Raw genomic sequence first — 60,948 nt, 5'->3', positions numbered from 1 at the left:
AAAGATTGGCACACCTCTGCGAGTTGTTGTTGATGTTGTTCACTTAGATGTGAATTACGACCAGGATTCTCAGCTGAAGGTCGGACTGGTTCCATTTCTAACTCATCTTCTTCTTCCACGATTGTCCGCACCATCAGTACCACATGATCTTTAGGTTCAGGCCCCCGCTCCTTAAACTCCCTCAACAGATTAACATGAAGGATCTGTTTAGGACGCTTCCTATCAGGACACAGAATCTCATATGTTACAGGGCCAAGTTTGCGTGTTACGACATATGGACCCTGCCACTTGGCCAACAGTTTGCATGTATCTGAAGGTAACAGTACAAGAACTTTCTGCCCAGGTTGTAGGTTCTTTTCTCTGGCATGAGTGTCGTACCATACCTTCTGTTTCTTCTGAGCATCTTGTAGATTTTCTTTGGCCAAAGTCCGAAATGTCTCCAACTGGTCCCTCATCTGTAATACATACGAGACGATACTGCACTGGGCTGGTTTCTCTGCCGTCCATTCCTCCTTGAGCATGTCCAGGGGACCTCGAACTTGCCTGCCATACAAAAGCTCAAAAGGAGAGAAACCAGTTGAACATTGGGGCACTTCTCTATATGCAAACAAAAGAAAAGGAATCCATTTATCCCAATCTCTACCTGTCTCAGTCACAAATTTTTTTAACATACTTTTTAGTGTGCCATTAAAACGCTCAACTAACCCATCAGTTTGGGGGTGAAACGGTGTAGTGCGGATACCTTTAATGCCCAATTGTTTGTACAATAACTTCAACACATTAGCCATGAAATTAGTCCCTTGGTCAGTAATAATCTCAGATGGTACTCCAACTCTGGAGATCATATCAATTAAACATTTCACAATATGTTTAACCTGGATCGATCGCAAAGGGTACACTTCAGGATATCTTGTTGCATAGTCGCAAATTACCAGGGCAAATTGATTACCTGAACTACTCTTCACTAGAGGACCAACTATGTCCATACCTATTCGATCAAAAGGAGTGCCAATGATTGGTAAGGGCTGCAAATAACTCCGATCTGCCTTACGAATAGGGGCTACAAGCTGGCACTCAGAACAGGTCTTACAGTAATCTTGAACTTCCTGATACATTTTGGGCCAGTAGAACCGTTGACTAATTCGCCCATAAGTTTTCTGCTGACCTAAATGTCCAGAGCATGGTATAGTATGACCCAGATGTAAGATTATCTTACGCAGTTCAGTAGGCACAACCAATCTTGGACTCTCTGTATCTGCCATATACAAAAGATTATCTTTCAAGATAAATTGATCCCCACCAAACTGTGGTACACCCACAGGCTTACCATCTACCTCACACAATTTTTGATACAGAGGTTGTAAGGTAACATCTGCCCTCTGTAATTCCCCAAAATTGTCAGGCATCCTCCACTGAGAATCAATGACATCTGACTCAGGTCCAGGAAAACATGGTACAAGCTCCTGGGCCTTAACTTTCCCCCTATGTTTGTCCTGCCTTCGTTGTTTTTTACTCTTTCTAACCTTCCCCTCAGACCCAAACAAATCCGCATGGGCATTAGGTAGGGGTTGTAGCCCTTTAGTTTGAGATCGAGTTACTACTGCACAAGTTTTGGTTGTTGCATTGACCAGATCAGTTAAAGAAGGAAAATCATCACCTAAAACCACATCATATGCCAGGTTGTCGATTACCCCCACCCTCAGCAAAAATGCCTGTCCATCAAGAACCATGGATACATCAGCAGTTGGATAGATCTTTTCTTCCCCATGTACACAACCTAAACACACTGTATCCCCATAGTTTAACATTTCACAGCTCAGTAAATGCGATTTTACCAAGGTTTGCGTGCTCCCCGTATCTACAAGTGCTTGAGCAGGATGACCATTGATAATTACTGATAAAACATGTCTGTGTTTGTCAGTGGATCTCACCAGTTCATTAGACCGCTCCTCTCGAGGAACATAACACATGTTCGTTACCTTGGGTGTTCTTAATGGGCAAAAAGATGCCTTATGCCCAGGCTGCTGGCAGTGGAAACAGATTAGAAGCCCCTTAGCAAAAGTAGAAGTTTTCCCCATTACTCCCACAGTCTGATCTCTGGGCTCCTCAGATTTCCCCTTACCCACAGTACCTTTGTAAGTCCGTTGCGGTTCCCGATGTGCGGCCATATACCTCTCTGCCAATCTCGCAGCGTCCTCTCCAGTCTGAGGCTGATTTTCTTTAACCCAGGTCCTCACATCTGGACGAAGAATCCTCAAGTACTGTTCAAGAATGATAGCCTCTCCTATCTGATCTTTAGTCTTGAGTTCAGGTCGCATCCATCTCTTGTACAGCCCTTTAATTCGATTATAGGTCTCTCCGACACTCTCACCAGATGGCACTGTGGGACTCCTGAAGCGCTGGCGATAAGTCTCCTCCGTTACATTGTACTTAGCTAGTACTGCAGCCTTGATATCCTCATAGAAACCGGAGCGTTGTTCATCCATCCCAGCATATGCTTCTAAGGCCTTGCCTGTCAACAGAGTAACAACTCGAGCCGCCCATTCATCCGTTAGCCATCCCCACGTTCTTGCAATACGTTCAAAACGAATAAAAAAACTCTCCACATCTTCCCCCTCAATGAATTCAGGGATTCGTGGTTCATGATAACGTCTATAAGGTACTGCTGGTGATTGACCAATATCTTGTCCGCTATCATCCACAGGATGTGCTTGAAGTGAATGCAACGTACCTCTTATTGTTGTTGGATGAAACGTTCTTGGTGTAGGTAAGGCGTGGTGAGTATTTTGGCTGATTTGCTCTTCCAACCCCCATTCATTCCTAGATTTCTGAAAAATGGTGGACTTCAAATCTTGCAGTTCATCAAAAAGAACTTTCTCATTTCTTTGTTGTTGTCTCATGAAACTTCTCATTTCTGTCAAAAATTCCTGTCCCATAACAACATTGTCCTTATCATCTCGAGGAGTACTAGATTTCCCAGTCTTGGGTCTTACCACCGGATCAGTCTTTTCTTGGATTTTTCCGGCTTGGTGTAACTTGCTTGCAATGGGTTCCTCCTGTGCATCAGCCCCCAGGTCTAAATCACCAAACTGAACTTCCTCTGTATCCTCATCTCCCTCTGAGAACAGAACAGGATGTGCTCTGGTAGTCCTTTGAGGACCCACATGCCCTTTAGCAGTCATCTCACAACTTCCAGTTATCCTCTTCTACTGCCAGTTCCCGCAGAGACGTCAAAATCCCACTTCTGACACCATTTGAGGTAAAGACAGTCTTAGCAATGGCCAGGCAGGCAGCAAGAAAAGGAAAAAACTCTGAAGTCTCACAAAGGTGATTTAATTTTCTTGTCAGGGCATGCTCCAAACAGTGTAATGTAGTTCCTTCCACCAAAATTCCAATACAGGAAAAACAAAAAAATACAAACAAAAAGGAAAAAAAAACATATCAAAATAAATTTACATAGGATAAATCAAACACGTTGGTTACTGGCCCAACAATCACTGTTTGTTCTCTTCTCCTCTCTCCCTTTTGTCCAAACAATCAGACTCTTTATAGTTGAGGCTCCTCCCCTCAAATTCAAACGTACCAATGGCAAGGCTGTCTCAAATACAATCTACATAACTTATTTATAAGATCATATTTAACATCAACATTCAAACATTGGTATTAGCATCTTCATTTTTAAGCTCTATTTTCATCATGAAAACCACCGAGAATCTTAAAAGACATGCATTCAATGTAAGAACATTCAACATTTTGAATACTTGAACTCCTCCTCCTTTGGGTGGTATAAATCAGGCTTCCTGTTCGCGAGCCCCTCCTTTCAGGAAGTTCCAGGGAGAAGGTAAGACAGAAAGATTCACCATTAACAAACAAATCATTATTTGTATACTTTACATTCACCTTTTCTCATTTACAGGCACAAACAGCTAAGACCATCATACAATGGATCGCAATGAAATGCACACCTTTCATTCGAGACATGTGTAAAACAAACAACAAATAAAATTATATTAAGCACAAAACCCACGGTTTGGTTCTTTGAATTGAAAGTTACATACCTCACTTCATCACAGTGTTGTTGTGTGGCAGTGCTCCACAATGCCACCTGGAGTGCATTCTACAGTGAATTTCACACACTCTTGCGTCACCATATGCACACGGATTTCCCACCCAAAACGCTTGTCTAAACGCAGAATAAAAAGTGAAAACACAACGCCACTTTTGCGTTTTCTCTTCAGAATCGTTTCCATGTAAACATAGCCTTAATTTCTTTTCGACTGAAGAAAGAAAGACATGGACATCTTGGATGGCATGGAGGTGAGTAAAATAATTATCAGAAAAAGTTTTTTTTTAAAGTGAACTACTCCCTTAATTTGCCCAGCTGTTTCTTGTTTCATTCACCTGTTCCTCTATATTTAAGCCCTGTGTTTTAGTTCTTAGAGTTCTTAATGTTGGAATGTTCATAGTACCAGAAAAAAAAACTTTTCTGGACTTAATAAGATAAATACATAAAATTAATAGAAATACATAAATAAACAAATTATCTCACCATAGGGTCATCATGTCCACCAAGCCATGTTTTATCAGCCTTCAAAAATCTGTATGGTTTTAAACCCAATATATTCATATTTCATATCATATTCATATTCCCATTCGTATCCCATTAACTGTTGGCAAACTAAGATTGTTTGTAGAATTTTTCATGCGCTGGGTGCGCTTTCCCATACTGTTTTCTTGTGTAAGCAGCTGGAACATTTATTAAACGTGTAGAATACTTTCCAGAGCATTACATATAGTATTATAAATTCGTTATAAACGTTTGTGATACATAAAAAATAAAACATAAGATTATCTTTTTTAAATTAGATTGAACACGGAGCAGTTTTTTTTCCTGTGAGTGAGACTGGAAAACCCATAGTGGATTAGAGCGGAACGCTTTAGAGTGCAGAGAGGAACGGGCTTTTGCTCCAGTCCTGGCTTTGCGTCCGCGCCGTTAGGAGCTAAGCTCTAGATTAGTGTATTTTTTCACTAATTTGGGGTAAAACTAGTCGATCACGAGTGGCTCATCAGGTAGATCTATACACAAGTTTACGCGGCAAATTGTGGGCGCCGCCATAACGCTACACATATGCAATTAATTTCCGCCGGAAGTGGTTTGCACAGCGTCTGCCGGTGTAAACACAGCTATTAAGATGCTAGCTTGGGAACACGGTTCCACTACTTTGACTGGAGATGGCGTTACTATCCCCCACCCGAATTCAGTACAGAACTGGGAGGATAACATGACGACGTGGCCCAGGATAACGTACAGTAATATTTGCTCCTACTTCATGCACTCCATGGCAATAGATGGAAAAGCAATGGACAATCTGAAAGCCTCCGAGGCATACCAATATCTGCACAGCAACAAAGTCGGTTGTGTTATGTCATACAAACATGATCACTTTATTTATCTAAAAGCAAATGTAGAGCCTAGCCAGTGTTTGAACAATGCGTGGCATAATGCTTGGGTGCTGGTAATTGAAGCTGGAGACGTTAAAACTGCGGGATGTACGTGTGTTGCTGGACCAGGGAGATCTTGTTCCCACTCAGCTGCGATCCTGTGGAAGGTAACTAGATTATTTGACCATTGTAGCCAAGGCCTATGTCTTTTTTATTGTTGTTATCCGAGCTACATCATAGGCGACTTGGCTAGAGTGCAATGTGTGTGTGCCATGATGATAATAATTAGGCGCGCGAGAGATGTGCGGGCGCGAACGAAACTGTATGTATGTGTGTGTGTGTGTGTGTGAGAGAGAGAGAGAGAGAGAGAGAGAGAGGCAACTTTACAGGCATGTTATTTTGTATTGTAACAAATAATTTTTATTCATGTGATGCATTAAATGTGTTTTTAATTGATTTTAAATATATTTTTATTGTAAATGTATTTGAATTAATTGTGTATAGTGTTTAGTCTATATCTGAAGTTAATTCAATAAATACGTGTTTCATACACCTCAATGTAGTCCATTGTTGATTATTATTATTATTATCCTATGCCCCGATTCTGTAAACCCTACAATATAGGCCTGTCTTTTTAGCGCAGGGGATTAGCTACTGTGAACGCGCAGCTAAAATAACAGGGACAAAATTGTGAGAGAGGGTCCATTGAGATAATGGGCCTTGCAAGTCAAAATCCATCCCTGACTATATCTCTCTAGGTAGAAAATGCTGTGAGACAGGGGAAAACCGGCCGTGCCTGCACAGACGGACAGAACCAGTGGAATGCTGGGTCTAAAAGGAATGCTGGTCAGAGGAAGATGAAGTATGTGCACTTCAAACGGCACAACAGGAAGGATCTCTACCAGCCGCCGCCAACTTCACAGCCATCCTCTACCACTCCAGAACCGGCACAGGAGGTGACACGCTTTAGGACTCATGAAGAGTGGAGGAGGAATGCACTTGCCTCACCAATGGCAGAACTTTTCAAATGCCCTGGGAATAGCCTTCTGCAGCTCTGCTTTAATGCAAATACCTCCTCCATCATCGAGCCATCACCATGTCCAGGCCTCCATCTCCTAACCCATGATGAGCACCACACACCACTGGCTTGTGTAAAATGCAGAACCTTCTACGATAAATACATTAACATGTCCACAGCCCAGCTTGAGGAAATTGAGAAGGTTACAAAATCACAGAGCAAAGAACAGGTCTGGCATGATGCACGGAGAGTGCGCATTACAGCAAGCACGGCTAAAAAGGTGCCCGCTCGCTCAAGCACGGCGCCTGACAAGTTTTTGTCTGATCACTTACACCCATCCTTCCGTGGTAATGCCGCAACCCGTCAAGGAGCGGAGGGGGAGGAACTTGCGAGGGACTATTTGGAAACTCTGGGCAACAGCATTGAAACCAAAGGCTTAGTGGTGTGCGAAAATGAACCGTGGCTTGCAGCATCTCCCGATGGAGTGATAAACAAAGACATTCTGTTGGAGATCAAATCACCTGTGATTGGAAACAAGTCACTTGCAGAATTTTCGGCAACAAAGAACTGTGAAATCACAACTGTGGCAAACATAGATAGAGTAGATTACCATATTGCCTGCAATGGTCCAAAAGGCTACTACATGCAGGTACAAATTGGGATGCACTGCACAGGGCTACAGCACTCCAAGTTGGTGATCTGGAACAAAACTGAGCACCTAGAAATTGAAGTACCCTACGACCAAGGCTTTGTCCAGGGGCATATCAAAAGGCTGCGCACATTCTACTTTGCCCACATGCTCCCGAAAATTGTTGATGATTTTGTTGAGGGAAGGTTACAGTTCTGCAGTAAATATCTCAGCATTTTAAAACCAAAATAAGCTGCCTTATTTAGGTAATGCCTACAGGAGCCAACAGATGTTTGCCTCTACTGTTTGAGTGAAAATTAAGTTTTATTTAATTTCACATTTAATTACTGCACTGAAGTACAATCATTAATTATAGGCTTTATGTTCCTTGGAGTGCTACAATTTCTTTTAACACAGATCATCATTCATAGTAAGCTCATACTGTACATAAATAACACTGGATGAATTAATTGTTTTGAGTAAACTGAAGAAATGGGTTCAACAAGAAAGATTGTGTGATTAATCCTAACAGGTATTAAAAAGTAAAATACAAAAGCAGCCCACACAAGTACATCACACTAAAAATTTTCATATATAAAAAAAAAATTAGGGATGGCCAACAATTAATCGCGATTAATCACATCCAAAATAAAAGTTTGTGTTTACATAATATATGTGTGTGTAGTGTGTATAATTCATTTGTATATATAAATACACACATGAATGTATATATTTAAGAAATATTTGCATGTATATACTTTATAATGTTTACATATATTTATACATAATTAATATTATATATAAATATTTGATATATAAATAACAAATTTTTCTTAAATATATACATGCATGTGTGGGTATTTATATGAAGAGTTCAGATGCAAAAGCCTCTAAATGCCATTTGAAATTTTCTTCTTTAATGAGGATTTTTATCAAACTAGTGTATTTAAGTTCAGTAATTTCACTTTAATAACAATTAATAGGTAATTATCATTGCCATTTAAGTGAAATCACTGAACTTAAATATACAAGTTTGATAAAAATCATCATTAAAGAAGAAAATTTCAAATGGCATTTAGAGGCTTTTGCATCTGAACTCTTCATATATACAAATTAATTATACACAGTACACACACATATATTATGTAAACACAAACTTTTATTTTGGATGCAATTAATCGCGATTAATCATTGCCCATCCCTAAAAAATCTACAATGCATGAAGTATTTGTTGTGTTTATCTGTATGTAATGAGCAACATGGCTGGGTGTTGGTAGACAAGGACACAAGGCAAGATTAAACCTCACAAGGCACTCTGATCAGTGGACTCTTCAGGTTAACTAGGCCAGCACAGATGGTTAAGATGTTGTCCAGTTTCGGTGCCATGCTGATGGGAACAGTCTGGGATAAAATCTTAAAGACCTTCAGTCTCTGTATTGCTCTTTCCACGTGTATGCGGACATTGGCTACTCGCCTGGTGCGTGTGGTCTCCTCATTGGTCAACTGATTGCGTCTGTAGGTGAATGCAGGGATGTTCAAACTCACTTTTCTCTCATCAAGCAAGTCTCGAATGGTGAACCCACGGTCCGCCATGACCTCATCACCAGCCCTCAGTAGTCTAGGAACCCACTGTCCATGGTGATAAACTTATCGCTGCTTCTGCCAGCTAGGCATCAGATATAAACATGATTAGCCCATTAGGGGCCACAGCGACGAGATATTTCACAGTGTTGCGTGATTTGTACTGGCTGAAAGTGTCACTCCTTGAGTCGTGGTTTGTGGCTCTCTGCATGGCACTTTCGGCACAGTCAATGATGCAGGTGGTTCGAGGGTAGTTCCTCTGAAACGACAAGGGCATGGTGGCATGAATGGTCTCTCTTGGAAGCCAGGGGATCAGGACTTTGAACTGTTCACCCATCACGTCAATCCAGTGACTAATCACAATGCTTGCCATGGATGTAGACACATTAAAGCGATGAGCAATATCTCCTAATATTAGGTTTAGTTTTAGCTTCATCAAGGTCATCAGGATTTGGTCAACAACAGGAAGGGTAATTGTTAGCTTACTGAAAGGCAACAACACTGTCACCAGGGTGAAAAATTGAACCATACGCACTCCTGTATACAGCCGGGACCTAGCATCATCAATGACCGTGGTGCTAGTCACAGTAGGACCCATTTCTGCCTCGCACTGTGTGGCCTTGTCAACTTTAACAGACTGTGTTGTTGAACAGTACATGTGGTCAATATGTGACGGATCCTCCCATTGGGTCTGGGCATCTCGAAATTTTGGTGTAGCAGGCTCGGCCTCACAGGCAGGCTGACAGGTTTCAGGAGCATCTAAAAAGGGAAGAGAAAACATGGATGGAGCAAAATTAATTAAGGCATAGACCATTTCTTTTACTGTGCGTCTTTGTTCCTGCCAGGTAAAAATACATTCCAGGAGAGAAACACATGATTGAATCGAAAGAAAAAATCACAAAGTCTAAGAAAGTAAACAATAAGAAAAGTAAAATATTAAGTTTTCCACAACACAACAAACATCACAATGGCAAAATGTGTATTACAACATTGCACTCACACACACGCGGGCGGGGGCGCGCGCACGCACGCACACACACACACACATCATCACAACAGCCTGCCACCTTGCATTACATTTATGATGTAGACTAAGGCACACACAGGCATGCACACACACACACACACAATTAATGATGTAGCTATCGTGGGCATTGTTTGTCCCATATCCAAAACAATCAACTGCCTCAGCAAAATACCGGTAGCAATGTTAGTGTATGACAACTTGTTCATAATTAACAGTATTGTCAACTTCATAGCTAAATTTGCTTTACTTACCCTCAGATGCAAGTCTGCGTTTCTTTATCTGGGTGGAGACAGTGGTCCGCTGAGTGAGTTGACGCCTCTTTGGCTGGGGAGGACGATTGTATCCCAACCACAACTCTGGGAAAGGATTATCCTTGGTTGGTTTTTGGTCAACAAAGTGATAGGAACAAACATAAACGGTGCGGGGTGGTTTCTTTAGATTTAATGCCTTCAGCCAGGTCCTTGATTCCGAGTCGGTATCAGGCTTGCGAAAAAATGTAAACAATGGAGCGCATGGACATTGCCTCTTCGTAGCTGGTTTGTGGTCGTAACACTCTCTATCTAACCACTCGTTCAGGTGCTTTCGCGAGTTTTTGCAACCAACTACCGCACACGTCGTTCCCGAACCACTTTTATTCATGTTGTAAGTTAATTGTTATCCTCTTTGTCACTGCGATATCAGTGCTTTGTCGGCACAACGGAGCTAGGTAGCATAACCAGCCCGCCAAAACGGAAGTGGATTGCATAAACGGGAGGAGCTTAGGATGTAGAGCGGAAACGGCTCAAAAACTTGTGTATAGATAAACTCATCTTTCAGGGATTTGACCGGCCGGGTTCACACTTCAGCGTGAGAAATCGGGGGTGTGGCGTGAGAGCTTGAGAATTGGCTCACGCTCAATGCGTGAGAGTTGGCAACCCTGCAATCATGTGTTTGACTAGAGATCTTACGGCATTAGACGCTATGCTGCTGCGTCTCAATAAAGATTCTAGAGCGTTTTTTTTTTTTTTTTGGGCTGATTCAGATCAACTCCAAAAAGGAGGACAAATGAGTGTCCGGCTTGAGGCTGCGTCGGACGCCAGACACGGAGCTTAAAATCCGGACTGTCCGGCCAAAATCCGGACGTATGGCCACCCTAAGTACGGATCTCGCCTGATCTACACAGCCTAAACCGGTAGTTCGCTGGACAGATTGCAGCCTTGGCCCTGGATAGCCTCGATCTGTTCCAGTACACCAGGGGGTTTGTTCCTCTCGCTGCCTCCTGCTCTCTGGGTGATGAGGTGATTAAAATGTGTTACCGGCTGGGGGCTAAGGAGGTCGACCCGAGGAAGCTCCCCGATCTCTCTGGTGTGGACTGGAGAGAGGCACTCTCGAGATGTCTGGAGAACTTCCTCCCGTGGTACGTGTCACGGGTGACAAAATCGCTCAGTAAACAGAACCTTCTTGAGAGTCCTGAGTTTCCTAGGGGAACGTATTGGGTGCAACACTCCACGACGGTTCCGGGTGTGGTGGAAACATGCCCGTACTGATTAGCGCTAATGCATGGCAGGTGTGAGAGAGAGAGGAGCGGCGCTCACACAGGCTTCCTGTTTCATAAGCCACAATATAAAAGGAGCATATAGAGAGTGTTTGCAGCGTGGTTGGTGGGTGTACAGTGTGTCAAGATTCCAAAGGGTTGACAAGAGCAGACATTAAAGTGGGTTGACTCTGGGCAGTGCTGGATACAGGCTTCCTTGGAAAAATTGTTGGAGTGTGGAGATCGCCCATTTGCTGGGTCAGATTGATCGTTTGTGGGAAGACTGCTGGACCGAGCTAGGGCTGGATCTGTGCTGTGGAAGGAGAGAGGAAAGATAAGTGAATTGTTTTCATCTTATGAACATTTTGAACCACTTGAAGAGGATACAGTGAATGTGGATCTGACTGTTGGAGGAGCTATGTGTTTCAGAGTGTGATGAGGAGGAATTAAAAGTGAAAACCCTGTAAACGAGCGCAACGGACGGAGTGGGGCCTCTGTCCAACCCTATCGTGTGAGTGAATTGCAGTGCTTTTGCCTTATTGATACACATTGATTTATTGCTGTGGAATTGAAGTGAACACAAGTGTGCTGTGTCTTTGTTGAGAAGTGGCCCCTATCCATGCTTACACGTTCGTGGAAGGATATTATATCTGCCCCCGTCAGAAGCCCAGAGTGAGATAGTGAACTGAAGAGAGAGTACTGTGAATGTCTTCACCTGTTCTACTTACTGTTTGAGCCCAGAAGCATACAGCATCGCTGGTAAAATAATCGTTTAACCCACTGTCGCCCTACTGTGAACTGAGGAGAGAGTACTTTGTACTGTGAAGATCCCCACCTGTTCTACTTGCTGTTTGAGCCCAGAAGCACACAGCATCGCTGGTAAAGTAACCTTATGACTCACTGTCTCCCTATTGTGAACTGAAGAGAGAGTACTGTGTACTGTGAATATCCTCACCTGTTCTACTTACTGTTTGAGCCCAGAAGCACACAACATCGCTGAGGTATACAGCAACGCTGATAAAGTAACCATTTAACCCACTGCCCTACTGTGAACTGAAGAGAGAGAGAGTACCCTGTACTGTGAAGAATCCTCACCTGCCATACTTGCTGTCTGAGTCTGGAAGTCTGCAGCACCGCTGGGGGAAAATCTGCAGCACCGCTGGGGGAAAAGTAAGCTTTTAATCCACTGCTTTATTATCGTGCACCAACGAGAGTACTCTGTACTGTGAATAATCCTTACCTGCCATACTTACTGTCTGAGTCTGGAAGTCTGCAGCACCGCTGGGGGAAAAGTAAGCTTTTAATCCACTGCTTTATTATCGTGCACCAACGAGAGTACTCTGTACTGTGAAGAATCCTTACCTGCCCTACTTACTGTCTGAGTCTGGAAGTCTGCAGCACCGCTGGGGGAAAAGTAAGCTTTTAATCCACTGCTTTATTATCGTGCACCAACGAGAGTACTCTGTACTGTGAAGAATCCTTACCCGCCATACTTACTGTCTGAGTCTGGAAGTCTGCAGCACCGCTGGGGGAAAAGTAAGCTTTTAATCCACTGCTTTATTATCGTGCACCAACGAGAGTACTCTGTACTGTGAAGAATCCTTACCTGCCATACTTACTGTCTGAGTCTGGAAGTCTGTAGCACCGCTGGGGGAAAAGTAAGCTTTTAATCCACTGCTTTATTATCGTGCACCAACGAGAGTACTCTGTACTGTGAAGAATCCTTACCCGCCATACTTACTGTCTGAGTCTGGAAGTCTGCAGCACCGCTGGGGAAGAGTAAGCTTCTAATCCACTGCTTCATTACTGTGCACCAACGAGAGTACTTTGTACCGTGAAGAATCCTTACCTGACATACCTACTCTTGGGTCTGGAAGTCTGTAGCACCGCTGGGGAGAAGTAAGCTTCAACCCCCCTGCTCCATCATCGTACATCGACGAGAGTCTCTTGAACTGTGAGAAACCTTTGGCTTAATAAAGATTGTTACTCCTTTGAAATTTATCTCTGTCTCCGGGTCCTCTGTTGTGTGCCTGTGGTGTCGGCTCCTCACGGTGGTGACTCAGTTAGAGGGGGGGTGGTTGGTCACCCGAGCGTTCCTCCCCTCGACCTGTGACAGTACGCCAGGTCATCATTTGATCTTCACGTCCTGTCCAGCCCAGAGCCTTCTCCGCTGGTCACTTCCAGCATGGAGCCTTTGTTGCTGGTCCTGTCCAGTTCAGAGCCTGCACTCCACATCAGCCCTGCCGAACCTGCGCTCCACGTCAGCCCTGCCGAGCCTGCACTCCACGTCAGCCCTGCCACATCAGCCCTGCCGAGCCTGCGCTCCACGTCAGATCTACTGAGCCTGCGCTCCACGTCAGCCCTGCCCAGTCAGAGACTGTTCACGTCACTTCTGCCGATCCAGAGACTGTTCACGTCACTTCTGCCACGTCAGAGACTGTTCACATCACTTCTGCCCCGTCAGAGACTGTTCACGTCACTTCTGCCCCGTCAGAGACTTTTCATGTCACTTCTGCCCCGTCAGAGAATGCTCATGTCACTTCTGCCGAGCCAGAAAAATTTCATGTCACTTCTACAGAGCCAGTGTCTACGGACAAGATGGTCGAGTCAGAGTCTGTTCACGTCACTTCTGCTGGTCCAGAGTCTGTTCACGTCACTTCTGCCGAGCCAGAGACGCTTTACGTCACTTCTGCCGAGCCAGAGACAATTCAAGTCACTTATGCCGAGCCAGAGACGCTTCACGTCACTTCTGCCGAGCCAGAGACGCTTCAAGTCACTTCTACAGTGCCAGTGTCTATGGACAAGATGGCCGATCCAGAGTCTATTAACGTCACTTCCTCCGAGCCAGTGTCTTCAGACAGGGGCGCAACAACCCAGTTTCAAAGGGGTATGCAGCAACAATTTTAGCACCCACCTCCATAAAAAAAGGAAAAATAAATGTAATGTAAGTGTGCTGCGTAATAAGTGAGTAGGAAGAAATGAGAGCTAACAGAAGAAAATAAGTGCAAAATTGTCGTTTATTAACACAATTAAACTATAGCTACTCCACCTTGATGATCCCCCCCTAAGAAAACTATGAGCTCCATTGGAACAGCAATACCAGTGTTTCTCACAGGATTTTAGGTAAAACTGTGGTAGGTGGACCTCTGTTTCTCTAGGGGGGTTCGGGGGCATGGTCCCCCGTAAGAAAATTTTGTGTTCTGTAATGTTAAATTCAGCAGTCTGGTGCACTTTGAGAGTTCAAAATTGAAAGCTCCAACCCATATTCAGGGTGCAAATTAAACAAAGAAAAATTTGAACCTCTTTTAGTTAGTGTCTGTCTACATTACACTACATAATAATAGTTATAATATTAATCCCATGATAGTAATAGCCATAAAGGCTATTGTTAAACAAATGCACAGAAAAATAAAGGAAACTTTCATAATTAGTTTTGCACTAATTTCTATACTTGAAAGATACTTGCGCATAATGACGTATTTCATGGGCCAGTGTGTCAGAAAAAAAAACTAAAGCTGACTTTTTTTGACCAATGCATTACACCAGCACAGCGCCGCCAATTAAGCAAAAAACAAAACAACAAACAAATGGGCCGCCGATGTATGAGTTTTGTGGGCCGTTAAGACAAATAAATTAAAAAAGGATGAAATGTATTGGCTGAAAAGCACGTCGGCCCAGCGGGAATCTCCCGGTAGTCCCGATGGCCACCGAGATATAGATAGCCTACATGCCTGATGTCACATTTTAAATCCTACCTGTTGGCTTTCAGCAAAGCATGCAGTTATTTAGCTGCTGTCGTATCAATTGACATCCCATCTCCTTTTCTCTCTTTCTTTTTCTATTTTTAGCCCCACAGCATTTTGTTTAATCCATCTTTTTCGACGACAACTCACTACTCGTACATGCTCGCTCAGCGCTCACGGCGCCCCCGCCCGCTCGGGATATTACCCGCCCCCCTTCTCCATGAGGGCACCTACTCTAGCCTAGCTGTTAGTCCTCTAAAATTTTATATAACAATGAAGGAATGCAGAAATGATTTGGAAACGCACAACGGCAGCTACATATAGAAATACAATATAGCCTATATATATATATATATATATATATATATATTTTTTTTTTTTTTTTATTATTTTTTTTTTTTACCATCGCTTTGGCGCCCCCCATTGTGCTACGGCCCTATGCGCCGCATATAGCGCATACCCACTTTTTGCGCCACTGTCTTCAGACAAGAGGGTCAAGCCAGAGACTTTTCACGTCATTTCCTCCGAGCCAGTGTCTACGGACAAGATGGCCGATTCAGAGACTGTTCATGTTACTTCTGCCGATCCAGAGACTGTTCACGTCACTTCCTCCGAGCCAGTGTCTATGGACAAGATGGCCGAGTGAGAGTCTGTTACTGTTCCCGAGCCAGTGTGTGTGCTGTCTGTTCCCGAGCCAGTGTGTGTGGTCTGTTCCCAAAACAGTTTGTGTGTGTGGTCTGTTCCCGAGCCAGTGTGTGTGTTGTCTGTGCCCAAGCCAGTGTGTGTGTTGTCAGTTCCCGAGCCAGTGTGTGTGTTGTCTGTTCCTGTTTGTGTCTGCTGCTCCTGAGGTGGTGTCTGCTATTCCTTTGTAGTTTTTCATGTTAATTAGTTCCTGATTGTTCCCAGGTGTGTTGTTAGATACTTATAATCATATCACGTAGTAAAATATAATTTATTGTTACTACTGTAAATCTGTATTAAATTATTATGGGAACTGTAACGTTATAGCAGAGAAGGAGGAAGCAGAATCCAAGTGCAAGCACATATTTTAATTATACAAAAAGGCTAATCCGGGGAACTCGACTCCAACTCAAACAGGAACACAGAGACAGCAAACATTACAACATTAAGAACTCACATGGCACAGAAACAGAAAATAAGACAAGTCCAAACCATGGGAACACATAGCATGGCATCTGGTGGTTCAGTGGTTCACTTATATCACCATACACTGTGAATGTGTAATAATTACTCTATGTATTCAACAACAAAAAAAGTACAATAATTTGTGGTAACACTTTATTTTACGACCCGCAAACAACTGAACATCCTGAACATGTTTTGCCAGAAATGTGATACATTTTATAAAAAACAGACGTACAAACTTTGCCTGGAATATATTAACAGAATAGGTACCAGTTATTTTTTAACTAATTAAATAATTTGCTTGTACATCTGCTTGTTACCCCCTTACCCCAAACTTAACATATTGTTCCCTTATACCAACACTGAAGTACACCATAATTACAGAAATATACACCGTAATTTCAGTGTAGCCTACTTACAAAGTTATTTGCAGGTTGTATATCCGCTTGTTACCCCTTTATTACCCCAAACTTAACATATTGTTCCCTTATACTTACACGGAAGTACACTATTACAGAAACGTACACCGTAATTTCGGTGTACTTACACAGTTGTTTGCGGGTCGTAAAATAAAGTGTTACCTAATTTGTGGGTTAGTTATGTTAGATTGCTTTTTTCTGTAATTGTTAGTAAAAAAAAAAACGGTTTCACAAACTTATCATTGCAACTATAAGCTTTGAAGACCAGTGTTAAAATGTTAAGACATGGCTGAATACAACAACAAATTTAATGCAGTTTTGAGACTGAGGCCTTTACCTTGTGGCCGTTGCAAGGATTATCTGTCTCATAAATGTATAGTATTTTTCTGGTGACACGTGTAGTACATTTGTATAGTGATAAGTTAACATTCACCAATCATCACTTGATCAACACAAATATTTCATTTCAGCTGCTCTTTAACCTCTTTCTTTTGTGCAGAAGGTCAAAGGTTGATGATGTTTATACTGTGTTTGTCGATGCCTAAGTTAATAATTTAATTACACAAAACCAATGTCTTGTCCATTATAAATGTATGAATGTCTCACGGAAAGAGAAAATGTAGACTGGATTTACATTGGATTGTTTATCCACTGGATTGTTACATTGTCAAATGCCTAAATTGTTTCTCTTTCTCTTTTCTTCTGTAGCATTAATCTCAAATGTGTATGAAAAAAAGACACCTGGTCTACTTAAAAGCAGTTTGGATAACAATGTAGCAATTTAATTTGTACATTTTTATTTATTTGTTCCTCACAGATCTTACAGAGAAAGTGTGCAATGTTGATGTTACAAAACATTTATCTTATCCCATCACTAAGGATGTCATTTCTAGGTTGATTTATATATATATATATATATATATATATATATATATAATTTTGTCCTGTTTGTTTGGGCATTCAGAACATCCTAATATATATCATATCATAAAGTCTTGTAATCATACAGCTTTTTTAATGGTTTATTTGTTAGAAATAACAACATGTTTCACGTTGTAAATTAATACTTTAATAATTCACTAAATTAAGGTAAGAATTTGATCAAATATTTGATGTAACTTAAAAAATCCAAGTAACTTAAAAAAAATACAAATTGGGGGTTAAATTAATGTATTAAATTGTAAGAATAGTTAAGCACTTGGATATTTGTTATGTTTTGGTTTGTCTAATTGATTTAAATTGCCACTGATTTAATGCCAATTGATATAACACTGTATTCACTTAGGCTACATACATTTACTTAATTTGAATTGACTGATTCCATGAACAGTCAACATGAATCAGACTGTTTTCGCAACTGTTATCTTTCATCCAGTGCTATTGTGCTTGAATGGAAACCACACTGGTGTAGCCAGCTAATTTTACTTATTTCCTTCAGAATCAGTGCTCACACTGGTGTCACTGAGTACAAGAGAGGTGAGGGGGTGGAAAGAGATTATCTGTTCAAGAATGCAAGTGCAAAAAAATAGTGCTGAGTCCAGACTGTCTGCTGCAACTGAAGAAAACTAAACTATCATGACTTTAATTGGACTTATAGAGTATTTTTAGCATACATCAAAATGTCAAGTTACACATAACATGTTACTTTTCAGTGTACTGTGTATCTTAAGTACTTAAGTCTCTTCAGTGTATCTTAAATAAGATACAACTCAAAAATGAAAACTTTTTTTCCTTTCCATAAATATCCATTTTAAAGACTCTCAGAGGCTGGTTTATATATTATACACCTGCCTATGAGAGTTTTTAAAATTGATAATATTCTGAAGTTTGAAGTTATTGAGACAGCTAGTTCCTAAAAGCACCACTTTTCGACATTTTGCCAACAGTATCATTCCAGTATCATTTGCCAAATCTCTTCCTGACGTCTAATTATAACCTTTTAAAAATATGATGAAACACACATCGGGTGTGTCAGCAGCCTGGTACGTCATCACACGTCTCGGCCAATAGCAATGGAGGCGTAAGTGTATACGGGTGGCCGATTGGTCAAAAGTTTCCGTTTCAACACAGACGCAATATAAATGTCAACAGACATGCAAGCATGAGAAAGAAACGCAAAACAACCGAGGACAGAAAACAGGCAGAAGGTTTATTTCAGATCCGGAAGACGAACAGTTCACGTGGTGTGATAATTCAGTATGGTGGACAGTGTTTACCGTACACGCTCTCTAGGTATAGGTGCAGTTGGTCTTCCTGATCAGTATGCCGACGGTAAAGCAGCGAAAGTGTGGCAGCTGTACATCGGAGACACTCGGAGCCGGACAGAGGAGTACAAGAGCTGGGTGTTTTCCCTGCTGAGAAAACATGGGGTTCAGAGCGTGCTGGATGTAGCCTGCGGTACAGGGTATGAACTAACAAAACTTATAAGAATAATAAATGAATAAAACGAATAAAAACTCTCCCTAACTGATGGACAAGGCCAGGGCGATTGTCTGTTATACTTTATTTATTTACTCTGCTTTTCTGTCCGATTGAAAGTGGTGGGGGGTCATTTCAGATTTAATAAAGCCTAATGGACATTTAGTCCACTGCTAGATTGTTTAGGCTACTGTCTTGGTTTATTGAACTCCACCTCTTACTAATCTGGGTCATGTGGGTTGGCCTTTAAGCTTTTCCACTGATAAGTGGAATGCCATTTAGGCTAAATTAAACAAAGTCAGTTTTGCAGCCAGAGTCCCACGATAAAGGAGTGGTTGTGCTTTTTTGTCACATGATTCGAACCATAGACGGATACGAACGATTGAGGTTCGACGGCGGCATCCATCCATGTAGGCTACAAAATCTACTTCAAAATCCCAGCGCTTTCGTCATCGTGTAAAGCCCGCCTCGACGTTTCTGAATGAGCTCTTTGCCAAACATCCAGAGCAAATCTGGCCAACCGCCGTAAAATAGCAACAAGAAGAAATCTAAATTTGCCGGAAGTTGTCTGGGTTTTCCCAGGCTATCGGAACCGGTGTGTGTGTGTGTGTGTGTGTGTGTGTGTGTGTGTGTTTTATATATATTTATAGTTTTTAATTGGTTTATCTTTTTGTGTATTAGATAGTCTAAATATACTTTTGAAAGATGATTCTGTAATGCTTACAATAAAACTGTAATACTTACAATAATACAATAAGCTTTTAACACTGTTAAAGTATTACCTAACATGAACTAACAATGAATGAGCAATACATTTGTTACAATATTTATTCATCTTTGTTAATATTAGTTAATAAAAATACAGTCATTGTTTGTTCATCTTCGTAAGATTAGGCCTAAATTAATTTTATAGAAGTATTCATTCTTATTTCATGTTGACTAAAGTAGCAGTAGTTAACTAATATTAACTTATACAAACTTATTGTAAAGTGTCATTGATTTTTTTTTTAAGTGGCATTTAAATTTGAGTGCAAAAAAAATCTATATGACACCAACAAAGTAATATATGTTTCTTGAAATATGAAGAGATGAAAGTAAGTGAAAACAGGGGTGAGGTAGTGGATCATACAGACACACACACACACGTGTGTGTGTGTGTGTGTGTATGATCCACTGAACTTCTGCTCCCTGCCAATTGACACATGATAATCTGTATTTTGTGGAGTCTTAATGGACAGTTGTTAACTCAGCATAACCTACAAAACTTGTTTTCTGGAGTTCAAAGACATACCTTTGAACTCCAGCCGATACATGTTGTTCTGTTTTTCTATTGGATTACACACACATTCAATTTTCCAGGGGGTTTTTTAGTTCATTAATGGTCTACTTGCACTGAGCTTTATGATGTACTTCCAATTTGAAATAAAATGGCACTCTAGTTTTGCTGTATATGTTTACAATGTACAACTCTTGTCTTGTTCCTGAAACGCCACAAAGTTTTTGCATCCTGTTGGGAAGTTTGCGCAATTTTTCACATATTGGATTAGCAAATACACAGATGTTTCAGATGTTTTCATGTAGCAGCAGAAACACTTTTGATTCAGTACCTTATGTGCTGCTTAATACAGCACCTGTATGTAGTATGTACAAAAATTAAGTTAACATAAGCCATAACATAATACTCTATATGGCCTGGTTTCACAGACAGGGCATAGATTAACCCAGGATTAGGCCTTAGTTTAATTAGGACAATTTAATTAGCTTTTATAAACGTGCCATAGAAACAAACTGGTGTCCATCTTGAGCCAAAATAATGGCACTGACATATTTTTGGATATATCCGTGCAAGTTGCTTTCAGTTAAAACAGCTTAAACATGCATTTTAGTCTGGGATTAGTCCCCCTGTTGTCAATAATTGTCTCACTTAAAACTCATCTTTGATCACCCAAATGACATATTTAAATAAATAAAAATTCTATGAAAAAAATAGCTTAAAATAGCTTGAATGTAACTCGACACCATTGCTTAATTTAATATACGCAGGGATAGAGAATGTCGGTTCTGGAGGGCCGCTGTCTTGCAGAGTTTGGTTCCAACCCTGATTAAAACTCACTGCCTGTAGCCTTAGTGATCCTGAAGATGTTAATTGGCTGATTAGGGTTGGAACTAAACTCTGCAGGACAGCGGCCCTCCAGGAACAATGTTCCACATCCCTAGTATACACGTAACTATTAATATGCAAAAATTTATTTTTACATTTAATATAGACCCGCCTTCAATCACTTACACCAGCTGAGAGATCCACTCTGTCAACTTTACCATAGTAAACGCTGCATAGCAAGTGGAAATACTGGTTTAATTCAGCCATATATGTTTGAACCAGAAACTGATTCAGAAGAAGAAGTGGAAGAGTGAATTATACAGGGTTGTCTTCAAGTCGTTGTATCAGAATGATGATGTATTTTATGTATCGCAACTTCAGACACATAATGGTAGTTAACATGATTTGCCTTTTGCTTGACTACGTTATCAAACAGTTAATAATGTGTTACTAATGTTACAAAAACCATGTTCCCGTTCACCATCAGCATCCTTAGAAATGCTATGGAACAAATCAGATTGTCAGTGGAGAAAGGTATATAGTTTATTATAACATCATAATACATAATTATATTCAAAATTAACCCGCTATATTGCTAAATGATTTTTCATATCAAAAGAAAAATATACCTGGATAGCCTGACTTTTTTTGAGACTTGCCTGCTTTGCAGCATAGTAATGATGCTGGGCTAAAGCCCACTGGGCTAAAGCCCACCGGCATGTTGACGTGATTGGTTAGTTTGTGACATCAGAAACGCCAGTGATTCCAAACCGCGTTTTTGAGACCGTCTTTGGCTCACTGCAGTTTTTAGGATAAAAAACTCATGGTGTTGACATGTATTTGCACATGGTTTTACGTTTGCACATTTTTACCTTTTTTTAAGGGTGGATTCCATCATGTTGGTAGAGGAGGGATTCAAGGTGGTTAGTGTGGATGCCAGTGACAAAATGCTCAAATATGCTCTTAAAGAGAGATGGGAGAGGAGAAAAGAGCCAGCCTTCGATAACTGGGGTAAATGAAGATCTCTGTTTTGAGTGAGAATTAAAAAAAAAAAATTTTAAATTTCTCCATGGTCTGATCTTATCTTTTCAGTAATTGAAGAGGCCAACTGGCTAACATTAGACGAAGATGTTAAGAAACCTGGAGATGGGTTTGATGCAGTAATCTGTCTAGGGAACTCATTCGCTCATTTACCAGACTTCAAAGGTAAGAATACCAAAGCAAAATAGGTTTCAGATTTTGACAGATTTATCTAATGAACTTCTTTCTCATATCTCACAGGGGACCAGAGTGATCAGAAGCTTGCCTTGCAAAACATAGCCAGCATGGTGAAACCTGGAGGGATCCTAATTATTGACCACCGTAACTATGATTACATCCTCGAGACTGGTCAAGCACCACAAGGAAAGAATATCTACTATAAGGTAAAACGTCTTGGTTATGCATGTAACCCTCGTTTTCTGAAGAAGGGAACGGCGAAGTTACGTCATAACGACTGACGAATTGGGATCTCGTCTGAGAAAGTAATGTCGAACGTGACTGACTGAAAGGGAACCCAATTGTGTTCTTGTAACCACACCATAGTTCACTTCATTGTGTTTTAAGAGTATCATATATACACTATAATGGTGCTTGGCTTTTAACTAAAGTTATGCATTCACTTGATTGTTTGTAAAAAAAAATTTTTTAAATATAGACATTCCAATCCATGCAAGCCTTCTGATAACTATTTTCTCAGACTTACCTGCCTAAACATGAATGTAACTGAGCCAAATCATGGATTAGAAGACAACACTGTAGGCATATAAGAAGGAATATTTAAAAACATCCAGTTTGACAGGATCTGTAGTTCGTCAATCTTTCCATAAAATTATGCTTAAATCTGGAGATAAATTATATACACAATAATGGCTCTTTAAGCAAGTCATATTAACCAAGTCATAAATTAAGTTGCATTCTGTGAGCCTCATATACTTAAGGACTTATGTTTCAGAGTGACCTGAGGCAGGACATCTCCACCTCAGTGTTGTGGGTTAATAACAAGCCTCACATGATCACACTGGACTACACTCTAATACTGCCCCAAGCAGAGGACATTCAGACTCCGCCTGAGACGAGGTACTGTGGTGGGGTCAGTTTTTGGGTTGTTGTGATGCATTATCAGCGATTAATACTCTAGGAGGCTGTACTGTACCAACTATCTCAAGAGGGACTAAATGCCGCTTGGTGGAACAAACTGTAATTTGCACTACTATCTGTCCAAAATCAAATAGAAGAAACCTTGTGTAAAAGAAGCATGTGCTGTTCCCTTTCGAAGGGAACTCAACAATACGTCGAATGACGCTATGGGGGAACGCCTCAGGCGTGACAGGTGTCTGAAATCAAATATCAACTCACAGTAATCAGGTTGACCGGCGACAGCCCGTGCATCATCAGCTTGAACGATGAGCGCGTCAATCTGGATGTATAAGAAGGGCGCCTTGAAACCGTGACAACATCTTTTCGTCTTCAGGGACTGTTTGTCTGTGTGATAGTATCAACGATTAAGCGCGCAGAGACGTGGAGAAACACTTTGCGCGAGTGTGCCGACTTGTGTCCAGATATTTGACACCGGAGGATTCACACGATCTGTGCGTGTTCTGCCTGAAAGAAGAGCATGTGCGGGAAGCTCTCGAGGGAGTTTTTTGCGCGAACTGAGAGTTTTCCTTTCAGAACTCTCTGCTCTCGTCTGACCCACTTCTCGAGGGAAGTGGGCGCGGCATCTGAACCCCGCGGTTCCGGTTCCCGCTCGGGCTGAGGCTCAGTGGCGGTTGAGCTCGTGGAGCTTTCAGATGGAGCTGGCAGATTATCGGGAGAGGGGCGTTAACCTCGCGGATGATCTACCAGCTGACGAGGGTGAGTTACAGATTAATGTTGAACATCTAAGAAGAGAGAAAATGAGCGCTCTCTCTCTCTTTGGTGAATCTGTAACTGTTCTCTTTGGGCAGGGCAGGAGTTGGCTGTAATATATATATATATATATATATATATATAGAAAAGGATGTCAGTTTGGTTGAGACCGAATCATTTCAGCCCTCCTGCCCAGTGTACGCTGAGCTGGTTGACATTATGGGGCGCGCCTCAGACAGATTGCTGTTGCAGTGGAGGCGCGTCTGGGAGGAACCCGCTCATGGTATTTTGGATGGCTGGTTCCTCCCCACCCATAAGCCACCAGCCCGGATGAGCCTTCCATTCGTTTCCGATCTCCACGCTGGGATTGAGAGGGTATGGAAGAATCCGTTCTCCTCACGTCTCTATCTGCATCAGCGGGCTAGTTTCGCTGCTGTGGAGGGAGCCGTGGAGAACGGATAAGTGTCGAGGCCGCCAGTGGACGAGACGTTGGCTAACTATCTCGTCTCTGGTTGGTCCTCTTCACTAAGAGCTCTGACCCTGTCATCCAAGCTGCTCAAGACATCTTCATGCTTGAATGACAGAGCGTACACGGCAGCAGGTCAGGCAGGTGCGGTTCTGCACGCCCTTGTGGTCCTCAGGCCTACCAGACCGATCTGTTGCGGGACTCCGGGCCACCAAGCAATCTGCTGTTCTGTCGGTGCTATGGTGGCCACGGAGAGACATCTGTGGGAGCTCCCACATACTGTGGTTGCCAGGTTACAGGCCTCACCAGGCCTTCCTGGTTATGAGCTCCCACTGATTGTGGTCACCGGGTTACAGGCCTCACCAGGCCTTCCTGGTTATGAGCTCCCACATGCTGTGGTCGCTGGGTTACAGGCTTCACCAGGCCTTCCTGGTTATGAGCTCCCACATACTGTGGTCGCCAGGTTAAAGGCCTCACCAGGCCTTCCTGGTTATGAGCTCCCACACATTGTGGTCGCCAGGTTACAGGCCTCACCAGGCCTTCCTGGTTATGAGCTCCCACATACTGTGGTCGCCAGGTTACAGGCCTCACCAGGCCTTCCTGGTTATGAGCTCCCACATACTGTGGTCGCCAGGTTACAGGCCTCACCAGGCCTTCCTGGTTATGAGCTCCCACATACTGTGGTCGCCAGGTTACAGGCCTCACTAGGCCTTCCTGGTTATGAGCTCCCACACATTGTGGTCGCTACGTTACAGGCCTCAAAGGGGCCTTCCTGGTTATAGTTCCCACATACTGTGGTTGCCGGGTTACAGGCCTCACCAGGCCTTCCTGGTTATGAGCTCCCACTTATTGTGGTCGCCAGGTTACAGGCCTCACCAGGCCTTCCTGGTTATGAGCTCCCACATGCTGTGGTCGCTGGGTTACAGGCTTTACCAGGCCTTCCTGGTTATGAGCTCCCACATACTGTGGTCACCAGGATACGAGCTCTAACGTACTGTGGTCGCCAGGTTAAAGGCCTCACCAGGCCTTCCTGGTTATGAGCTCCCACACATTGTGGTCGCCAGGTTACAGGCCTCACCAGGCCTTCCTGTTTATGAGCTCCCACATACTGTGGTCGCCAGGTTACAGGCCTCACCAGGCCTTCCTGGTTATGAGCTCCCACACATTGTGGTCGCTAGGTTACAGGCCTCAAAGGGGCCTTCCTGGTTATGAGTTCCCACATACTGTGGTGGTCAGGTTATAGGCCTCACCAGGCCTTCCTGGTGATGAGCTCCCACACATCGTGGTTGCTAGGTTACAGGCCTCAAAGGGGCCTTCCTGGTTATGAGTTCCCACATACTGTGGTAGTCAGTTTACAGGCCTCACCCAGCCTTCCTGAATGTGGGCTCCCACATGATGCGGTAGCCAGACTACAGCCTCACCACCTTCCCTGAGCACTTTGCTCCCACTCTGTGGTCACCAGGCTTCAGGTATGGAGCGAAGTATGTGCCTAAACCTCACACAAACAAAACGTGTTTTACTCACACCCAATGATTCACAAACAAACTCAGTGTAGTTTGTAAATACAAAACATCACTCACAAACTAATGCATATTGTTCTGCAAATAAAAAACGTACCTATCAAACAAATAGGACAGTATGTTTTACATATACATAGAAACGTATTTCTTCAATGACCAAAATATCCTGCAAGTACAAACTAAAATCTTTAAAAGTACAAAACAAAATTCTACAAGTACAAAGCAAAATTCTACAAGTACAAAACAAAATTCTACAAGTACAAAGCAAAATTCTACAAGTACAAAGCAAAATTCTACAAGTACAAAGCAAAATTCTACAAGTACAAAACAGAATTCTACAACTACAAAACAGAATTCTACAAGTACGAAAAACTGTCACGTGACTTTTGGCACTATTTTTCCGCGTCCAGGCAGAATCAGATTTTCTCACAAATACAGTGGAACAACTTCCTCTTCTAGAACAGTAGATGGCGCTAAGATAAGGGATCAATTTGCTCGCCTTTGCCCATGGGAAAATGAGCGGTGAACAGGTGTGTTTCTGTCCAACTTTATCTATAATTAACCTTATTGAGGTTTTGGAAAATGTTTATTATATAGACAGAAATCCACATTAGCACTTAGTAGTAACGTACTCCACTCTAGGATAAGGGAATCTATAAGCTGAAAGCTGCCATCATGTTGCTTTTACTTTTTGTAAAAATGTTTCATTTACTGAATGACTCTATTTCTTTCGTTCTCCGTAAATTAATGAGAATTAATTTCATTTAATTGAAAGGGTCCCACTTATTCATTAATTTAGTTGGAATTCAGTCAGCGTAACTGTTAATGTAATAAAATAATAAATGAACAAAACAATATAGGCCTACAGTTGTTTCTTCCTTGTGATGTTGTCCAAATTATTATTTTGGACAGACAAATGAAACCCTCCTTTCAATTAAATTAAATGGTCTCATTAATGTATGGAGAACGAAAGTAATAGATTCGTTCAGTGAACATAATCACTAATTTAGTCATTTCACACGCGTCTTATGTAGAGATTATTAATATTATTTTTTAAAGCAACATATGACATAGATTTCAGCCTAGATTCCCCTAGAGAGAGTGAAGTGTTAATAGCGGTAATATGGATTTTTGTCAAGAAATAATTAACATTTTGCAAAAGAAAACCTCAATAAGGTTAATTATATAAAGTAATACAGAAACACACCGTTCACCGCTCACTTTCCACAGCTGTAGTAGGCAGTGTTGGGAAAACGTATTTCGTTACAGAATAAATGCCCCAAAATGTCATTTGTAACGTATTCCATTACATTAGCCACTCAATCTGAGGGATTACATCCGCATTGAATTGCCTTTTAGAAGTGTAAGAATTGTGGCCATCTAATTCTGTTTACTAAACTGGGCTATTCTGGTGATGCGGTGGTGACGCGTGTAACATGTAGGGTGGCACTGCCAATAAAGCACCTTAAAGCTGTCACAAAGAACCGGCAAAAGATTATGAATAGGCTATGTAAAATATAGCAAGAAGATATTTTAATTGTTTATTAATAAACAAGTGTATCTTTGTCAGTGTGTCGGCTGAAAACATGAAGTTGACAATGCTGACTCGCGATCTTCGCCGTGAACGCGCCAGGATTAATAATCTAACCTACAAGACGCGTGTGAAATGACTAAAGTAGTGATTATGTATACACTGAACGAATCTTACTTTCGTTTCGTTCTTAATAATGAAAACATTTAATTTAATTGAAAGGAGGGTTTCATTTGTCTGTCCAAAATAATAATTTGGACAATACATCACAGGGAAGAAACAACTGCTATATTGTTTGATTTGTTCATTCATTATTTTATTACATTAACAGTTACGCTGACTGAATTCCAACAAAATTAATGAATAAGTGGGACCCTTTCAATTAAATGAAATGTTCTCATTAATTTATGGAGAACGAAAGAAATAGAGTCATTCAGTAAATGAAACATTTTTACAAAAAGTAAAAGCAACATGATGGCAGCTTTCAGCTTATAGATTCCCTTATCCTAGAGTGGAGTACGTTACTACTAAGTGCTAATGTGGATTTCTGTCTATCCACAAGTTTCCGAGGGGCGCTCCTGTAAAAAATAAAGTGGGTGAAACTTCCGGTGAGGCGGCGGAAGTAGCATTCCAATGGTATTTTGTATGTTAGTTAGCGAAGAGGCTAGCTGTTTTTCGGAGAATTATTTTACTATTTAAAGACGCAAATCTTTATGAGAGATGTCGTTACGGAGCTCATGGACAACATGTGCTGTTCGCGGTTGTATGTATAACCGGACTAAACTAGTTCAGTGGCTTAAACGTGATTGTTTTGAACATAAGCTGAAAACGAAATCAGAGTGTTCCTGCCAACTACTGTAGTTTCCATCACCTCCCAAAAGACGACGAATCTTCCTGTGTACATTTGTTTAAATTCTTAATATTCTATAAACTTTTATCAGCATGTGTTTGGCTGTTCGCTACTGATGTTACACCTAAACTCAGGATCAAAGCCTGTGTTGACAGAATACCAAATGTGCCAGTTAATGTATTCAAGTAGCACATTCATTTATAATTTTGAATAAACTCCAAAGCACAATGACTAAGTGTGTATTTTTTATTTTAATTGTTTGTCAGCTCGCACAACTGTCTGTCACCATGCCTTGATGAGTATTGGTTATTAATAATGTTATTATAATACTCCCAATCAACTACTGCGGAGGGTAAAGGTACTGTTATTTCACCTTTTTTAATTTCGTTGAGGTTGTGTTCCCACATCGTTAGCTAGTTTGGATCGCTATAACTTGAATGACTGTCAACTGTTGAATGAACGAGTGTCAAGCATGTCAAGTCGTGCTTTGTTTACTTCCAACCGGAAGTCGCGCCCACTTTTGACGCAAGGCCTCATGGGGCGTAGGAAACTTGTGGATATAATAAACATTTTCCAAAACCTCAATAAGGTTAATTATAGATAAAGTTGGACAGAAACACACCTGTTCACCGCTCATTTTCCCATGGGCAAAGGCGAGCAAATTGATCCCTTATCTTAGCGCCATCTACTGTTCTAGAAGAGGAAGTTGTTCCACTGTATTTTTGAGAAAATCTGATTCTGCCTGGACGCGGAAAAATGGTGCCAAAAGTCACGTGACAGTTTTTCGTACTTGTAGAATTCTGTTTTGTACTTGTAGAATTTTGCTTTGTACTTGTAGAATTTTGCTTTGTACTTGTAGAATTTTGTTTTGTACGTGTAGAATTTTGTTTTGTACTTTCAAAGATTTTAGTTTGTACTTGCAGGATATTTTGGTCATTGAAGAAATACGTTTCTATGTATATGTAAAACATACTGTATTTGTTTGATAGGTACGTTTTTTATTTGCAGAACAATATGCATTAGTTTGTGAGTGATGTTTTGTATTTACAAACCACACTGAGTTTGTTTGTGAATCATTGGGTGTGAGTAAAACACGTTTTGTTTGTGTGTGAGGTTTAGGCACATACTTCGCTCCATATTCAGGCTTCATTGGCCTTCCTGGTTGTGAGTTGTCACATGTCAGGTTGCAGGCTTCACCAGGCCTTCCTGAATGTGAAACCCCCACTTTTCGTGGTCGCTAAGTTGTAGTGGTGAGTCTTCACATGTCAGGCTGCAGGCCTCAGCGGCCTTCCTGAATGTGAGCTCCCCATGCATTGGGACTATCGGGTGTTAGGCCTTGTCAGGCCTTCCTGATTATGGGTTCCCACTTGTTGTGGCTGCCAGGTTACAGGCCTCAAGTTCGGCCTTTCTGAATTCAGAGTGAAGTACACTAACCCCTACTTCACCTATTATTGTGGTAAATCACATGACGGGATGTCTTGTGTACTTTCTAAAATCCATTTTGTATGGTAAGGGTCACGCGTGGTATGCTTCGGTCCCTTCTTATGTGGCTCAGACCCCGGTCTTCCCTTGGGTCCCACTTTAAGTGGCGTCCTGTCACTGGCTACAGGGATGCCCTTCTCTGGCTAACTTCTGGAAGAAGTAGCTTCCACTTGGTGGAGTAAGCTCCCACAGGTTGTGGTCACCAGGCTGGGTCTCACTGACCTTCCTGAGTACGAGCTCCCACCCAATGTGGTCGCCAGGTTACAGGCCTTACCAGGCCTTCCTGGTCATGAGCTCCCACACACTGTGGTCGCCAGGTTATAGGCCTCAACAGGCCTTCCTGGGTATGAGCTCCCACATATTGTGGTTGCTGGGTTACAGGCCTCACCAGGCCTTCCTGAATTCAGAGTGAAGTACACAAACCCATACTTCACCTATTATTGTGGTAAGTCACCCGACGAGATGTCTTGTGCACTTTTCAAAATCCATTTCTTATGGTGAGGGTCACGCGCAGTATGCTTCGGTCCCTTCTTATGTGGTTCAGACTCCGGTTCTTCACTTTGGGTCCCACTCTAGATGTGTCTTTGTCGCAATACATTACGACAGGCACGTCCCTTGTTCGAGCTATCTCCCACAACTGGTGGTTTTAGGTCTCATTAGACCTTTTTCGAAGGTAGCCCCACATTGTGGGTCTGTCAGGTTCTAGCCTCTGGCTTTCCTGAAGGATGAGCTTCCACATGCTGTGGTCGTTGGGTTTCAGGCCGCACAACGTACGGCCTTCCTGACATGAGCCCTCATGTATCGGAGCTCCCCACACATGGGGTCATCAGGTCTTAGGTCTCTTTGACCTTCCTGATTTTGATCCCTCTCTTACTTCCTCAGTGCTCAAAAGCGAGCTCTGGGTGGAAACTCGTGGATTGAGTGTACGATTCCCATTGGTTCGAGGTTGAGTCACACTCTCCGGAGGATCCCGTCTCTGTGATCCGAAACTCGATGGTTTCCGCCAGCTTCGCGGGCCTTCAGTTTTTGGATGCCTTTTCTAGGCAATTTCCAGAGGCTCTGTCTTGGACGGACAGGCTATGGCCAGACTGTGTGTCTTAGTACAGATCACCAGGCCAGCCTGGGGGCATTTCAGGAGGAGTGTTCTCCTGAATAGTGACTGGCTGGGGGTCCCTTTGGCCCCCTAGCCACACTCCCTAGAAGGGACCCCTTCTATTTTGAAGTTGTGGTCCTAAAGCCTTTGAGCTGGCCCTGATTTACTCACGTTATTACGTTCTGGTTTTTCTTGGTTCATTAGCTTGGGCTATGACCGGTAGGGAGTGCTGTCACTGACAGCCCGATGTAACATAGGGTGAGTGGTTTCAGTGTTCCTTGGAATTACTGGTTCTGACAGTTGTCACTGCCTTTCGGCATGCACTCCCCTCAGCATGGCGGAGTGGGTATTTCGTTCCCCATAGCGTCATTCGACGTATTGTTGAGTTCCCTTCGAAAGGGAACGTCTCAGGTTACGACTGTAACCTATGTTCCCTGAGAACAGGGAACGAGACAATACGTCTCGTTGCCATGCCTCGGGGCCTGCCTGCAACAGTCCCTTCAGACGATAGGATGTTGTCACGGTTTCAAGGCGCCCTTCTTATACATCCAGATTGACGCGCTCATCATTCAAGCTGATGATGCACGGGCTGTCGCCGGTCAACCTGATTACTGTGAGTTGATATTTGATTTCAGACACCTGTCACGCCTGAGGCGTTCCCCCATAGCGTCATTCGACGTATTGTCTCGTTCCCTGTTCTCAGGGAACATAGGTTACAGTCGTAACCTGAGACGTTTTTTCTGGTAACACTTTATTTTAGGGTCCAATTCTCTCTATTAATTAGTTCCTTATTATTAGCATGCGTAATACTAGGATATTGGTTGGTTTTTTTTAGTACTTTTAATATGTACTTTTAGTACATATTATTGCCTTATTCTGCATGACCTTATTTTACATTCCTCAATCCATTCCTTAAGTCTCATACCTAAATTTTACTAAAAAACCTTACTAACTAATAAGCAGTAATTTAAAAAAGGTCAAAACTCATAGTTAATAGTGAGAATTGGACCCTAAACTAAAGTGTGACTCTTTTTCCTGTTGTACCAAACTTGTTTCGAACCGTGACCTCAAAACCGTGACCTCGAGTTACGTAGCATTGACTTTTGTGTACCATTACACCCTGCAAATTATTTGGTTTTCCAGCATCTTTTGCCCTTTACAGCAGGAACTGTATTTTGAGATCCATCCTTTCACACTGAGGACAATTGAGGGACTCATACGCAAGTATTACAAAAGGTTAAAATATTCAATGATGCTCCAAAGGAAACATGGTGCACCAGAGGTTGTAAACTATTTGAATTTGAAGATCAAGTTAAATTGTACTTAATTTGTCTTCTGGGAGACATGCAGGTATCTTTTGTAGCTTCCGAAGGGCAGTACTAAATAAATAAAAAATAAGAAAAATGTACATATCATCTTGTTTAAATGTTTACACACCCGGTTCTAAATGCAATGTTTCCTTCTGGAGCATCATTGAATGTTTGAACCTTTTATAATACTTGCATATAATTCCCTCAGTTGTCCTCAGAGTGATGTCATACTAAAATTTACATTTTGTTATCATTTACATGCCCTCATGTTGCTCCAGTCCATTCCACGTGTATTTTTACATTCATTTGCAGTATATTTGTCCTCTGTCTCTAAGATTACTGAGCCAGAACAATTACCGCAGCGATTCTTGAAAATGGGCACCTTACAGTTAATACTCATTTTTAAAACAATCAGCCATAATCATCTGAAATAAACTAGGTCTGAATCCAATAACATTGCAAATGCATATAGTATGCAATGATGCAGCTTCCAGTGATGTCATACTTTTAAGGCCTGAGCAAGTGTTTATTCATGCGTAAATATGTGCATGTCGCAGTTATAAAAAAAAATCAGCCTTAAATTTATGAACAGATTTATGCCGGCCGGTAGCCAAACAATCAATGCATCCCTAGTATATGTAAAATAATTTGTAGTTAGCATTTAAGATAAATCCTAAATTATTTGTTGAATTGGAATGAATAAGTTTAGATGTTCGACACACTATGCTTAACTCAACACTAGTTTGCTTAACAGTTCTTTCAATAACTCACTACTTGTCGTTTTTGTTGATCTATTACTATTTTATATGATATTATAAATGTGTAGCCTATATTTTATATACATTGAAAATGAATGTGTGTTTCAGGAATTGGTTATACATGTTTTAAGTAATGTTTTTTTCTTTATGTCTTTTAGTAAATTCCGCCTGTCATACTACCCCCATCGTGTGGAGAGTTTTAAGGAGATTTTAAGAGCATCATTTTTGGGAAAATGCGAGCACAATGTATATGGTGACTTCAAGCAATACACCCCAGGGCAAAGAGAAGTGCCCTGTTATTTCATCCATGTGGTTAAAAAGACTACTTAAAGCCACATGAATTCTGCAATTCACATTTCATCTTCACATGGAAAACTGTGTTTGTCTGTGGAAATGGCTTCGCATCATTTCGCGTCATCAATCGCGTCAGGGAATTCTTTTAGTTGTTTTTCTTGGAAAGTGTAAAACTGATTTAGGCATTTCATACACAGTTTCGGTTGAACTGGTAAGAGGCCCACATACTATTAATTGTCTTGCTTATTATTTCCTTTTTTTTTTTTTTTTTTTTTTACTTTTCACATTACACATTCTTGTTCTTTAATTATTAGAAATAATTATACCACTTCTTGTTTGATTGTTTTGATATCCAGATTCCACATTTCTACATAAGATAGAATGAGTGTCTAAATATAGAGCCTCAATCACTTTGTATCTTCCAGAATTGCTATTCTAGAATAACAGCTTCTTTTGCATTGAACATTTTTCATTTACATTGTACTTTACAACAGAAAAGTACAAAGAGCCTGTTCACACAGAATTTTTTTTTTCACTGTGACTTCTTTGGACTCATATGTCAGAATATAAAACGATAAATATTTAAACACCCCCTTTTCCCTCTCCCAAATATTAAATCATTGTCATGCTAGAATATGTAATATATTTAAAAGGAATATAATTATAATAATAGTTGTGACACTATGTCACAGGTAATCACATCCATGCACATCAGACCAACAACACTATTTGTGTAGATATTACTTTTATAAAGAGTTCAAAAAACAAGTTATTTAGTAACTTGCATTTTAGACCCATTATTGCAAACTGATAGTGTAATGAACTATTCATACGCAAAGATTAAAGCTTACACTATCATTTTTTTTTTCATGTTTAAACTATTTTTTTGCCATTGTTGCTTTTGGCTTGCTTATTGGGGGCTATAACACTATTTTCTTTTCATCCATGTGTATTTAACCATAGGTCAAGTTTATATGTAAAACATGTTTAAAAGTTGGATTAATTAAACCAATTAGTTACATTGTTAAAAAAATGGTTTATGGGACCATTTGATTCAAGTAGTGCTAAGAAGTGTGAATTACTTTGAACTTAAACATAAAACACCATGGTAGACCAACAGAATTCACCCAAATTTTGTCCACCCCAACTAATTGTCTGAACCATAGACGGTCATGAACAAAGAACTTTGAACAATATTGATGAAATGTAAGGTTTTGTGATTTCCCAGCATGAATTGCAGCATGAATAAATTATGAGGTTTGTAAGAGAATTGTTGTTTCTATTTGCTGACCAAAAAATAAATAAATTGAAAACAGTTTTGTCTTTATTGTTGGTTATGTGTTGTGTTGGTTAAGAGCTCACCTTTTAACATTTTTCTACAAGTCACCAATCTTCAGGTTTGTGGGTCAAATGTTTAGGGCAGTGTACAAACTTGTAAAACTACATCCCAGACAGCTGTTGTAAGGTGATTGCATTGTTCACATGTTAATTTATGGGAGGAGAGTTTCAATGCAAGGTGCAATCATGCAAGGTGATTTACAAAAGTTTGTGCTAGTCGCTATTTTGTGGTAGCACGTCTTAAACCAGATGCTAATCTGCTCTTGGTACACAATCGTGTTGATAATGGCCTATGCTATGTCCAATGGAAATGATCAGGCTGTGTCTGTTTCTTCATCCTTCCAGCGGGTATTATTATTATTATTATTATTATTATTATAAATCGAATGTTCATCATCGGAGTGGTCCAAGACTTTAAGCAATTTTGTTCCTTGACTTTGCACGAAAACAATTGAATGGATTAGAGGAGTTTATGTAGTTGAAATAAGAAAGTTGATGACCGCCATAGGAATGAATGAACAGCATTTATTTTATTCTGAATTAAAGTCAGCATTTTCAAATAAATATTCTTCAAGGTTTTACTTTTTTCACTTGAATTATTACAATATCTTCCGTTTATACAGAAAACATAACAAATAAAATATAAAATAAAATAAGTGAAAGCATTGATAGCCTACATTTTACTGTAGCCTAAGCTATACATCTTAAAGCATGCTGTAGTCTGCATTCATTTTATTTATAACTCAGTCGCATATTTCTCTCGCGCAGATTTGATCTCTCTCGCTATGGAATGCCAAAGCTGACTAAATTAAAAATAAATAAATACCAGAGATCAGTAGATATGATTTACTGCACGCTTAATAGAGATGTCAGAATTTAATTAAATAATTTTGTGAGGTTTCACACAACATAATGAATCATACATTAATAGAGGTGTTGAAGAGACTCGTCACGAGTGTAAAACCACAACCACAAAACCACAATGTATTTAACAATAAAACAGACAACACAACGAAACGCATGCATTCATGATAATATTGCTGCTGAATCTACAGAGATTAAACGTGATGAAATAGCTAATGTTATTTTGCATTGTCTTCACTGGCGGTAAGCGAACAGATATAATCAACAATACAACATTAATCAGACAAAATTAGCCTATCACAAACACGCAGAAAAACTGTTTTCTATCGGCTATTTAAAAGACATATTGAAAAATCAGCAAAATGTGCAAATCACATAATACAAAGGTACCATGCATGTGCTGAAGATTTTCCTGTGGATTAGGTGTAAATATAAAGGATTATCCTCTTGAGAGAGTTATTGCTCACCTCTAGTCTGTGTGTCTGCAGCGTGTGTGTGAGTTCATTCACTCTCTGACTCACTCTACAGCTCACATTGCTTTATAGGCTACTGGCTCTTATACTGTCTATGATGTACTGGCTACATTTTTACATTCACTTTCGAAATAACGTTGCTCGGGGCATTTCCAAGTGCTGGGCATTTCCGACAGCAGGCGCTGCTGTCACTCACTGACCGGCAAATCTCCCCTTCATGGTGTGTGCAATTTTGCATTTCAATATGTCTAATAATAGTGAAGATAGACAGAGCTGTATCGTCTCTCTGATTGTTGCAAAGGAGCATCAAAAGATTTTTAATAATTTTTAGTGCTGTTAAAGAAGTAGTTCACTTTTAAAAAAACTTTTGCTGATAATTTACTCACCCTCATGTCATCCAAGATGTCCATGTCTTTCTTTCTTCAGTCGAAAAGAAATTAAGGTTTTTGATAAAAACATTCCAGGATTTTCTCCATATAATGGACTTCAGTGGGAACCAAACGGTTCAAGGTAAACATTTAAAAAAAAAAAAAAAAAAAAAAAAAAACACTTTCAGTACAAACTGCAAACTGTTCAAAGGGCTTTAAACGATTCCAGACGATGAATACGGGTCTTTTCAAGCGAAATGATCGCTCGTTTAAAACATAAGTAGCCTAGTGTAGAAAATAAAAGTTTAAGTTTTATAAGCTCAAATGCTCGCCTTGCTCTAGGCTACTGTGATGCACGTTTGTGACTCTCCTGTCCTGTAACTCGTTCATCAAAATGAACAAATCTTTTCCCGAGTCAGTTCGTTCGTTTCGTTCGTTGAATGAACCAAATGACTCGGAAAAAGATTCGTTCATTTTGATGAACGAGTTCGAATCAAATTGTAGTAGGCCTATGTATTTATTCACGTGATTCATTCTTTTTTTTTTTACACATATGCACACACACACACACACACACACACCTGACCTGTCCCACACACTTTTTAAAACAAAGTTACGCCACTGTATATTCATTCAGTTAAGCAACCCAGTTCATATCAGACATCATCACATCCATACTGCATACAGAGCAAAGTCGGAAGTGCGGATTGCAACAGTATAATACAGTATAGACCATTTCACAAGATGTAAACAACACCGGTCCAGAAGCACTTCCTGTTTCAGTTTTTTAACACTACATAAAAGCTGGGATAAAATACAACCAACAGAACATTTAAAACTGAATCAAAAAGTTAAACAAACATCTTTAAGATGTTTTCTTTACATGTGAAATAAAGAAAACAGTTACAAACTGAAACGGGAAGTGTTTCTGCACTGTAAAAAAATATTGATGGTTTAACTTAAAAAAGTAAGTAACCTGGTTGCCTTTAAATTTTAAGTTCATTGAACTGGAAAAAGTGAGTTACAGTTTTTCTCAATTGCTAAAACACTGAAACACGAAAGATTGCTCCATTTTCTGAAAACATTAAACACAAAACCTTATCTTCAAGCACTATTTACAAAACCTCTGATTCCTCTTGCAAAATGAAACCTTCGCCTCAAAACAGTTTTACCTGTGTTCAAAATCAAACACTGCTCTCAAATCATAAACAAAGTGATTAAAATGCTATACACTATCAATCAGTCAGTAAACAATACACCAAACAATTTAAAACACATTGTTCAAAACATAGCTCTCAGGGAGAAGTATATGTCAAAACAAATGAATTCCATATAAAAAAATCATATTTTTTCATTGTACGGTCTACAGCAGTGCACTGTACTACAGTATACGATATATACGAAATAAGGGACACAAATGAAAGGAGTAAACATTTGATCAATGTGCTTCTTCTTGTCTTTGGCCTGGGTCATTCCAGAGGACTTCATCGACTTCACAAGCAATATTGTCCCTTGCCCCCCTCCTCTTCCTCTTTCTTGCCCTTATCTTCCTCCTCTTTCTCTTTCTTGCCCTCCTCCTCCTCGTCGCCCTCCTCGCATACGTTGTTTTTTCTATCCATTCTGAGACTTTCTCCTTCAACAACCTCTCAGTTCAGTTTGCTCTCTGAACTGGCTAATATTGGTTGTGTCACATCATTTGAAACAGGTTGAATCAGTTTTGAGTGGTTGTGTTCAATCAAATGATATGTGTTTTCTATTTATATTTGATTGTTGCCACTTGTGTTTACCAGTATGGATGACATGTGCATTAGAGTGCAGAATGTGTTTTGAGAATGAGAATGTGTTCAGAGTTTTGCTGAAAAGTCTAAGTGAGATCTGCAAATTGTGTTTTACCATGAGAAATTGTTTACGGTATTGACAACAGACTTCACAATTAGCTAAATGAGTTCAGGCAACTGATAACTTTGTTCAGCCAATGGATTTTAGTGTTTTAGCAATTGAGAAAAACTGTAATACAATGAAGGAAATTAATTTAACCATCAGAAACTCCAAATTATATGTTATCTGAACTAAATTAATTATTTAAGGCAAGGCAAGTTTATTTATATAGCACATTTCATACACAATGGCAATTCAAAGTGCTTTACATAGAATAAATTAAAATAATCAAAAGAAATCAGAATAATTAAAACAGTTTAGAATAAAAAATAAGAAATAGTGAAAAATAAAAATTATGATAAAAATAAAATACAGTAAATTAAAACCATTTAGAATAAAATGAAGTGCAGTAACAGTCGGTCGAACAGTGGCACAGTGCTCATTCAGTAAATGCACAGCTAAACAGATGTGTTTTGAGTCTGGATTTGAATGTGATTACTGTAGGAGGACACCTGATCTCTTCTGGAAGCTGGTTCCAGCTGCGGCTGGCATAATAGCTAAAAGCAGACTCTCCATGCTTAGAGTGAACCCTTGGTATTTCTAGCTGATGTGATCCTAATGATCTGAGCGATCTGTTGGGTTTATATTCAGTGAGCATATCTGCAATATATTGAGGTCCTAACCCATTAAATGATTTATATACCAGTAATAATACTTTAAAATCAATCCTAAATGTAACTGGCAGCCAGTGTAAAGACCTGAGGACTGGTGTGATGAGTTCGTATTTTCTGGTCCTGCTCAGAATCCTGGCAGCGGCATTCTGTATGAGCTGCAACTGTCTTATGGTCTTTTTGGGAAGGCCAGTGAGGAGGCCATTACAGTAATCCACCCTGCTGGTGATGAAAGCATGCACAAGTTTCTCTAAGTCTTGACTGGAAACAAAGCATCTAATTCTTGAAATATTTTTCAGATGATAGTATGCTGATTTAGTTATTGCTTTGACATGATTATTGAAACTAAGGTCTGACTCTAGAGACACACCAAGATTCCTGACTTGATTTTTAGTTGTTAGACCCCTAGCGTCAAGGTATACATTCACCTTCAGAACTTCTCACTTTTCATCTTTGTTTCCAAACGCAATAACTTCAGTTTTGTCTTTGTTTAACTGCAGAAAGTTTTGACACATCCAACCGTTTACATCATCAATGCATTGGCACAGGGAGTCAATGGGGCTGTAGTCGTTAGGCGATAGGGCTAAGTAGAGTTGTGTGTCATCTGCACAGCTGTGGTAAGCGATTTGGTTCTTTTTCATTATTTGGCTCATTGGGAGCATATACAGGTTGAATAGGAGTGGCGCAAGAATCGAGCCCTGAGGGACTCCGCAAGTCATGGATGTCCACTCAGACTTATGTTCTCCCATACTCACAAAATAACCTCTCCCTTCTAAGTATGACTATGACCTGAACCATTTTAGGACTATCCCAGAAAGCCCCACCCAGTTTTCCAGTCTGTCAAGAAGTATGTCGTGATGTGTCAAAAAAGAACAGTGTCAAATGCAGCACTGAGGTCGAGTAGTACCAACACGGATAATTTACCTGTATCAGTATTTAAGCGAATATCGTTTATTATCTTTATGAGCGCTGTCTCCGTGCTGTGATGCGATCAGAAACCAGATTGAAAATTGTCAAAGTATCCATTTGAGCTTAAAAATTTGTTCAGCTGATTGAAGACAACCTTTTCAATGATCTTGCCTATGAAAGGAAGATTTGAGATCGGTCTATAATTGCTCAAGATGGTCTTATCCAGATTGCTCTTTTTCAGGAGGGGCTTGACAACTGCAGTTTTCAGGGAGTTCGGAAAACTCCCAGAGCGAAGTGAGGCATTTACCACTTCTAGGAGATCTGCTTCTAAACAGTTTAACACACTTTTGAAAAAAGATGTGGGAAGTGAGTCAAGGGAGCAGGTGGATATTTTAAGGTGCTGTACGGTTTCTACCAAAATTGTGCCATCAATTTCTTCGAAATCAGACATAGTAACTACTTTCTCAGGTTGTGGTCTGATCTGCCTGACCCCAGAGCAACTCAAGGATGTGCTGATCACCTTTCTGATGTTATTGATTTTCTCAGAGAAGAAAGAAGCAAACTCACTGCATTTCCTTTCTGAGAGCATTTCTATGGGAATCTGGCTCGGGGGGTTTGTCAGTCTCTCTACAGTAGCAAAAAGAGTGCGTGTGTTGTTTATATTGCTGTTTATAATATTTGAGAAGAAAGTCCGTCTAGCTTTGCCTAGTTCCCTATTGAAAGTGTGGATGCTGTCTTTGTAGATGTTATAATGGACTACAAGTTTGGTCTTCCACCACATGCGTTCTACTCTTCTGCATTGTCTTTTCATATTTTGCAGTGCTGTTGAGTTTCTCCAAGGTGCTTTTTGTCTGCCACTATTCTTCCTGACTTTCACAGGAGCAATATCATCAATTACACTCTTAACTTTTGAGTTAAATGAATCAAGGAGAAAATCAACAGAGTCGGCAGATATGCTTGGTTTTAAAGATATAGCCTTCATAAATAGCACACCAGTGTTTTCATTTAACCATCTCTTCTTGACAGACACAGCTCTAGCTTCAATGGCAGGAGAGATTAATATATGAAAGAAAATACAGAAATGGTCAGACAGTGCTACATGCTTAATAACAATCGATGAGATGTTTAAACCCGTAGTGATAAGTAAATCTAGAGTGTGTCCACGATTGTGTGTGGGACCGTGTACATGCTGTGTCAGATCAAAAGTTTTTAAAACAGTTTTGATTTCTTTTGCCATATTGTTTTCTGCATTATCTATGTGAATGTTAAAATCTCCAGCAATGGCAAAACAGTCAAACTCAGAGGCAATTGTTGATAACAGTTCTGTAAAGTCCTCAGCAAAGGCTGGAGAGTATTTTGGAGGCCTGTAAATGTAACGGGTGTGTCTTGTCCTTAACAGTTCTATGTTAATTTGGATGCACGTCCGTTAACTCTTTTATATTCTGCGTTGTGTTCTTATTGTGCTGAATAAAGAAAAGACTCGAACCACGACCGTCTGCTGGTTGCTCTTTTTAATGAAGGCAGAAGAGTGGATTTGCCTGTACAAATCAACAAAAAAACACATAAGGCTGTCGTCACATGCAGTCTTTCCCCCACAGCATACAGTTCTCAAGCTCCTTCTCTCAGACAGCCTGGCGCGAACTGCGCAAATCTACATAACTGATAAAACTTTTAGTATTATCAGCAAAAATACTTTTAAATAAAAATGTGAAAATGAACTAAATTTATAAAATGCTCAATGTAATTGACAACATGCATTTCCTTCACATGCTTAATACAACCAGTAATGAATTATAATGAACATTAAACACATACCTGTACAAATCAACAAAAAAACACATAAGGCTGTCGTCACATGCACTCTTTCCCACACAGCATACAGTTCTCAAGCTCCTGTTAGAAGACAATACAGAAAACTCTCTAGACTAGCACGTGGAAAAATGTCTACTTTAAAGCTTGCAAAAAGCCCATTTACAAGGTTTAAGTTCGATTGACATTAACTGCATGTTTAGAACCTTGAAACTAACATTTATACATGCATAAAACAAAGTTTGCATCATCCAAAACCCGAAATGAGTGTTTAAAACTGACGCGCAAAATATTACATTACCTTCTCTCAGACAGCCTGGCGCGAACTGAGAGAAGCGCATGAATTACGTCACAAAACCTGCGACCTCTTAAAGTGAAAGTACAGGTATTAACACCATGGCCTGAATACAACATACAGGCATGAATATTGACAATAAAACATATATTAAACACATAGAAGACAATGTAAATCAGGATTTGGTGACATTTCAACGTAAAAGTAAAGATAATTTCAACCTGGTTACATAAACAATGATAAGTAAAATACGTGGAGCACCTTTTAACACAATAGCCAGATATTCGAAAGAGGGGTAATTCCCAAATGATATTTGCTTACATTGATAAACATCTTTAAAAAGAACAGCTCTCTTACCCGCTCTGCAAACACTCATATAAGTAAAATTTGGAGGGGATGTTTCGTTTAGGACCGTTGCACTACAGCTGTCTTCTAGCCAAGTTTTAGTTAGAAACATGAAGCCCAGGTTGTGTGTGGTTATTAAGTCATTGACTAGAAGTGATTTATTTTTAATGGAGCGGATGTTTAAAAGTGCTAACTTTATAGTTTTACTTTTTGTCCCCACAGCAGTCTTAGTTTGGCGTTTAATAGGCACCAGATTAGATGGGTTTGCTTTACGGCTGTTGAAGGCCTTAGATTTTCTATCATGTAAATGAACAGCAATAGAGAAAGATTCAGGCACACTGGGTTCCCGCTTGTTCTGTAAACATTTGATAAAGTTATTGTTTTCATAGCGAGGAACCGAAATATTTCACTTAAAGCTGGTATCAGTTGTTTTTGGTTCACCTCGAGCCGATGGGGGAGGCTGTGAGCCCTGGCGCTGTGGCAGAGGCCGAAGAACTCTCGGAGGAGGAGGAGGAGGAGGAGGGGGAGGGCGAGCTGGGCCCGAAAGCTTTGGTGGTTTTGGGGCCTGCCGTTGTTTGGTTGGTATCTGGGGGCTTGCAGCAAAAGAGTGTGATAGTTTGGTTCCAGCAGACACCAGTTGTTCCATTTTCTCTGAGAAGCACAGAAGTGGAGATTCTGGAGAGAGTGATAATGTGTCAGGTGAGATGGGCTGTTGCTCTGGTGTTATTGGAGGATGTAAAATGCTGTCCTGGTTTCCCTCGCTGTTTTCCAGAAAGTCGTCCTTGGGTGCTGAATCTGGGAGCAGTTCTGATATGTCACAGTCTGTCTGTGGTGAGCTCTGTGGGCAGGGCTCTGCTGAGATTGTGTCCGTGAGCAGAGGCTGTTGTTGTGGCTGAGTGGTGTTATCATTGTCCTTGTGTGATGTGTCAGCAATATGTCCATTCAGGTGCTGAAGTGAAGTCCTGTGGTCATTCATACTATGTCCAGGTGTGTGAGTGCCATTCAGGTTGAATGGATTGGCACACACAGCAGAAGGATGATGGAGGGAGAAGTAGATATTGTCCTTTAGTACTCTTGAACCAAGTTTGTTTGGGTGATGGCCATCCCGTTGAAACAGTTGCCTCTGACTCCAGAAAAGATTGAAGTTGTCAATAAAGTTCACTCCTTTTATATTGCAGGTTTTTTGCAGCCATGTGTTGAGCCCAAGCAACCGTGAAAACCTGTTTGTTCCTCTTGCTGCGAGTGGTCCACTGATGAATGTTTCAACTTTCAGTCTTTTAAGTGTTTCAAAAAGTTCATTGAAATCCTTCTTAAGGAGTTCCGACTGCTCTTTATGAATATCATTTTTCCCCACATGAATGATGAGTCGATTTGCAGTTTTATGTTTCATCAGAATGTTCTGAAGTTCCCTGTTTACATCAGAAGTTGTTGCTTGTGGAAGGCAGCATGTAGTTGTATCCCTGATACAAATGTTTCTGATTATGGAGTCGCCCACTATCAGAGTCCTGGGCCCCGCTGTGCTCTGAGCTGAGTGCCGCTGTCTGCTCGACCTTGAGCGCCGGTTAGCATCAGTGTTAGCTACAGGCTGACTCAGTCTGTGTTCGATCACATTCGTCAAATTCAGGGATTCTTCATTCATTAATACTTCGAATCTGTTCTCAAGATGAATAGGCGGTGGTAGGAGACCAGTGGTTGCAATCCTGGTCAGAGTCATATCTGAGGTAGATGATGCTACTGCTGAAATATATGGTGCTTGTAACAAACTGATGTCTCGAATGCCTTTGGGTCTCGCTCCCTGTTTGTGCCATCGATTTGTAAGTCGATCGGCTTGTTTCTCTACAGTCAGTATAGCCTGCCGAGGAGCACTAGATTCATGGGACTCACCGGCTGTGCGCTGAGGGGAGTTGTGTTTTCTCTTCCCCGGAATGGAAGCAGTGAGAAGCTGGTTGAATAAAAGTGTGAAGTATTTTTTAAGTAATCCCAGCGTCTGAGCACTGTGCTGATTTGCTGAAGTTAAAATTAGGTGAAAAGGAGATAAAATATATAAAAAAATATTAAAGCGATAGAGCAAAGCGCGGAGGAGTAAGCAGGAGCGTCCGAACAGTAGCTGAGCAGGAAGTGAAAAAAAGTGAAAAAATTTAAGTTGATTTGACAAAAGAAAAAATGTTCTGATTACTACACTGTGAAAAAAAATATTGTTGGTTTAACTTAAAAAAGTAAGTAACCTGGGTTGCCTTAAAATTTTAAGTTGATTGAACTGCGAAAAGTGAGTTAATACAATGAAGTAGATTAATTTAACCATCAGAAACTCAAAATAATAAGTTATCTCAACTAAATAAATTATTATAAAGTTGATTTGACAAAAGAAAATATGCTGTGATAGCAAATCTTGAAAATAATTTTTACAGTGTGGACCAGTGTTGTTTACATCTTGTGAAATGGTCTATATGCATTACAATAGGCTCTATGCACAACTTACTTCCGCATTCTGTGAAACATGTTGCATCGCTTCCGGTCCAGGTCTTTTGTGCTTCATGATTTTTTTTGCTGTTTTACTCAAGATAACTTAAAAGTAGCGAACAAAGATTAGCATAACCAATGTCCCTCACATGTGCAGATTGATATTTAAACGTTTTATATTTTTTCTTCTTCACAGTAACGTTTAGATATTTAAATGAAATAAAACGCCAATAACAAAGTGAACTAGGTTGGTTAGCTGATTACCTTAAAAATCCATAGATATCGTAGTCAGTTCTTACGGCCTTTAACACTTTCTATGACAAGCGGATGCGATTAGACCTGTTTTCCGGTTTGATCACGTGACGCTCGGCATAAAGCCATAAGGGGAAAGTAATAGCACAAGGCAAATTGTTATATATATAAATATATATATATATATATATATATATATATATATATATAACTATTTTTATTATTGTCAGTTGCTGTATCATATAATATATGTTGTTATTTTTTAGATGACATCAGTTTAAGCTGGCCACTCACTGTGCTTAGCTTCCCCATCTTTCAACATAACAATGTCCCCTTCCTGAATACTATTTCTCTCTTCTGTCCATTTCCTCCTGGGTTGTAAGGTCGAAAGGTACTCCTGTTTCCATCGCTTCCAGAATTAATCTGAAAACTGGACTTGACGCCATTGATTTTTATGCAGGTGACCTAACTCAAAGTTTCCTGGAGGCGCTGGAGCAACACTAGCTTTCTGAGTTAAGAGCATTGCTGGTGAGAGCACTTGAGGCATGCTTGCATCTGTCGAAATGGGGGTTAAGGGTCGAGAATTCATAATAGTCATGACTTCAGCCATTAACGTTGTTAAGACCTCATGCGTGAGTCTTGTTGGAGTTTTCATCAAGAGAGCTTCCAGAATACGTCTGGCTATCCCGATCATTCTTTCCCACACTCCTCCCATATGGGAGGAGTGCGGAGCATTAAATGTCCAAGTGCAACCCTGATTCTGCAAGAAACCTTTCAGCTCTGAGTTGCTACTCTCAATTTGTAGTTCTTTCACTGCTCCGACAAAATTTGTCCCTTTGTCTGAACGAAAATGTTTCACCGGTCCTCTTACAGTCAAGAAGCGTCGCAGAGCACAAATGAAGCTTGATTTTGTTAGGGACTCTATCACTTCCAAGTGAACTGCCCTGGTACTCAAGCAACTGAATATGACAGCCCATCGCTTGTTCTCAGTGCTGTGCCCTCTTGTCTTGCGTGTCACCACAGTGAATGGACCAAAAACATCAAGACCAGTGTGTGTAAAAGGTGGATCAACAGAAACTCTGTCTGAGGGCAAAGCAGACATCTTCTGACTCTCCATTCTACCTCTCAACTTCCTGCATAACACACATTTGTGGATGACATTTGAGATTAGCCTTTTGCCACTGACAATCCACAAGCCAGCACTGCGTATCGCGCCCTCAGTAAAATGTCGACCTTGATGAGCCACTTGATCATGGTAATGCTGAATTAAAAGCTCAACCACATGATGATTGGGTGGAATTATCAAGGGATGCTTCTCTGGATCAGAGATGTCAGCAGAGTGAATGCGACCCCCAACTCTTAACAGACCTTGCTCGTCTACAAAGGGGTCAAGCCTCTGAAGTGTGCTATGCTTAGGGACTTTATTACACCTTGTCAAGCTTTCAAATTCCTCTTTGTACCCTTCTCGCTGCACAGTTTTGATTATAGTTGACTTGGCCTGTGATATCTCCTCATCTAAGGTTTCGGTACATTGATGCAATTTACGGCAAATATTGTTAGGCAGAGATTTTGAGAATGATTTTGCAATGTGAGTAAGAGTAGTGACAGCCCTTACCAAGGATCTCCAGCTTGAGAAACGTTCGAATCTGCTTGAGCCTAGTGACTGCTCTGTGATGTTAGTTGCCATTGTGTTCACTTGAGAGTGAATTTCAACATCCTCTTCTGCTTTGACAAGCCCGAATGACTCTTCCACACTACCTGCTATAGGGCCACATTCATTCAGGAATCCTGGACCTGCGAACCAGTTGGTAAGGGACAAGTGAGCTGCTGCCACAAACCTTGTGGCATGATCCGCCGGGTTCTGTTCAGAACAGACGTAATGCCATTGTGTAGGTTCCGTGGTTTTCCTTATGCGTGCAACCCTATTGGCCACATACATGTAGAATCTTCGTGTCACATTGTGAATGTAACCAAGCATTATACGACTGTCTGTATAGAAATGAATGTCGTGAAGCTCTGTGTCAATTTCTCCTTTTATGAGTTCCATCAACTCAACAGCAAGCACTGCTGCACATAGCTCCAAGCGTGGAACAGTATGAGCAGGAAAAGGGGCCAACTTGGATCTTCCCATTACAAACCCCACGTGAGGCCGTCCATCCAAGTCTATTACTCGTAGATATGCTACTGCAGCAATAGCTAAAGTGGAAGCATCTGGGAAAATGCACAGCTCTCTGCGCTGAGCTCCACACACTGAGGTTGGGACATAAGCTCTTGATATTTGCAACTGATCTAGTTCTGCTAGAGATGAAGTCCATGCTTCCCATTTTTCTCTTTTGTCTAATGGAAGAATTGTGTCCCAATCCTGTTGTGTTGTTGAAAGTTCTCTAACAAGTGCTTTTCCTTGCATGGTGACTGGACAGACAAATCCGAGGGGATCATACAGACTATTGACCGTGGAAAGGATGCCTCTTCGAGTGAAGGGTTTGTGATCCTGAGAAGCTTTGAACGTAAAGCAGTCTGCCTTGAGATCCCAACTTATGCCAAGGCTGCGTTGGAGAGGTATCGGGTCTTTTTCAAAGTCCAAGTTTTTGAGATCTTTGGCTCTCTCACAAGATGGAAAAGCTTCCATAACCGAAACACAGTTGGAAGCTACTTTATGCAGATTTATACTTGACTTCGCCAACACAGCCTGTGTGCACTTCAAGAGATCAATTGCTTCTTTTTCAGTAGGGACAGATGTGATGCCATCATCAACATAGAAATTGCGGAACACAAAATTCTTGGCGTCCCTTTCACTCTCTGATTCACCAAGCTCTACCGCTCTTCTTAGAGCGTAAATAGCTACCGCCAGTGAAGGACTGTTGCCAAAGACATGTACAGTCATTCTGTATTCAATTATCTCCTTTTCTGCACTGTTGTCTTTGTGCCAAATGAAACGAAGATAGTTCCGATGCTGCTCTTTTACCTTGAAACAATAGAACATCTGTTCTATGTCCGCCATCACCGCTATCTTCTCCCTACGGAAGCGCAACAGTACACCCAACTGAGTGTTGTTAAGGTCAGGTCCGCTCAGTAAAACATCATTGAGGGATATACCTCCACACTGAGCACTTGAGTCAAAGACCACCCGAATTTTGTCAGGTTTGAGAGGATGGTAAACTCCGAAGATTGGCAAATACCAACATTCTTCACCCAAGTGCAGGGGAGGAGCGGGTTCTGCTTGCTCATTTTCAAATATCTTCTGCATGAAGTCAAAGAAATGTGTTTTCATATTTGGCTTCTTTAGGAGAGTACGCTGTAATGAGTTCAGCCTCTGCATAGCTTGCTCTTTATTGTTTGGGAGTTGAATTCTTGGAGAGCGGAAAGGAAGCGGCGCCACCCAATGGTTATCTTCACCACGGTATACCTCTTTGTCCATTATGTCTAGAAAAACTTTATCCTCCACAGACAAAGCAGCTTTATCATCTTCTGGAGATCTGAAGAACACATTGTCCTTCAAGCTCTTTGTGTAACTCTCATTGGCTTTCGAACATTGAGAACATGGTGGATCGGGCAGATATGACAAAAAAGGTGACTCACCCCGTTCTGCGATGTTGATGCTTTTTGTGCATGGAGAGAAGAATGAAGTACGTCCATTTGAAAGTATGTTGGTCTTGTATGCGTTCACGCTAGACTGCCAATGAGTCCCATCGAGGCAAACTTCTCCCACTATCACCCAGCCTAAGTCCAAGCGTTGTGCATAAGGTGTGTTGTGAGGTCCGTTGTGCTGTTCACGCACTTTGTGCACACTAAGAATGTCTCGTCCCAAAAGGAGAAGGATAGGAGCGGCAGGATCTAGAGGTGGGATTTTATCTGACACAGTAGCGAGGTGAGGGAAATGCAAAGCTACCTCGGGCGTTGAAATCTCAGATCTGTTATCCGGAAAGGTATTACACTCTATCAAGGGCGGAAGATCCACAACGGTTTCCCCATCAAGCGACTCAATTGAGAATCCACTTATTTTCCTCCCCGCCGTGGACACTATGCCTGAACACGTTTTCAGTGTATAGGGGGAAGAACCGCTAACGATGTTGAACAGATCAAAGAACTGTGATTTCGCCAATGATCTATTGCTCTGTTCGTCCAGAACAGCATAAATGCGTCTGGCTTTTTTATGTTGATTAGAAGGGTAAACGTTTACAAGACAGATCTTTGAACAAGACTTGGGTTTTCTAGCATCCCCGCAAATCTCAGAACACTTGTTGTTGATCTCAGCAATGTGCTTATCTGTTTGTTTCATGAATTGACCTGGTGTTGATACAGATGCTTTAATGGAACATGGAGCAGGACCGGGATGCATAGCTGCAATGTGTTTGTCACTGTCACATTCTCTGTCAATCCTGGGCTAGCGCGTCCTCGCTCTTTGAGAAGAATATTGGGCAGTGAGCGTTCTCTTCTGACGCGAAAAGATCTATTTCCGCTCTGCCGAATAGGCGCCACAGCGTTTGGACTGTTTGAGTGTGCAGGGACCATTCTCCGGGGGAGACCAGGTTCCTGGACAGCATGTCTGGACTGTCGTTCAGATGGCCCGGTACGTGCGTTGCTCTGAGCGAGAGCAGGTGACTCTGGGACCACAATAGGATGCGGCGTGTCAGATGAAAGAGATTCTTGGATCTGACGCCGCCCTGACGGTTGATGTATGATACCACGGCCATATTGTCGGAGCGAATCAGGACGTGGTGACCGGGAGGAAAAACAGCAGCGCGTTCTCGACCGCGATCATTTCCAGACAGTTTATGTGTAGGGAACTCTCGTGGCTCGACCACTGGCCGGCGGCCGGTGAGCCCTCGCAAACCGCACCCCAACCCGAGTTGGATGCGTCTGTCGAGATGACTTTCCGGCGAGAAAAAGTCCCCATGGTAACGCCCTTCTGAAACCACTCGATTACTGACCATGGCTGCAGTGCAGTGATACATGTCTGAGTAATCTTGATCATCTGGCGGCCCGTCGTCCACTCGCGGTGGGATACGCGGCTCTTTAACCAGAGTTGAAGGGGGCGCATGTGCAGAAGACCCAGCTGTAGCACAGCGGAGGCTGAAGCCATATAACCCAGCATCCTCTGAAAATATTTCAGGGATGTGTGGGTACCCATCTGAAAAGAGGCGGCTAGGCGCTGAACACGGCGCGCGCGCTGTGTGGATAAGCGAGCCGTCATTGTGACAGAGTTCAAATCTATTCCAAGGAATGAAATAGTTTGACTGGGCTGGAGAGAGCTCTTTGTCCAGTTGACAGAGAGTCCCAGCGCTTCCAGATGGTTGAGGAGAACTGTGCGGTGCGACAGAAGCTCCGTCTGGGAATCTGCTAGAATCAGCCAGTCGTCCAGATAATTCAGAATGCGCAGCCCCTGACTTCGCAGGGGAGCGAGCGCTGTATCCATGCACTTCGTGAACGTACGGGGTGCTAAGGATAGGCTGAACGGGAGAACGGCATACTGGTAAACTTGACCCTCGAAGGCGAAACGTAGGAATGGCCTGTGATGAGGGTTTATCTGGATCTGAAAATAGGCGTCTTTCAGGTCTAGAGAGATGAACCAGTCCCCCTGGCGGACGTGCGCGAGGAGTTTCTTGACTGTGAGCATTTTGAACGGTCTCTTCATGAGCGCTTTGTTCAAAGCCCTGAGATCTAAGATCGGCCTGAGGCCGCCGTCTTTCTTGGGAACCAGAAAATAACGGCCGTAAAACCCCGACTCGGTCATAGATGGCGGGACTCTCTCTATAGCGCCCTTCTGCAGTAGCTTGGCTATTTCTAAGTGAAGCGTGTTCATAGCAGCCGGGCTGACAGTGGATTCGAGCCGCACGCGCGAGCGTGGCGGGCGGCGACGAAACTGTAATCGATAGCCATTCTTTATTATGCTTAAAACCCACGGGGAGATGCCGGGGATGGCTTCCCATGCTTCGTAGCATGCGGCTAGCGGTTGAATGGCGATTTCGCCCTGATTGCTGCACATAGCGGGCTGGACACTGGGTGTGGGCACGCTTATAATGTGGATGGCAACGGGACTTACACTCAGAGAGGAGTTTATGGGCCGTGTGACAGGGCGGGCAGAGGGGGGACACGCGCACGGGCTCGTGGGCGTGCTTATGTCCTCTGCTACTGGAGCGGATAGTGCTTGCTCCGTAAGAATGGGCTCTGTGAGAGACCCTGGGCATATGGTGCTTGTGTGTGTGCACATGCACAAGTGAGCACATGCTTGTGGGCACATTTTTTACACTTGAGGCTTTTATGCTCTTTTTGTGAACTCTCTGGGTAGCTGTGAAAACGGCTTTTAGTCGCTCGCAAGCGGGCAGGGAAACCGGCTTGATTGTGGCGGTGAACTCTACTGTAGTCGGCGGTGAGACGGGGACTAACAGTGGGCGAAGCTTTGATGCCGGTCCGGCCGCAGCAGGAGAGAGCCGCCTTTTTCTCAGCTGTGCTAGGCAGACTTCTGTTGATCGGGGTTTCAGCGCGATCTTGGGTCGAGGCCCCCGGGGAGGAGGCTGTCTGCGGCGGCTGTCAGAGCGAGAGCGAGGGCGGCCGCCCTGTCTACGCTGGGGCTGCTGAGCTTGCTGAGGCGGGCGCTGCTGTGGGGTTCTGGCAGGTGGCTCATGAGAGCGGCCTGCCGAAGAGCTAGCGCGGCGGGGCAGGAACAAGTTCATGGCCTGAGTCGCTTTCTGTACCTCGGAGAAGCGGTCAACGATGCCCGTGACGGCAGATCCGAAGAGCCCGGTCGGAGAGATAGGCGCGTTGAGGAACACGGCGCGTTCTGAATCTCCCATGTTGGTAAGCGTGAGCCATAAGTGTCTCTCAGCGACACAGAGGGCGGCCATGCATCTCCCCAGGGCTTGTGCGGCGGCTTTAGTGGCGCGAAGGGAAAGGTCCGTAGCGCTTCTCAGATCCGAGAGGATGGGCGGGTTCCTACCGCTGTTCGCCATTTCACACAAGATGTCGCTCTGGAGCACCTGGAGGACTGACATTGAATGCAGCGCTGCAGCGGCCTGTCCGGCGGCGGCATAGGCGCGGGCATGAAAGTTAGAGGTCGCTCTGCACGCTTTAGAAGGAAGCGTAGGGGAGGAACGCCATCTAGCAGAGGGCGGGCAAAGATGAGCGGCGACCGAGTCCTCGACGGGCGGCATGGCAGCATAACCCTTCTCGGCGGCTCCGTCCACTGAGCGCAGCGAAGCGGACACATCGGAGCGGTTACGAGCCGAGAGAGGGGCATTCCAGGACTTCGTGAGCTCATTGTGAAGCTCAGGCAGGAATGGTGCAGCCCGGCTGCAGGCGGGGGCCGGGCGCCGGTGCAGGAACTTCCCATCCAAGCGGTTCGGTGGTTGCTCGGGGGGAGGAGACCACTCGAGACCCAGGCGGTTGACGGCCTGTGAAAGGAGGCGCGTTAGTTCCTCCTCGATGCCGGCGCGGGTCCCCGCAGACTCTCTCGTCGATGAGCCGATCGACGACCAATCCTCGCTGTCAGAAGCGTGCAGCGAACAGGAGTCCTTCTCATCCGCGGTGTCGTCGTAGGCGACAGAGCGGCCACTCGGCGGCAACTGTATGTCCGGCTGGGGCGGAGAGGGAGAGCGGTCGGTGGGCGGCGGCGGCCCACATGGATCCGCAGGGGGCTCCGGCGGCCTCTGGGAGCGGCGTTTCTTCTTCCGCGGCGAAGTGAGAGGCGGCGCGGGAGCGGTTTTGACCGCCTGCAGTCGTGCCCGCAGGGAGGACAGAGGCAGGTCCTCGCAGTGGTCGCATCCTCCGTTGGCGAGGGCGAGCTCTGCGTGATCCACTCCGAGACAGAGAACGCAGATGGGGTGGCGGTCTCCTTCCTCGAGTGAAGAGCGGCATGAGCCGCAGGAAATTCGAGGCATCTTTAAAAAGACGCTCGGCTCTTTTAGAGAAATGGAATAAAAGGATACGCGTCGGATGGCGCTAGCTTGCTGGGCGGCTGAAGGTGGCAGACGGCCAGCTTCCTCAGACTCCGGAGCTCGCTAGAAGGTGCCTTCTCGACGACGGCGGCTTCTTCCCAGGACAGCGGATGCGTGTAGCTCGCTGAATGAAAAAAAAGAATCGACGAACTAGCCTGGGAGAGCTACCTTTATACACTGTAGCCACGCCCCTTTTGGCGGGCTGTGACGCAGTGAGCGAGCGCCGTCCGCTCATTGGGCGCGGACTCAGCGCCGCTCTCCCATAGGTTCGTGCATTCTCTCTGAGCGAACCAATGAGCCGCTAGCTAGCCCGCTCATGGTCTGCCTCAGAAGAGACTGCGTTGACAATGATTACAAAATTATGGAATAATTTTTTGGCTTCAACTTCTCAGCAAAGATGAATCTTTCCCGTAGCGTAAGCTAGCTTACGCAATACGAGAGAACCTCTCGTAAGAGAACAAGAATTTTTTTTTTTTTTAATTAAACAAAAATATAAGATTTTGACTATATTTTCCTTTTGGTTCACAGCTGAAATCTTTTTTTTTTATTTCTTCTTATTTAATTTCAAAATGAAAGACAAACTATCAAAACCCATAAACCCATTTTCTCAATTGTTACATAATTTATCAAACAAAAATTGTAACAAGTTGCATAAATAATGAGTGAGACCACAACAAAATCCACAATGGATTAGAAATGCAAACACACACACACACACACACAACAGTGATGTCAAATGTTTAGGAGGCTAAAATCTAATTTCTCTTTTACTCACCATGGCTATCTTACATTTAGGCTACTTGCTAAAAAATACAGTCAAGCTGTTATTCAAAACTTTTAACTGCCAAACATGATAATAACATATAATTTCTGTAATGATGTAGCATAATTGCAAAAAATGTATGTTTTATAAATGTTAAACTTTTTTTGTATGTGTAGTGTTACAATAGGCCTAATTTTATGTCTCTGTGTCTCATTTGAAAGGGCCTTATCGTGAATGATATGTTGTTTATAACACAAATTAGCATTAAAATGATCGAACTAAAAATTTGATAATCTCTATAGAAGATATAAATATCATAAGAGGCATAAAATTGTTAAAATCCTCAAATCAATAGAATATAAACAAAATTAATCAATATCCTTATGATATTTATATTTTTGTGTGATGTTTCAGGTGCCAATTGCTGCTACAGTATACATTTTAGTATGTTGATCCATCAGTGTATGTCACAAAAATTGAAATAAATAAATGGTTGTGTTATAAAATAAATATGTCTGATGTCATCTATATGTAATCGACGAACATTTAACTTAGTCAACTTCTACATTTTAACTAACAGCTACAATTACAATGTGGCACGTCTTTAACATTTAACTTTCCGACTATAACCTGTTACGTTACTCATACTAACTCTAAAATTAAAAATGATCACTTACCAAACTTCGCTGGCTTTGAGGTGAGAAGTCTGCAACCGTTAGTGAAATGCAGTCAAGTGCATCAGTGCGCGCCCACTTCAAACTCCTGTTTATGTTCAAACTTCGGCAGCGCTGTATCCGGAAGTGTCAATATATAAAAACTACAAACCCATGAAGCATTGCGGTTTAGGCGCGCTTTCTGGGCGCGTTTTTCTAGATGCGACCTGATTGGTAAAACTTTTCTTTTGGCATATGGGCTATATGCACGCATAAGTTCCGCATTTGACGTAAGGATGCTCGTCCATTTCCGGTTGTGTAGATTAAAGCGGAGGAAAACCGGAGAAAACGGGATTATGGCAGAGTCTTCAATATTTACTGTCCTCCCGTCTTTGAAACGAAACGTACATACGTTTAGATGTAATTTTATATATAGTTATGTTTATTTAATATAATTTTAAAAAGAAGCATAAACACAACGAAGGGTGTCTGTTTTATCTGTTTTTGTGACTAACGTTTCATTAGTAGAACCATGGAGTATAAAATTCAATATAAATTCTCGGTATTGCATTGGACTCTATGATCGGCGGAAGTTATCGAGCATCCCTAATGCTTCACCGGAAATAACGCCGTGCATAGAGCCCATTAGGACTTTGTAAGAAAGAAGAAACGATTGACATTCGTGTGCATGAAATGAGACAATCAAACAATTAAACTTATATTGTATATTTAAAATGTATAGTGTTTCATAATTTAAATTATTATAAATTAAACCTTGATAATAACTTATGTTATTATCATATAAACTTATGATAATATTATCAATTATAAAATATCTGAAATTACATTTTAACTGTGGGATAAGTCTGGCCAGACATATGTGGGCCATATTTCTATATTTTACGTGTGAGCCAAATAAAACATTTAAACATGGCCCATATTCTGTTTGTTTTCCCATACAGCCATGGCCCAAAAGAATGTTTTCCCATACAGAAAAGTAATATATTCACAAATATGTGAAACACTGTAAAATATATTGAAATACATTTTGAAAATATATTTTTGTTAAATAACATGTTAACATGTTCACTGTAAAATATATTTTACAGTGTTTCACATGTGAATATATTACTTTTCTGTATGGGAAAACATTGGGATTTTACTCAAAAACATTTTAAAAGGATTTTAAATGTGGCTCAAGATTGGCCATATACGTATGGCCCACATATCTATATTTAACATCTGGGCCAAATACTCCATTTGACATCTGGCCCATGTCATGGGTGCCGTCTTAAATCCAGTGCCATCTCTGCCAAACCCGGGCCATATTTGGCCCACATGCTATGGAATGCCAAAGCTGACTTAATTAAAAATAAATATATACATAAATAAATATACGAAGAAATGTAAAAAAGCAAAAATACAAAAATAAATACATAAATAAATATACGAAGAAATGTAAAAAAGTACAAATAAATGAGTATTTATACTTTTATTTCCATATTTATGTATAATTGTATTTTTTCACACATTTATTTATTTATTTCTACATTTATTCATTTATTTATTTCCACTTTTATTTATTTCCACATTCATTTATGTTTTTGTCTACATTTATTTATTTTCACATTTATTTATTTCTACATTTATTTATTTCCACATTTAATTATTTCCACATTTATTTATTCCAACATTTCTTTCTCCGTATGTTAATGAGGGGGGCGTGTTTTAACTCAGACATAAGCAATCGAGCTCAGAGTGGCAGTGCTGAAGCTTTGAGGCCACAGTGACACCTTGTGGTGTTTGACCAAACGAAACGCAAGAGCTGTGCAGGCAATATCACATTTAAGTCATTTGTATCACCCTAAAGGTAGCCTTTAACCCTTAAAGACCTTAATAGCCTTTAACTGTAGCCTATAGGGTAGGCTATATAGGGTAAACTAACATAGCGCACATGAACAGAAACTGTCTTCAAGGTCAGGGGATCTCTGGATAATCCGTAATTCGTTTGTAATTATAAAACGAAAATACCGTTTTTCTGTTTTTTGTTTCAAATAGAAAAACCAAATAACCGTTTTTGGTGTCAGAATCAAAAAACGAAAAACCAATTAAAAACTGCCCGTTTTTCGTTTTTTTGGAGATCATTTTATCGTTATTCCTTTTTGAACAAAGAATGAAGAGAGTCTTTGAACTGAACTGTCAATTCGTTTTTCGTTTATAAACCAAAAACGGAAGTCACGTGGTCCATTCCTTTTTTGGAAGCGAATGTAACCGGAAACACTTTCAAAATAAAAGTAACTACAGAGATGATTGTAGACTAAAACTGAACTAATATAACTTTTTTTAGTACAACTAGCACTGGGTGTGAATAACACTTTAGTTAACTGAAATAAAAATTAAAACTAATAAAATAATAACTCTGGCTGTTAGGGAGAATTAAACATTTGTAAAAAAAAATAAAAAAAAAATAAAAAAAAACATTGGTGAATAGGGCCTACAGCTATGTAGCCTATGCTATGAGCAGGGCTCTGCATTGCAACTCTTTCGCTAGCATATATGGCCTAAAATGTTTTACAAGCATAGTGGGTGAGTGAAGACTAAAATCTACTGTAGCTAAATGTTATAAGGTTATATTATACTTTTATACATTTATAGTTCCTCCTCCAGGTTGTGGTTATTAGCCTCTGCAGTGGACAGATGTAGATTTAGCCAGAGCCAGGATGTCACTGTGCAAAAACATCATTTATAACATTTATATTTCATAAATCATATTTTTTTAAATAAAAAACTGAACTTCACCTGCCTTCCAGCTCCCCTTTCTATACCTATACTATAGCACTATAGCTGCTAAAAACTCTTAGCTTCCACCATCTACTGTTACCCCTTCTGTGTCAAAACAAAACTCTTCCAAAACAAATCTAGAAAGTTTTAAAACTTTTTATTTTTCCTTTGCATTTTTCTCCAGTGTAATATTATTATGTTAGTTAAGTAGATTAAATATTTTTAACCCTTGTGCATCAATTATATTGAGGTCCGTATAATTGATTGACAAAAATGTCCGTGTCAAAAAACTGTCATAAATATGTGAAGCTTGGAGCACAGACTTAAGTTGGTATCATTTTAAAGAAGACCCATGGCAGATTATTGCTGAAGTAAACTAAAGCTTAATTAAAATAATAAGTAAATCCAAAAAAAAGTTATATAGGTATAAGTTTATGAAAATTATTTATAAAAAAAAAATGTGATTTATAAAATATATATTTTATAAATATATATTTTATAAATCAGATTGAACTCTAAAACTGCAAGAAAATTGTAAAACTGTAAAAAATCTAAAACTGCAAAAAAAAAAAAACTCATCATTATCATCACTGTAATATATTGGTCAAATATGAGTTACTTAGTCTAAATAATTTAATAAAACACTCCAATGTGTCTTTGATACATAAAATAATTTATAGTGCTACTGCTCCCCCTCTGAAAAAGTTTATAACACTTTGCTCTGAAAAAACAGAGCGATTAACTAGAAGTGTCACAAGAGGGGAGTGTAACCTCCCTCACCGTAAAACTAAATTTGGGAGCTCCTTTTTCTCAAACATCTCTATGAGTCAGTGGAATACGCTCCCCACGGAACTTATTTTATGCACAGATTTTAACACATTTACGGGTTTGTTAAAGAGTTGGTTGCTAAGTAAGCAAGTTTGCACACATTGTTAAGATTGTGTGTGTGTGTGTGTGTGTGTGTGTGTATTGTTGGGATTGTGCTATACTGTGTTTAAGATGCTGTTGGGCTGATGGTCTCCCTATGTCATTATCGCTACCTGTATACCTGTATCATAATCATGTGTTTTCAGAATCATGTGCAATTTTAAACTTAATTTTAATTTGTTATACCTGCCCAGGGACTACAGGTGGAAATTAGCAAATGTTGCTACAACCTGGCCCAAGACATATTCTCTTGTTTTAACAAGTTTAATGTTTATTGTGCATTGTCCCTGTTTCAAATAAATAATTTCCTTCCTTCCTTCCTTCCAAAATCAAAACCATGCATCTGAATAGGTTGTGTTCCAAATTTGAGTTGGATGGGCCTATCTCAAAAAAAAAATTAGCTTTCGGTAAGAGTTTGTTTGGGTGCAGTAACAGATTTTCCCCATTGGGTGCCAGCAAAACTCCACTGGTGCACAACAGTGATTGGATTTTAGATTTGCAAATGAGTTTTTCTCTCTCAAATATTACAAGTACACAAACACATATACACACACAAAAAATGTATTACACACATACAAACCACACTCTGACATCCACCCACACAATTATTGTTACAGTTTTTTCTGATTGCTTAAGCACATTTTTTGTAACTATTGGCTAGTTTTGCAAAACTCTACACACAAATAAGAAAACCTTTCACCCAATTATCAAAACATTGTAGTTCTCTTGCAAAAGCAAACACAGCTAGACTAACTCTAAACACCTTCGGAAAAATTGTGTTTTCGTATCAAACAGTAAACACAAGCCATCAACTACTAAGCACACAATGTGCCAACTACACACTGATGGTATGAATACAAAACACATCTGGCTTTTGCTGTCTCTGTGTACAGATGTCAATTTGAGGTCATACTTTTGTCATAGTGTCATGTAAACATACAAGGATACAAACTTCAAGTATTGGTGTTTATTCACACTCATAAAAACCAAGACAAAGTCAGAACACAAAATAGTAATTAAAAAAAAAAAAAAAAAATCAGCCTACATCATGTCGTCTTTCTGGGTTCGGCCGCAAAATTCCGTCCACATTGCATGCAATATCCTCCGGTCCAAGGCACCGGGGAAAATATGTCCTTGAATGCCGTATCCAGGCCTGACATGATGCCTGGTCAATATCTCCACATGCCTCCTCCATTGCCTGGAAAAGGGTTACCTGTTGATGAGGATGACGGTCGTACACTTTCCAGAACTCATCAATGGGATTTACTGTACGTAAGAATGGAGAGTATGGAGGGAGGTTGAGTGCCATGAAGAATGTGTGGTCTGTAAACCAGTTGCGGATTGTCCCATATGATGACATATCGGGTATGCTCTTCAACTCCACATCCTCTCCCTCTGCCGCTTTGTCCTTTTCTAGCTCCTTCCTCCAACTTCTTCACCTCCACGTCCTCTCCCTCAGCCTCCTCTGATTCTCACTCTTCTCACTCTTACTGCTCCTTCCATTGTACTCCACACAGACAGCTTACCTGTGGCTTATTTATAGTGCAGGCTGATTGCAAAGTGAACTCATTTTCTAAAACAGTTTTCACATATGAAAGTGAGCCAGACAGTTGGCAAAATAGCGTTAATGATAGCCATACATGTGTATAATTTTGCTAGAAGTGTGTTGGAAATTTGGTAATTGAGTGTAAGCATTCAGTTGTGTTTAAAGTTCTGCAAAAAGAGTGTTGTGCAGTGAATTCTGCCTACAGTTTTGCAAAGTGTGTGTTACAAAATTGCAAACTGAGTGCAAAGCAGTTTTTGTGCTCTTAGTTTTGCAAACTCAGTGAGTGGTTTTGCTATACGTATTAATCGTTTTAGAAATTGTGCTACAATAATCACGATTAGCGCTTAAGCATTCAGAAAAAAACTGTAATAAGCAGAAAACAGGAATAAAGCAATATTATAGGCCAAACCTGGACAACTGGCACCATCTGGTAAAAAAAAAAAAAAAAGTAAAAATAAAAATTTCGGAGCCTTGCCAACAGAATAAAACAAAGAAAATATCTTAACAAAGTTGCATCATTTTATAGTTACAGTTTTTTTCAATTGCTTACACACTAAAAATTAAAACTTTCCCACTATTAGCAAACCTTACACTCAAGGAGCAAAACACCGGCCTAGATTTGCACAATTGTAAGCACATTGTCAGCTTCACCCTTTTTGCAAAACATTACACTCAGTGATTTGTAAAACTCTACACACATTTTCACACCTTAGACACAGATGAGGATTGTGAGGTTACTTCCTTGTCATTACAAAGCCCCAGTTTGCCATTGACCACACTAATGAACGAATTGGATATTCACATCCACCAGGTGTGGAAGCACAGATGTGCTAATTTGAAAACGCAGCACTCAGGTGTGCTATAAAAGGCAGCAGGTGAGTCTTCAACAAAAAAGAAGGATCTAGAAGAAGAAGAAGAAGAAGAAGAAGAAGAGTGAGAATAAGAGGGGGAGCTCAAAGAGGACATGAAGGAGGAGGACGAGAAGGAGGAAGAGGATGAGGAGAAGGGGGTAGAGGATGAAGAACAGGAGAAAGAGGTATAGAAGAAGAGGAAAAGAAGGAGATAGAGAAAGAGGCCTAGGTAGAGGTAGAGATAGAGAATGACTTGAAGAGTTGATAGAACCTAAACAAAGAAGACGAGGACCAAATTTGACTCAAGAAATCCATGCAACACTTATTGACCAACATGGTCATCAACCATGGACTGACACTGATGGAAGCTGGACAAAGAGATCAACCAAATCTCTGGTTGATACTGTAACTGAATAGTTACAATATTCTTGACGCTTTTACATTAGTTCAGAGTCAAGTATGTACTTCATGGAGTAATTGTAATTTGTTTACAGATATTATTTGTTTCATTGATTTCATTTTTGGTTAATTGCTGTAACTGATTATGCTAAGAAATACTGTAAGTATTGTAATAAATACTTGAAATATTCAGTCTGCAGCAT

General features: G+C 41.1%; 1 protein-coding gene and 1 pseudogene across 2 annotated transcripts; one reads left to right on the top strand and one right to left on the bottom strand.

The window, feature by feature from the left end:
- Positions 1-8,311: 8,311 nt before the first annotated feature.
- Positions 8,312-10,493, bottom strand: LOC120485591 (uncharacterized; annotated as a pseudogene). The gene is made up of 2 exons (XR_016146591.1): positions 9,948-10,493; positions 8,312-9,428 (listed from the first exon to the last, which is right to left on the bottom strand). The product of XR_016146591.1 is annotated as an uncharacterized LOC120485591 (transcript).
- An 8,097-nt stretch (positions 10,494-18,590) lies between these two features.
- Positions 18,591-34,544, top strand: gnmt (glycine N-methyltransferase). Its single transcript, XM_039694265.2, has 6 exons — positions 18,591-18,921; positions 21,920-22,047; positions 22,129-22,242; positions 22,318-22,460; positions 23,030-23,154; positions 33,094-34,544. Exons 1-6 carry the CDS (start codon positions 18,716-18,718, stop codon positions 33,263-33,265), a joined length of 888 nt encoding a protein of 295 aa, XP_039550199.1. The 5' UTR covers positions 18,591-18,715; the 3' UTR covers positions 33,266-34,544.
- Positions 34,545-60,948: the final 26,404 nt, after the last annotated feature.

Source organism: Pimephales promelas, chromosome 15, assembly GCF_988280905.1.
Source record: "Pimephales promelas chromosome 15, fPimPro1.hap1.1, whole genome shotgun sequence".
In the NCBI taxonomy this organism is placed as follows: domain Eukaryota; kingdom Metazoa; phylum Chordata; class Actinopteri; order Cypriniformes; family Leuciscidae; genus Pimephales; species Pimephales promelas.
The sequence above is the reverse complement of the archived record's forward strand: the minus strand, read 5'-3'. Positions and strand labels throughout refer to the sequence as shown.

Bases quoted from the DNA above. Each gene is read 5' to 3' on its own strand.
- gnmt (XM_039694265.2), top strand. From the start codon at position 18,716: ATGGTGGACAGTGTTTACCGTACACGCTCTCTAGGTATAGGTGCAGTT. The intron at 22,461-23,029 runs GTAAAACGTCTT...CTTATGTTTCAG, and splicing joins GAAAGAATATCTACTATAAG to AGTGACCTGAGGCAGGACAT. The intron at 23,155-33,093 runs GTACTGTGGTGG...TATGTCTTTTAG, and splicing joins CAGACTCCGCCTGAGACGAG to TAAATTCCGCCTGTCATACT.